This window comes from Diorhabda sublineata, chromosome 4 (genome assembly GCF_026230105.1).
Source record: "Diorhabda sublineata isolate icDioSubl1.1 chromosome 4, icDioSubl1.1, whole genome shotgun sequence".
NCBI classification, from domain to species: Eukaryota; Metazoa; Arthropoda; class Insecta; order Coleoptera; family Chrysomelidae; genus Diorhabda; species Diorhabda sublineata.
In genome coordinates this window covers 8,911,188-8,983,276 of record NC_079477.1, presented here as the reverse complement: position 1 = coordinate 8,983,276, position 72,089 = coordinate 8,911,188, and the positions used below count along the sequence as shown (strand labels likewise).

General features: G+C 31.1%; 1 protein-coding gene across 1 annotated transcript; it reads left to right on the top strand.

The window, feature by feature from the left end:
- Positions 1 to 21,982: 21,982 nt before the first annotated feature.
- LOC130442742 (protein Wnt-6) lies at positions 21,983 to 53,746 on the top strand. Its single transcript, XM_056777091.1, has 4 exons — positions 21,983 to 22,192; positions 48,011 to 48,231; positions 51,250 to 51,548; positions 53,167 to 53,746. The coding sequence occupies exons 1-4, from the start codon at positions 22,119 to 22,121 to the stop codon at positions 53,626 to 53,628; spliced, it is 1,056 nt and encodes a 351-aa protein (XP_056633069.1). The 5' UTR covers positions 21,983 to 22,118; the 3' UTR covers positions 53,629 to 53,746.
- Positions 53,747 to 72,089: the final 18,343 nt, after the last annotated feature.

Here is a 72,089-nt window from a genome sequence, read left to right as displayed (position 1 = left end):
CTTTAGTTAAGGATAGATATGGCAACGTCATAGAAAAGGTGATTCAAATTAGACCAAATGTTATTAAGAAATGAGGTAAATTTCTCCACATCAATTTCAGGCTAATAATTCGGCGGGTATTTACTCGATGTTTTAACCTCTTCTTCCACTTATACCCCCAGCAGTTATAGAAAGAGGAGAAAGGCTAAAGTATATAAGTATAACTTGCCCTGGGAGCTTGAAGACCGATTCGCCGATTCAATGGCAAATCGCTAGTAAAAAGTTAATACCTGAAGTAATATCTTTCGAATCTAAAGGAAGGAAGGGAAAATATTTGACAGTTGTATCTTGCAGAAATCAGATTTTGGCGATTCAAGTTTAGTAATGAAGTAACTATGAATGTATCCTAAATTCACATCAAAATTGTAATAATTTCATAATATTAACTCTTATTTCTATGTTTGTAATATCAGCATTTGTGATTTCAAATTAAGCGTTCTAATAAAAAATAGCGTCAAATATTCGGACGACTTACAATTTCAAAAGCTACTCATATGTTTCTGTCATTAATGGTGTGTAATGTGTAGTGTATTGTTTTGCGTAAGCATCGAAACTTAATCTGAATCTGACTGACAATACCATCCACATTCTCGATTCTCCTCACATCGAGAAACAAGTGAACGGCTACAAATGTAATCATAAATATCTCAGTCGACCGTGGATCTGCTGCTCAAGAACCCGTTTCGGTTATTTTAAAAATGCTGCCTTATCAGAAATTACAGTAGGCCGAAGAAGATACGCCTCTATACAATTATAATTCTTGCCGATTGTGCTTTCTACTTTAGTGCTGATTATATTGTAAAATAATTGACAGCTTAAAGTTATTTATCCTCTTTAAGTTCACTTCTTCCACTATTGTTTTCTTTCGACTCAGTCATTTAATTTTTTGTGCGTTCCAAAATTTTCCAATTTGCATATTTTCAAGTGCAGAACAAATTCTTAACATTGTAGCTGGTCATTAAATGTAATGTAATCTCTTCTCGAAGACAACGGAATTTTAGTAATACTAGACTCATAGACTGTCGTCTACTGAGAACACGCCATTGAAAACAATATTCCCGTAATACTTATTGTAGATTCAAGAAAATATAAATTACTACTGAGTTCTGTGAAGTAATTTATAGTTCAATTGATAAACGTGTACTGATAAATAACAGTTAATTTATCTTGAAATTACCGCATTAATTTAGGAGTTAGGAATTAGAGAAAATCTATTATTGATATTAGTATTTAATTGATTTAATCTGAAAATACCTACATATTACCGTTTATACAGCACGATATACGAGGATCTGTCCATTAGTTCGTCATTTAATGAATTTGCCGTCCCCAACGGCCAGTTTATAATTTTACCATTAAAGAATATATTTTGAACTAGAATAATACGAGTACACCTGTATAGTTTCAATGCTAAAAGATCATTAATCTGGCTATAAATTGCTTTTCCATCCACTGTATCCATTGGATTTAGCTCCGAGTGAATACTACTTGTTTCTAGAATATAACAATGAAACCATTTCACACAAACAATCACCTGTTCTGATAACCTCAAAATATATACAGGGTGCTTCTAAATAGCACTTCAATCTCTCGGGAAATGATTCTGTAGGTAAATATAAGGAAAAAAGTTGGTATAACAAAACTTCCAAAAACGCTTCGTAAGCGAATTTTAGATAGATTTCGCCCTAATCCACCAATAATAAGAAACCATATTGATTGTCTCGTTTGGTCTATACGTCTCAGATCTGTAACTATAATATTTTTCACATCAAATGAAGTAAAATACAAAAAACACAGCTCCAAAATACACTTCGTTAAATCCCTACTAAATGTATCAAACTTTCATTTAACGATGTTGTTCTATGTTACAGATTTAGATCTATTTTATTCAATTTTTCAGGTCAAAGAACGTATAGACCAAACAAATTTGTATGACAATTTCAAACTCGAGACATTCAATATGGCTTCCTATTATTGGTGAATCAGGAATCCGGACGAAATTTATCTAAGTTTTTTTGGAGTGCTATTGGAGTGCTATTCCGAAACATCCGCATCTAAATCTAAATTTGACGTTTCGACTTTTCTTTAAGTCTTTATCAAAATATGATATTGACCCTGACAATTTACGTACCTATTTATATTAATCAATAGAGCTATATTGTAAATTCTAATAAAACCACAAATAATTTGATTGGTTACGTACTGCTACATATATATAGTGGGTAATAATTTAGTAGGTCCATATTTTTTTATAATAACCTGAATAGCGATACTTGGATTGGATTCGGATATTCCTCTTCATCATCTTAAACATTCCTAAAAGGTGGATTGGTCGAGGCCATTCACATGGCAATCATCTTCCCTGAATTAAATACAGTGGATTCATTTCGGGAAGATATCTTGAAAGCTTGGTGTATGCAATACAAATAAACACAGGGAGCGAAATGATAGATAGAATGAACTTCTATTGTGACGCTATAAGGCAGAATCTTAATATGCTCTTCCAAGTTCGAAGAAATATCCTCCGTAGACTCCGGAAGTGTGTGAAAGTGTACGTTGTCTACTGAATATTTATTTTATTTTTTTTTGTTTTTATTTGATAAGTTGTAGGCTCGCCAACGAAATTTTTCAGCATTTCAGTTTATTCCTTTTGTAAGTAGCACGATGTTCGACAGTATGCACTTGAATTACAAAAGTTTGATTGTGTTTCAATACCTCCTGTAAGTATTTTCAATAGATAATTACAATTTATGATAATTTTCTTCAAAATGTTTCTTTATGGCAAACGGTTTCCTTGGCATGTACAACGATCTAAAAATCTACATATCTCCTAAACTAAAAATTTATTCAGAAATGAGGGGCCGAGGGCCGTATGAGAAAATTTTTTTATGTCACAGCATTATCTTCTCTCCCGAATTTTCTGCATCAAGTCTCATAAAACCTTGTGTATTGAAATATAATATATGAAATAATAATTTGGAAATTGATATTAATGTAGCTGCAGAGGGTCCACCAGAACCAGCAAAACGTAGTTTATGAAACAAAAAAGTTCTAAGACCAATGTCTTACACAAAGAATATACTGATTGATATTCTTCATTATATTTTGATAACTTTTTTACTTTGTTGAAATATGAACTACGGAGCAACATGAGTAGTAAGATAAATCAGAACTGTGTTATGTAAATAAGTTAATAGAAAAATAATGGAAAAGGAGATAGGGAGGAATGGTGATAATGATTTTTGCATTAAGTGCCGGAAAATTCTGTATATACATCAAAGACTATTATGTCAAGGAATAAAAGATAATTTTAATGTTTATTATTCGTAAAAATATGGACTTGAGTGGTAAAAAAACGTATGAAAAAGGAAGATGTGCATTCTCCATTCATAATAATAAATAATTAATGGAACTATTAAATAGACAAGAATCTAAACAGAACATCTGGATATTATGAAAAGATACAAAAGATCAAACCACTTAAAATAAGGTCGTTGTTATAGGATGGATGATAGGGAAAAATAAAAATAAAATTTGTATAAAAATATTTTCAAATTGAACATTTTTTTCTGAAAATTCAGATAACAATGATTTAGATAATGTACGTATATATTATTTTCTTGAATGCTACCGGTAATACGTCTTCTAGAACCTTGTAAACGAATACAGGATTAACCAACCATGCAATATTAAATATCATGGTAAAATCAATTTGTTTCCTATTTCTGTGTTGCTTCACCTCGTTACAGCTTAACTTCTTTTCCATTATAAATAGTCTAAAAATTAAATTATAAGTTAGGTATGATAAGAATGAAATATAAGATTTGGATAAATCTACATTATATAATTTAAAAAAAACTGTTAAGTTTGGATTGAGCCCCACATAACCTAAAATAAAAACGAAGAGCGGATTTTGAATTTATACTTACAAATAAAAAATAATTTGTATGAATGATGTATTGAATTACTATCAGAGATACAAAGAATGCTTCGTAGTTAGTAAAGCTTTAAAATGATTCTGTTATAGGGCAAGAAGAGCTGATCCGACGGATTTATGATAATAAACTGATTTGTTACATCCTATATTTCAGTCATTCAATTACTCTCATGAGAAAACTAGGGCATTGATAGAACAAAATAATGAAGTAATAAGAAGAGAGGTTTAATAAATAGCTCCTAGAATTTATCGAATTATTTTTAAGCATATAACTCATTATTTTATCCTTTATTTCGAATACATTCATTACTTCCCATTTCCTCACTAATTTTTGACTTCATTCATTGAGTACCTCATACATAGATGGTTTCTTCCCTGTTACAATCCAATTCCTCAACACATAATCTTATCACAGACCTTCGCTGACTGTATGATTACGGTGACCAGAAGTCCCGGACAGTTCAGAGTTAATATTTCCCGAAGATTCCCGTGGGGATAGCCAAATATCCAAATATTAATTGATCCATTAGCTAAAATGATTATAGAATGTTTATGAAATGACCTCTTATTTAAAAGAAAGATATATGAAAAGAATTACATAGAGGATAGTTTTAATGAAACTTAATTCAACGTTAGTAAAAGCTATTCACTCCTCTGATACATATCAGAAGTTTTATATAATATTTTCCCTAGGTAAGTTTTTTATTTGGCGACTACGCCTTGTGCCCTCGCATTTGAAAATATATAATAAAGGTACACATTTCCCTTCAACATCTTTCTCAACAAAACCGATACCTGAAAATTCCATGTTACTTTCTTTTGGGAGCTCCGAATCTCCTTTCTTTTATAACTTTCTTAATGTTCTAATAGCAAGCAACGCCTAGATCTCAGCAGAGCTACGCAGCTTCTAGAGATATAGGACGCGCAACTTAGTTTAGTTTTTCGTTTTATATATAATTATCTATCCCTAGCCCTTTTTTATATATAACTAATAAATTGGTATTATATACAATATAAATACTTTACGGACCAAAACTCGGGTTGGTGCTTCACCTTATGTAGGATTGTTAGTCCATTCTAATGCTAAACAGTCCTCGACGCGTTTCAACGTCTTATCTTAATTTGAATTATTTACCGCTTAGGAAGTATCATTTCCAGTCACACAATCCTGGACTAAGAAATCTTGATTTCGACGGAAGGATCCACGTTTGAATCTTGATTTGATGTAGTTCTGTGTTTTGATTAGATCCTTAGGCTACTTGCTGGCAACTATCTAAATTTCATTAAACGCTATGCACTGTGCTAAAGGTAATTACAAAGCATTTTCATATGTCACCCATATTTCAACAAATATGGAATCCGCTAGTTCAACTAGAATAAGTAAATAAGTGTTATTACTAAAATAAAATCATAAATGGAGCAATGGATTGAGATATAAGTATCTTGGTAGCGTTTTCATCTATCTTTATGTCTAGCGGAGGGACCCCACTTTTATTAAACTACATAATATCGAGGTAATCGAGATATTAGAAGTTAGGATACAGATTTAGCCTCGGTTAGGCATAACTGGCCTGACAGATACAGCGAAAACTTCAAGTAATTTCTCATCCCTACCAACCTCGCCTATTCAGTTAATTCACAAAATTCTTGGAGAGTTGTTCCAATAACTGCTAGGATATTTGCACCCTAGTGTACTTATCATGGATACTTTTCTAGCCTAATCCAGACATTACAGGCCTGAAAATCTTTCTAGTTGCCTAAATCGAGGTATTTTGAGATTGAATAACTGAACAAGAAGGCGAGGAGGCTGTATGTTCATAATTTTTTAATGCATCTTCTACAAGTCATAGATAACAACAAGATGCCCAAACAACAGCCGTATGGAAAAATTAATTGATGATAACATGAACATGGTAGTGAAATACAAAAATCGATATATTGAATCAATAAAGTACAAATTTTCGCGACAGAGGGATATTATTGGATCCTTGGCTAGTTGTACATATCCGAAGTTCATACAGAAGATTTTCAAGGTAAGAAGGTTCTTTGGGTTGACGATAATGGCCATGAGGAATTTAGCACGGTGTTGAGTATCAAATGATACTGATACGTTGTCTTTTCTGTATTGAGGACCGTACATTCCGGATAGAACAAAAAAATGAACTATCCGTTTAAAAATACCAGGGGAAGTATAGTATTGGAAGAATGCTACATCCAGTTTTCCGAGGCAGATATAGATTTAGTCGGTACATACCATCAACCAACCAAGTATGTAAAAAAATGTTTCATACTTGTTGATAAAAAAATATTTGGCATATTAAACATGAAAATTTATGTTAGTAAATAGTCTGAAGTTCTTCCTGTGTTAGCAATAACTAAATAAGTTGGTAAAGGAATGGCTTGATTTAATATTATCATTATGAATGTTTGTCTATAATTTTTTTAAAGTTCAGTGATTGATTCTAAATTACGAGGATCAAAAATGAAAAGTAAAAATTTGCAATAATTAAACTATAGTACATTGAGGGTAATGCGCTCGACCTCGGGCTACGAATTATTCTTGTAAAAATTACAAGTATAGTACGTTCGTGAAAGAATATAATATATAATATAACTAAATTTTCTACAAACCTTGCCCAAACATTCACTTTTTATGGGCGGTGATTATAGTTTTTCTTCATCTAACGGAGATCCTCATAACCCCCAAAATGAGCAATTTTGTCGATTTATCTCATTGTTCAACATAAACGTAGAAAACGAAAACTACTGATATGTTTTTCGGGCTAAGTTGGACGTATATAATTTTATCTGAATTAACATATTGCTATTTCCTCACTAAACCATTCTTCATAGGAAACATTTAAGAACTATCGAATATCATTTTTTGTATAGTACCAATATATTTCAAACTTATTCTACTTAAAAATCACGTCTCCGGAGGTCACTTTTATCTGTTCCATATTCTATTCAATAGAACTCAATTAAGTATAAATACGGATAAACTCAAGATGTATTTAATGTTCACTGAAAATGACAACACTCATATTTTGTAAGCCGATATATTTTTGTTCTTTTGTTGGTAGTATGTTACTGTTTCACTCGCCCATTCATGATGTATCTTTTTAAGGACCCTTCCTGTTTAATCCTCCTCTTACTATAAGAATACTGTGTTTAACTACTTATTTTCGTTACTTTTATTAACTGTATCTCTATGTAGCACCTATTCAGTTTCAAGAGAGGGTGTGGACAATATCCTGTTGGAATTTTTTTTTAAAGGCAGATGTTTTCTTTGGGTAAACACAATACTTTAGATAGTATCTTAAGTATTTAAATATGCTCCATGAAAAAGAAACTATTTCAGTTGATATGGTTTTGTATATAACTTACTAAAATGGAAAATTTGTAAGAGTAAATGAAAGTGTTGTCGAATGAGTGCTATTTGAGGGGTTGATAGATATTTGAAACATACATGTTAGTCAAAAAATGGAATCAAATTTCAAATGGAGAAGAACGACTTGAACAACGACTTCAAGGCAAACCACTCCACCATAGACGGACCATAGAAGTACACAGGATAACCGATGTCATAGAAAAATCACTAGAAAAGAAAAAAGTCCGCTCCTCTGTTTTCTAAGAAATGGCTAAGGCATTTGACAAACTTTGGCATGAAGGGCTAAAATATATACTGAAAAAACTCTTGCCTAACCAATATACAAAACTGTTAGAGTCCTATATAAAAGAAGGAGCTTTCAGAATAAAGCCAGAAGATGCTTACTCAGATTTAATGGAAATCAACGCGGCTGTACCACAAGCAAGGCCGGTCATTTTCCTTTGATACACTAGTGACATCCCTCAATTAGAAAACCACACAATCGCCACGTTTACCGACGAAACAGCTTTTTTGATCGTAGGCGATTCCCATGAAAAAGCAGCAATCAACCTACAAACATCAATTCATTATTGGACCATTAAATGGAGGATAAATTTAAACAAGAAAAAATCGGTACACGTAAATTGAACAAATGAAAAGGAGCAATATGTACCAGTACGAAAAGACAATGAACAGGTATCATATGCTAATACAGCAAAATAGCTGGGGCTAACACTAGTTGCGAAGTTATTCTGTAAACCTCACATAAAAAAGAAACGCGAAGAACTAGATATAAGATTCAAGAAAATGTATTGTTTGCTTGGAAGACAATTCACTCTGTCAATTGATAATAAACTACTTGTATATGAACAAATCTTGAAACCGGTATGGACCTACGAAATTCAACTATGGGGATGTGCCAGCGAATGCAAAAGAAAGAAAAGAAAGATTTCAAAATAAAGTGCTAAAGAGCATAGCTTATGCATCCTGGTACTTTCGAAATACCGATCTTCATCGGGACCTGGAGAAGGAAATATTAAGGCAGGTATCTACTAAATTCGCAAAGAGTCACGAGCAACGGCAACGGAGAGGAGACTGAAGAGGGCAAAGCCTTTTGAGTTAGTTATCTAAATGCTTGGCATAAAAGCTGAGCAAAATGCCGAATTTTACATATTGGTGTTAGTGTAGACAATAATAATTGGAAGAGCTTCTACTGAATAAGACCATTAGTTTACCGACACTTATATTCATTTAGGATAGAACAAAGTTGTTCATTGATCGTGATAATGATCAGGTCACAATTATAGGGATGAGGGAGTCGGCGGTTGCGCCAGAAAACATCGATGCCGTGCGTAAACTGATATTACAAGATCGTCATACCGTGAGATTAAGGCAAAGTTGAGCATTAGTTCCACTCGCATGAATTCGATATTGCATGAACATTTGGCTATTAACAAGATTTGACAATCAATCAATTCTGAATAGTACACCAGGGAAACCAATCGCAGAACACGAATCATTCTCTACAACAACAATACGAGCCCCCACACACCAGTTTAACCAAAATCGTTTCTAACAGTCAAAATAACTAATTGATGGGTCAACCGCCGTACAGTCGTTGTTTGGCACCCAATAATATCTTCTTATTCCCGCAAATCAAAAATATCACTTATGGAATCGATAGTGATAGTGATAGTGTATTGATCTGATTGGAGAATATTTTGAAAAACAATAAAGCCAATTATAAATATTTGTTTTATCAAAATTATGTAAATTCTCAATAAACAACTTAAATCGTGCTGACATTTGATCTCATCAATATTATAAAAGGAATAAATGTCAATCGAACAAAAATATATGAGAATGCAGAATGTTGCTTAGTCTTAAATCACGGACACTTATATATGTCCGTTCAGTTGTCAGCAGTTTAAACTATTGCCCTAACTGAAAATGCCCTTTTTCGAATGGATAATTGCACTTCGATTGCACTGTCACATATGTTTCTTTTCAATGGGTGATTGTTTACAGGCTTTTCTAATATTTCTAATCCTGAAATATTGCGATAAGCACAATTCAATGCATTCTTTCGAAAACACAGTTACACTATATTATTATATATCTAGATATGATTCAATAAATAATCTTTTACCTACGTGGTCAAATAATAATTATTTAATCTACACTAGAAACTCGATTGACCTAATTTTAGTCATTCAGTATTCGGCTGAATGGAACTCAGGATCTAATAATTTATACTGCATACTGCTATAGTATTACAAACTAAAAATGAAATTAGTCAGCTATATTTATTTATAATTTATTCGGAATATTTGTTGTGCTTTGCTGCACATTCAACGATTACAATTAGTACAAGGGTTGATGTAATTATTTGAATGTACTGTTTCAATAACAGTATCAATTTAATTTCAACTTACGGTTTTCCTCTTTTAGACCCCGTTCTTCCATGTTAATAGAATAGAAGTTTTGAATGTTATACCCTGTCGCATCAGGTAACTTATTGTCTGTGCCTAAACAAGTTTTATAATGTGAAACTTGCAATCGAACTATGCTGCATTCGAAGAACTGCTGCTGCTACGAGCCTTTACATTGTTGTGGCTTTGTTTTTGTAGTTTGATTGAACTAATTCTGCTTCAATCGGAGTATTATTAAATCCAATTCCTTTTTCACGTGATCATTTTGCATTTCAGATCTTTTACTGATTAAAATGAAAATACTTGGACGGCTATAATTGAAAGCTTCACCTATAACAATAGTGGAGTGATATTTCACACATCGCAGGACGTTTGTGTTTTTTATGTTAAATCGGACATTGAACTTGCGAGCTAGCAACAAATAGAAGTCAAATGCCAATAGGTATAGTAAGAAAAAATATACATGACATCCAAATAATTCTTATTTACATTCACATTTCATTTTCATGACTTGGGGAATAGTACTTTCTGTAGCTTCTTGTGAAGAAATATATATACTTATTGGTAAAATTGTAGTTTGGAAGAGACTATACCAATGAATGATTTCATAGGTTTCCAGGCTGGAGTGATGGATTGATGCTAGACAAGGAAAATATGTATTACTACTACTAGCACTACTTCACGTCTTTACCGAGGTCTTTGCTATACTTTACTCCTTTCAATAAAATTCATATTATGCGGGGTCTGGCTATTAAATAAGGAGACTGCGCGCCTAGAGGGCGCTCTAGACGGATGGGGTGAAAAACGAGTAGTGCAGTGGATATCTAGATATCTTGTCTATACACGTCCCAAAACACGTTTCCGTCACTATTATAGTACTTGTGCAGTAGCGGTTTGGAACGAATGTTTTTTCTCGTGCCGAAAGCTATCTGTGGCGAAAAACAGAACAATCTCAAATTTCTCCTTAAATTAAGAAAAAAACTCCGACTGAGTGCTATAAATTACTGCAAGAACCCTATAAGAACAATTCTATATCACGTACGCTTATTTTCAAGTGAGTAAGCACTTTAGTGAGGGCCGATAGAGAACTGGATATGACCAGTGCCCAGGTCGCCTTGTGACTGTTTCAACAGTTTGTGACAGTGACTAAAATCAACCAAATTTTGCGTGCAGGTCGTTGAATGAGCTGTAACGAAGATAAAGAAACGGTTAGGAAAATTTTAAACATGACAAGTCCGTGTGAAGCTCGTGCCAAAAAATATGAATCCTAACCAAAAGCTCTTGCGTCGTAGGGTTTGCTCAGATTCCCTTTAGAGGTTAAAAAGGTGGTAAAGCAGAAAACGGCAGAGCTTCTAAAGGCCATCACCAAAGAAGACTTCTAGCACTGCTTGGATTAATGAAAAAAAAAACGTATGGAAATGTGTGTGACTAGGGGAGGGGAGTATATTGAAAGGAAGCATTCGAATGTAGAATAATTTTTACAATAAAACTCTTTTTCGTAATCAGTCTCGTTATGTAATAGTCAGACCTCGTATCAATTTTCAAAAATATCAAGAAGAGCTTGAATAGATTTAACACTTCCAGTAACGTTAGCTTCTTGAGTAGAGCTGCATCTAGATTTCGCTGAATATCGCAAATATCGCTTAATAAGCTGAATCTAATTGAGCCATAATATTGGTTGACCCCAGTAACGCATATGCCATCCCATTATAAAGGTGGATTCTGGAGTTTTCTATCTTCTTATCCTCAAACTCAAATGCTCTAGATCTATGATCCTATTTTCGCATAAGCTTTATGTCACCAAAAAGCAGCGAAAATAGTAAAATAAATTTTTTTGTTATAACCATAAATCAAACCTAAACTAACCGGCTTGGTATAAAATCGGACTTTAAATTAATTCCTGGAAGAGCAGCTTATTTCCAAAATATACTATCTAGTCAATAAACTTGAATTAATTGTATTAAATTTCATGATTCCCTTAGCCTAATAAAAAAAAAAAAACATTTTTGACATGAAAATTTTGTGTCAATACGTAATATTTACAAAATCTCTTGGTATTTTTAAGTAGAAAATAGCTTCCATACTGCAAAAAATCACACCCACTCTATTATAGTATATTGTTAATTCAGCTCAAATTATCTTTGAGAACTAGACAGTTCGTTAAGCTAAAATGAATGCAGTGAACAACTACAGAAAGAGTGCACAGAATACGTCAGTTTATTCCAGATATATAATAAAATTGCAATAACGTGAATTGCATGGATGGTGGATTCTTCAGCTGGTTAAATTAACTGAATTATGAGGCTACTTTCGTATAAATAATTAGAAATGTATTAGTTTAGATTATTCTTTTCAAATTATATAATAATAATTTTTTTCCTATTTTATCTGGAAGCTATGATTATGCATTATCCGCCTCTGGCTACTCGAATAAAGTTTTGTGGAAGATTGATTAACAGTACTTTTACTCCGACGCAGGCGATTTTGCTAAAAATTGAAGGATCAAAGATCGTGGAACAGCGACATCGAGCTAATAAGATATTATTGATAAACCTTTGTCAATGGTCGGAAAGAGAATTTTAATCTGAATGTTTATATTGTAAAGGTATGTGAATAGCATAAATCACATTTTAAAAGTATTACAATATTCTTAGATAGAGGTTTCTATAATATCACTTTAATAAAATTTCCTTAGAGTTTAAAAATTCTGAATTGTCTCCTCCTTAAAAAATGTTCTTTAATGATTCGACGGCACTGTATACAATCACTGAATAACCAGAGTTGTTCTCAACAGTTTCTTTTCGGTAGGCTTGGGAAAGAAACTATATACAACCCATTTTGAGAAGTTGCAATGGCTGCAAAAACCCAGAATCGTTCGACACTCAAATATTTTAAATGGCTATTAAGACCAATTTGTTTTGCTTTACACTAAATTGTAGTATATTTTAATTCTCAGGGTGGATAATTACGTGAATGTACATGTATATTTAGGTTACCGTTTTCGATTACGGTTCTTCAAAAATAATTAAATAATTCGCATAAAATATGTGGAACTTGAGCTTGATTTATTTGGCTGTTAACAAAATCACTGTAATATCTTATGAAATATCCGACTAACGAGAAAAAGTATTTCGTGTTGTCGTTGGAAAGTAGCCGTTTGATGAAGTGGAGAAACAAAAATAAGATAAAAGTCTTCTTCTTTAAGGAATTTGAATCCATCACCCTCTTTATCCATAGCGTTTACAAAGTTTTTCATCTTTCCAAGTTTAATGTGGAGGGGAGAAAGAAGGACATTTTTGCGATCTACAAGGATCTACAAGGAGTATAAGCTTAACATTTTGAGATTCTGGTTGAAACTCACTTCTTGCTTGCCAATTTTTTTTACATAGTGTTGATCTATTGCCCGACTGTTTCATAGACAAAGAAAACAGCAGAGTTTCGTAAACCCTTAGTGAAGTTCCATTAAAATTGCAATCACCTTCAGGTCCCCATATATCTGCCACTTATACTTGTTGTAGTTAATTTTGTCTAAAAGCAAGCGAAGCTTTTTTCATCCTCACAGAATGAATAACTGTTATATAAACCATTTTTGAACTTCCATTGTGTAATAACACTGGTTTTAAACTGTATTTAAAGAGAAGGTTTGCAACTACGGCGCCTTAGACTCGAAATTTTCGTGTTTATAATCACTTTTTCCACCATTAACAGAGAACTACTTACTATGAAACTCAACAGAATACTAATTTTTTATGTCTATTATTCTAGATGAAACAGTTCAGGTATTTTTTCGGCCATAAAATCTACCCATATTAACCGCCACTTTATAAAATTACCCACCTGCCAATTTAAACAGGAATAATTGAGCTATTGAAAAGTGGTACGTGTTAGGGCTTAGTATATATTTTTTCTATTATTGGACAGGTATTTCCATTTTCGTCTGTGTTACGAAAATCTTATCGGCCAGTGTAATGGGAAATTTGAAACGAAAGCACCCGATTTCAATTTTAGAAACTAAAATAATAGACAAAGAATATAATGTAGACGAAATGGCCAATAAGAATGGTCACTGTCAGTACCTCAGTACTACAGTGTTTTAAATCCAATCGAATATGGTATCAACTAAAAAGACAGACAAAAACTAATAACACTCCACTCAAAATTCCTCCTCCGTTGTAGAGCTGATGAAGAAAAAATGTTCAAACATCAGCACCGAGAATTGGGGAAATACCATAAATCACGCAAAATGAGTTAGAAACCAATATATGCAACATGTACCAGTACAGTTTTGAATAGACTTGATTTAAACGATAGTGATTCTGAGGAAGATGAATGTGTTGCTAGTAATTAAGAATAATTTCCAGCAAATTGTCTTAACTTCTGTCACGCATTAAATATAAGGAAGAGAGATTAATTGATTATCTAAATAAGTGGAAAAAAGTGATGCTGCCAAAGTTGAGAATTAATGGATGTTGTTTTCCGATTGGCGATTGAATCCGTAAACCTGGGATAGGGATCGTGATATGAGAGTATCGATAGTGGAATTAAGTTACGCTTTATCATAACTTCAAGAAATTATGAAGATAAGATGTTTTTCACTTATATATACAAGATATACTTAGATATACAAGGCGTTTAGGTTATGTAGGAAGAAATTTTAAATATCCATTCCATAGGGCCAAATCAGTCAAATTCCATGTTTGACGCCGTGAGGTACACCGTTAATATAATTTGATATCTGCTGCTTTTTTCTTTGAAATTGTAAAATTTTGTACAATATGGATGATAAAATACCATGATAAAAGACAACTATAAATATGAGCAAAGGGGGCAACTTTTACATTTTTAGACACCTTTTTGTACAAGGTTAGCAATGCAGTGCTTTGAATACATCGAGAAGCTGCGGGTGCAGGATTCTGAAGAATGAACTTGAACGTTTGTTCACCAACATAAATGCTTGATGACTATGCAGAAGTAGTGGTAGTACATTTACAAGTTGAGAACAACTACTATTCTCAAGAAGTCTTGACTTAAAGATAGTCCAATGTAACCAAACAAAACAAAAATATGTTTGGAAGTAGCAATGTTACAATGACCCGTAAGAAGAGGGATGCCAAAGGAGTACTGTTTTTAGGTGATGGAAAATAAAATTAAAATATTGTACCAAATATCTGTTCAGAATAAGTGGTGTAGATTGTATTGTATTCATTCAATTTTCTTGTTTCAACGATCGTAAACAATACTTATTACTTTAGTAATGAGTCTTTTGTACATTTTTGAGAAGATAATTGATCATTATATTATAATTAAGGATTTGATCTAAGCTATAGATAGATATTTTCGATACTATGTGGTACGCCTATGTCCAGTGCGCAGATTCCTTCCCTTGACGTTGAGACAGTCGCATTTAGCTGTCACTCGTTGGTAAAAAAACCGAACGGAGGTATTTTATTTTGCTGCCAAGGTTAATTCAGGGCAAGAGACCATTTCCAAAGTAAAATAGTAGTGTATCTCGCGTACTATCTGAGACAGCAGAGGATTTAATAGTGGCATATAATTGACATTAAGAATGTACAGCCCAGTGGATTGTGGATTCCAGGATAAGGTCTGATTAAACGGCGATATACTTGGTTTTAAGTAAATGAACTGCACTTTCAACCACAATGGGAGATTAATTCTGTAACAGTAGTCCGAGAGGGCATGAGAAAATTTTCACACGATAATGCTCTGTATTCTGCAAAAGAAAATAATTTTAAGATAAATAAGTCGAATTATTTATAAATTTTTACTGAACTAAGTATGATATGGTTTAACTACATTCGAAAGAATTTAATTTTACCTGTAAAATAGAATTTGATTACAAATAGATTCAAGCAGGAAATTTGAAAAATGTATTTTGTTATTCAAGGGACAATGAACAAATTAAATTCTCTTACTTTTATAATATTGGTACAATTAAACTTGTAAATTTCGCAAAAACTATTAGGTCAGCTGCTATCATCTTAATAATCAAAATGTTATGTTATGTATAACACTTTATTATAAGTTTTGAGTTTTAAGAAAAAGAGACAGAAGTGGTCTAGTGCATATCTATAGGAAAATGGAAACCATCCTTGGAGCAATTAACAATGCAAAAGCAATAATAATAATAAACACTCATATACGTAACATACGAAGAAGATAACTGTGGCGACTACGCTCTGTGACGTTGCATTTCAATATACTTAATATATATATATATATATATATATATATATATATATATATATATATATATATATATATATATATATATATATATATATATATATATATATACACAGTTCTTCGAACAAACTCAGTAGATTTATCAAACTCTGTTTATTGTCTACCTCTCTACTACCCTAGACATTAAGGCTATCGCCCATATAACAAACGACATAATGTCATGTAACGGTGAAGAAATATTTAAGATCTCTTATATAAAATAAATACAAAATATATAGAACAGGCGATACAGATAATTAAACTAGGGAAAGAACCAGGTATGAACCAAATAACGTTAGACATAGTGAAAGCAACAGTCATGATGAACGAAATATGAAATACAGTAGAAGCTCCAGGAGATTGGTAAGCAGGAATAATTACACCAATATACGAGAAAGAGGACACAAGAAACTGCAAGAATTATAAACAAATCACATTAATAAGTACAGTTAACAACATGTATGCGAGGTGGACAGACTAAGAGACGAAATAGACAAAATATAGAAGATTCATAACAAGGATAACAGAGTAAACAGAGGATCAATAGATGCAAACTTCATAATTAAACAAAAGGTGAAACAGCAAGAATACGAAGAGTGACACATGGGGTTTATAGATGTTAAAGCATTCGACAGATTCTATAAGAAAATTATGAAACTTCCTGAAATAGAAGTAATATAAGAAAAACTACTAGAGAGAGAGTGATAGCTACCCAATGAACAGACAAAAATGTCAGAGATTGGGATGCGGTATCAAATATGTCCGGAACAATAGGAGTGAAGTAAAAGGAACAAAGACACAAAAATAAAACAGTATAAAGTCAGAAAATCGAAAATGGAAGACATTGAAATTTCAGAGAAATATACTATATGCAGATGATATAGTATAAATCAGAAGATGAGAAAGCTCTAAACTCCAAATTGAAAATATACAATAACATTTGTAAGAAAGTTGGAGAATTTTATTCACTTTATTAACGCTGCCGGTAGCAAGCTGAGCATACCACGATAAAAAACTGGCGCCTGAAACAGTCCGATACTTGAAACATGGCGTCAAACCGTCACGTAGCGACAAAAGAGCGTTACACATTCTGGATATAATGCATATCAGCAGAAACGAGCACAAGACTATCATAATAAGCCGAGAAGAGACCGGAATAATGTTTTTTTACCTTTTCTATAGAATATTCCTCAATTCGCGATTAAAGGATTCCCACTGTAGTTTTGGGCTTGACCAGATTATCGGCAATCTCATTCTTGCCGTGTATCCTATATCCAATGATTGAAAACAACTTATTGAGTTGCAATCCACAATCAGGTTTGATTCGTTGATCATGTTTAGTAGATTTATTAGTGCTGTCACATTAATATGAAAAGAAAAGTTGAAAAAATTTTTTATGTTGACTAGTGTTATTAGATAATACTGAATAGCATTATTTTTATCAAGTTCAACATCGTTTTCAAGAAAAAAACTGTATTGTTCCAATATTCGTTTAAATAAGAATAAATTCTGACATGCTGTTTTTATCATAATTGTTCTCAAATGCTTCAATTTCACAAATCTGGTGAATATTCAAATAGCTCGGCAGTAGATTGGAACTGAAAATCAAACTAGTGTTCTTTGTTACCATTGTGAATCCTCATTCAATTCAAAAATTATTTATTGAGTAGTTTCTTAACACATGATATTAACTTCATGTTTTGAGTTGAAATGTTCATGTGCACAAAATATTGAATAAAAAGAAAAAACAATTACCCATTCTTCAATGGAATATTCGCTACTCCCAACAACATTTAACATATTAGATACTATTTTTATCTGATTTCATATATATTTTTTATTTTAGTGTGAAAATGTTATATGTACCTTTAGGTGTTCTGACATTGTTTTAAAAATTACGGCTTTCGAAGGGTCCATGGATATCCATTGCATGTCTACACAAATCAGTCTACGGAAACCAATGGGGACATTGAAGTTCTGATAGATTATCAGGTTTAAACTGTATGTAAATTCCACAGACGTATTGATGTTTATGTCGCAATACGTCTTACGAATTTGTCAGAGCAGTTCACTGCGATGAATGCAGATCAGAATGTTCTTCTTCCTCGTTTATTAGTAACAATTGTACAGTGATTGACGGTAGTATTGTTGATTTTCGATTTACTCTTGTGTAAATGTTGCCATCCGATAGTGATAAAATAAATAGTTGTTGACATAAAAAAAGGAAAAGTATTCAATCCATACCAAATTTTGCCGACGAAATCATTAATCTATTTCAAACAGTTGATTGTTGATTTATAATAGGGCTGGTAGGGTCGAATGATATAGTTATATATAAGGTCAATAATGGCATTTTCTTTTTTAGTAAAACTAGTGATCAATTTAAGATACATTAAATGTATTTGAGTACAACTGAAAGCTTGGAGGCTTTATAGCAATCCTAGATGAAAACTCCACTGATTCAAAAGGTATTCAATTGACTCAATGGAAATCCCTATATGATTAACGGTGGTTGGAGCGCTTAGATTATATAGGAGGGTGCATCGAGCGCACATTTGCAATTATAAAGACGGTATCTTATAAATAAAATAAATAAATAAATAAAAGAAGAAAAATAATAAAATAAAACAGTTAACAACATAATAACAAATTATAGTCATAGTCTCCTAACCTAACCATTCTTAAATTAATAGGGTTTTATGTGGAAAATTCAAAATACACAATTTTTCCATTATTTTGAACCTAATACCAAAAATTCACTCATTCTTAGAAAAAATAATTTTTTCTATCAATCTTTGTTCAATATTTTATATAATATGGATAATTACTAATTTTGGAAAATCTTAGATGCTGCTAATGGTTTTTCATTTTGTTTTAATGATAATAATTATTCAAAAGTTCGTATGTTTGCCCATCTCTAGGACTCACAAATTTTCTTGTTTGTTCGTTGAACGATCTTTCGGATTCGACACAGGTAGTGTGCGCTAGATACACGAAATGTTTTCTAAATGTGCCTGTTCGCTCGATGCACGTGCGCTCTTCGCACCCCACCGAAGTTAGTACATAACAAGTTTAAAAGAGATTTTTTATTCATTTTAAAGATTTTTTTGGGTTGGGCTGTTTGAGTTTAGTAGATTTTTTTAATAAGGGCACTAGTATGTGATAATGAAATTATGTTGTATATTATCAACTCCGAATCATAAACAGCCAATAAATCTTCTTGCAGAAGGTATAAAGTCAGTTTCATCGCTGAGCATATTAAAATACATTACAAATTTAAATGAGCAGACAAACTAAATCTGACGAATGACGATAAGTCCCTAAACGTCAATGTCTCACCCATCAACAGTGGCGATGTCATCAACTCCGTATGTCCTAACTTCTCCACTAACGTCACAAACTCGCACTGTTTTTTCTTCGTTTTCGTCTACCAGCTCGAGTTCATCTAGCAGCTCAAGTAGTAGCTCTAGAATTAATTTTAAATTAAAAATCTTATCAAATATTTAGACTTTGAGGATAAATTATCTGAAAATATCTCATTTACCCTATTGAAAATAATACCTAGTAAATTACGCTATTAACATTATATATGAAAATTGGAAATTGAAAACAGAACCATAGACAGCTAACGTAGTAAAAATCCTCAAAAATTCAGATAAGGCATATTAGTCCCAGAATGAACAAAAGTACAAACTCAATTGAATAAATTTTTTTGATAAACTTTGGGTATAGTTAATCATCAGCGACATTTCAATGAAAGTAAGCCCAAATATCGATATATAATTACAAGTAACTACCTGGATCTAAATAGGGCATAATATTTCCAAGAAAATAATTGATGCTTTCGAGCCTGAACGTTTTTAAGACAACTCTTGACTTGGATGATCAAGCATTTAAGACAACGTTAGAGAAAAATCCGATATTAGTGAGATCCATCACAAATAAGTTTTTAAAAATTTTTAAAATAGGCCATTTACAATAGGAGACAATGGTAATAGTAACACTAAAACTTCATTTCATTAGGTGCACTTTTTGTTGGGAAATAGTTTATGTTTGTGAATTATTATTATTAAAAACTCAATAATTCTTCTGAAAAAAATTAAGTTTTATTCGAAGAAATCATAAATAGCAGCTGCGATCAGGTTAATAAGAATACCCAGTACGTACAATAAGCTAAGGTATTGTATTTATAATTCAATTAGTCAACATCTAACAAAGCCACTTACAATTACCTGTCTGAAGCGCGTTGCCATAACCAAGTTATCGTCTTTAGAGCCTGAAGATAAACTTGAAATTTGACCTATCTCTTTATACTAGATTTTCCCACCAATGAACTACGTTCCCGGATAGAAAATTCCAATGGGAACAACCCTTTCGACACCAAATTTCACATTTATTCCTCAAATAATAAAGTATAGAATAGGTTGTGAGTAATAGATCCTTATTTAAACTATTTCCACATTTAATCATCGGAAAGCTCTCAAATGCTGGATATGTTTTAACAATTCCACATTATTGATATTTATCTCATGATTAGAACCGACTGTGTGCGGTTTTAATTAATAGACTTTTTAGACTATCTAACATATTTTCTGTCACAATAATTACAGCTAATTTGATGGATACCATTTTTTATTCAAATCTTGTATTTTATCTAAGCCCATTCCTTATTGTACCTTACGATTAAGTGGAATCTGACTCAAACAATGTATCATACAAAGGTAAAATGCTATGGAAAGAAACAGCCGGGAAGTACCTCCGCGTACCGGTGCTGTTCTTAAATACATCAAATTCTAGTCTATTATTATTATTAATAACTTAGGTATTTAAAATGGTTTTCACCATTATTTTCCATTTTATAGGTAAACGTCTCAAATATACCGAAAACTTCATCAACATACCGTTTTCCGCCAGATTTTCCTGCTGGAATATTTTTAGTGGGAAAATTTATTATAACTAGGTAGATCAAGTGAATAAGCTTTAGTTCCCCTTTAGTCTCTGAAGACAATAACTTGATTATCGAAACACCCGTCGGACAGTGTAATTGTGAGTGTTGGTGTAGTGCTAGAGTAAGCAGTGTGTTAGGTATGAATATCACCAATGAGCCTTTTTCAAGATTAAATAAGGTAAATAATGCTTATTGTCTAATCTAAAACCAAAGTTATTTGAACAAATAGATACAATACTTAACGAAATAGGCTTTAAAACATATCATACTGATGTATGCAATACTAATTTCTTGATATTTATAATAAATATCAGCAATTTTTGAAATATTGAGTTTTTTTAATTTCCCGAAGTTTTCATTAAGGGGTGCAATATTGTCAACGACTCATTTTAAAATATAATTAAATCTGATTATTCAATTTGGTTTGTAATTTTTTTCCACCTAAATTTTTCACTTATATGAATTGCTTAATCATTATTTTTTGCAGATGTACAATTATAAATCTATAAGAAAAATCATAGTAATGTGGAATTTTGGAATGTCTTCTCACTACTACTTTTCTTATAGGAAACATTAATTTTTGCTGCTATAAAATCATGAAAAAACACATTTTTCAAGATAAATTAAGTGACCTGTAACTTGGCAACCAAACAATATAATCTATTCATAATTTAAAATATATTATCACAACTATCAATTAACTTTCTAAAACATGATCAGCCGTTACTTATTTATTGTTCCCAGTTGTGAAATAAACTAAAAATAGCGAAGACGATATAATAATGAAAATAATTGGAAAAATATCGCTGACAAATTATGTGCGTGACACCGCCCAGCGGTCGAGCCTTGCCTTGGGCACCAATTTCAGGGAGTTTACAGTATCCTAGTTCAAAGGACCAAAAACCGCGTGTACTGTGTTGGTAAGGACCTTCGCGCATGCGGCGTCTCATCCACGGACACGCTTCTCAGCGTATATCGTGTTTTTCTCAGGTAAGAGATCCCGGTGTAGTTGTATCTCGTCTTGAAAACTCTCTCTCTCGAGAATATCATCCGATTGTCGACCACCACCGATTTTGCCGGCATAAGAATGTCCGTGATGGGGCTCACCTAAGTGTCCTAAGTGATTGTTGGTTGCATATCGCGGGAGATATGCACACTGTGATCTGCGTGCCTGCCTCCATCTACCTTTTGCTCATTATCACCCCTTATACGACTTCCTGGTGGTAAGTACCATTAACTTTACTACCACATCTTTAATACATACTATTCTTTATACGTAAAATGATTACCAAATATATTTTATCATTCCTGTATACGTCAGTTTAATAATTAGAATTATTGGTTAAGTTTGTTAATAAATTCATCAAAATAAACAGGTTCTAGATAAATATGGCTAATTTTGGAAACAAATCGAATAATTGGAATAAACTTTTGCTCTTTTTCGTTAATAAGTGATGAAAAGCGAAAAAACATTGTGATAAAATATTTCAATATGCGATTATAATTAATTCGATGACTAAAGTTTATTATTAAGTCAGAAGTTTGTAATGAAATATTTTGAATATTTATTAGGTTTGAATACTAATAATTTTGGAAGTAAAGGTGAAAGTTAAAGTAGATTGAAAATATTCAATGATTGATTAACAACAAAGTGAAATAAAAATAGAAACATCATATCAATAATATTAAACTCTTACTCACTTCATTAGCACGCTTCTAAATAGTCTAAGCAACAAAAGAAACGGTAAAAAGTGTTTGTAAGAACACAATAATTTTTCTATAACTACAACAATTGTTTTTAATTGTTCATATAAAGAATAATGATGAACCTATTGCACCATAATTATGTATTTATTTATTACAAAAGCTGATATTATTTAAATAGGAATTGTTGGAAGAAAATATAGTTTTATTTCCTCTTTTCATAGAAGTACATTTAAAAAAAGTTAATTTTGAGTGAGTATTCTATATTTTCAGTTCTGGAAAATTATTGTCCAACTAGATTTTTGCTAACAATGTATTGTAATTATTTTTCTCTGATTCATTTATGGCCAATTGATGGTTTTAGATAATAATATATATGCACTAGTCAGTCCTGTTTTTCTTTTCTACCACAAATAAAACTTGTGCTTGTCATGTACGTTTGTAGAATATGGCGGCCCAGTGACCTGTTTACCTTTAAACCTAAAATAGTAATAGAACGTTCTCTTAAAAAAACTACCCTATGGAAGAATGAATTTAGTTCAAATATGAATTTTTTCATTAGTGCAAAATTTTCAGAAGTATATTCCAGATAGTTCTTCATAACATCTGATTTCAATAGAATTTTATTTATGGTGAATAGAAATAGAAATAGAATAGAAAGTTACATCGACTGAAATAGTAGTACAAAAATTTAAAAATAGTTTTTATCATTCCTAGTTTATCAGTCACTAAAAACTGAATAGCTGGTAGAATGAGTTATTGATGGAATACATGGGAAACATATAAATTATACGGAGTGCTTCAGGTGAAAATAAGAGCTGATAACTAATAAAAAATAGTTGATATATAAGGGCGTATCTATCTATCTACTTAGTTTTTTGTACAAAATAAAATATGATTATGTTATCTGAGAATTAATTATCGCTGATTTACGATTAAGTTTGTTTCTTCCTAATATAGATATGACAACCATTTGATATTTAATGGTGTTTTAGAATTTTCATACTGATATTTACATAATTTCCACTCTCTCTTATTTCTACAATAATTATCCAAATGAAACTTAAGAGGCGAATTCATTTATGCTGAGAGGAATAGTGACAATTTGTACCTGTTCCGACTTGTGAGTGTGCTACTATAATGGCCTTATCCTGTTTACATTTTCTCTCATGGATCTTTACTTATCAATTCAAACAGAACCAGATTTCATTGTCATGAGTATGAGTATATGACCCTGAGACAAAAATCTCAATGGAAAATACAACCAGGCTAATTAAGTGGAATAACAAAGTCATAGTCATTGTTTTTTTTTTAAATGAAGGCATAGTGCGCGTTCGTTGCAGTAATGACAACTATATAGTCAGAATTATTCAGGATGTACTGGTTACGTTTGTGAAAATAGGGGTTTGAAAATGGACCAAAGGCTTTGCAAATACTGGCCCCTTATATTGAGCAAAGGAAATCCATTTCAAAAGACATCGTCAGACCTTTCAGCCATGTTTATATTCATAGATTCGTGGTTTGGAGAAGTATATTGTTAGCTACTGAGAGTAATTTAAAGAATATTCAAAACTTTATGTGAACATTTCACTTTTCTATAAATAATTCAGCTTATTTGTTGATCACACTTGTTTTTTAAAAGATTTTTAATGTTCTGAATTTATTGTCACATATATATGAACCTCAAATCAATTATGCATAACTTTTTAGTATCGTAATGTTCGGATTTTTTCTTTGGAAGACGACCATAAGATTTTCCAGACAATATTATACATTATATTGAATTTGTTTTTTATATCTTTTTATGATTGTTCTTGATTATTTGTTTTTGATTACCGAATTGTAAATACATCGAGTTTTATAAAATGCGTCGATGTTTTTGGAAGTTAATAGACAATCCTGGCGTTTTATGACGCCCCAATTCTCTGAACTACACTAAAAAAATGTCATATTTTAAATAATTGTAAAAGCAGATAATTCTAAAATCTAATGATCAACTATTATTTTCACTCTATACTTGTTTGTAATAGAAATACTTCGAAGGAAGCAGGTTTATCTCCACTTGTGATACATCATACATACCACCCGACAAAATCATTTATTGAGGTAGAAGAATGGTATCAAAATAAAAAAAAATGTTTTAATATCTTTCTTTCCGGGTGTTATGAGACTTATTGTTAACTATTTCATTTTAAGAATAATTTAGTCAGAAGGTAACATAAATCTTTAATTAATCTCCTTCAAAGAACAGCCATTGGTTGAAGTGACAGTAACTTTTTTGAATAGGTTTCATCTATTATGTACAAGATTTCTCAATGACAAATTGTTTCCGTTTTAGTACATTTCTATTCGGAAGAACGAGAAGTCATATAGTATTAAATCTGGTAAGTAAGCCGTATGTGAATAGAGAGGACAACTTAAAGTCTCTAAGTCTCTAACCACTTGTAAACAGTATTCTAATTTCGTGAGCTTTCTTAGAGAATTTTTCAAAATTTCATTTAAAAGTAATTCAAGATCATTTAAAACATTCTCACTAAAGTGGGTATAGTGGCAGACTGAGAAGACGTAGCAGGTTTAGACTTATCACAGTTTATTTCATCACATGAAGGTATGAAAAATAATACTTGAAATATACGGGTGATAGAGCTATTCATTCATCAACATAATATAGTTTTTGATTACACCTCGTATAATTAGTTTCACTGACTCATCTATATCATTTATTTGATACACGAAAATTTTTTTTCGCTGAAATTAAACGCTGGCGTAATGAAATGTTAAATAGTCGCGCCCAATATGGCAGTCTCAATAAAATTGATACTATTAAATATATCCTGAAATATATAACATCCTGTATGTCTTTGAAGCAAATAGATATAATCTAAGTAATAAAGATAAAGCGAATAAAGTCTAATGTTGACATTTTAATAGTAGTAAAAAGTGTGTGTTTGAATTTCATCCAAAGTATGTGGTAGGAAATGAAGTTTACCTTAGGAGTAATAAATTATGTAAATATTGTTTATTGGTGCCTAAAATATTATTAGTGAATATTGAATTTGATAATAATAGATCAGATGTGCAAATTATTAGATATAAATATACCAGAAGGTAAGTTATCCGACAGATATTTTTTGCACAATATCTATCATTCAATTTATTGGTTTTACTTATTGGAAAAATAATTATTATAAAGTCCTCTGCTGCTTCATCTACAATGAAGTAATTGGAAAGCTATCTAACCGGATAAAGTATTAACTATTATAAACTTATCTTAAGCATTCAATGTATTTACATACTTCATTCCGCATAATTCGAATAATTATCTTATAAATTATTACAGAAAATAGACATGAGTAAAAAATTTGTGCAGAGGGATCCACATTAGGACAAAGGGAGTCGCTTCATATAACGTGTAACTTCTAAATAAAATGGACTCCTGTATTTACACGTTCGAACAGAACTTAACAATGAAATATTTTGATTTTGACCTTACAAAATTTGAAGGTATAATGAACAAAATATATAATGAATTTATGACAAATATGCTTTGAAGTCCTATTATGACATAATATGCCGATATTTTCCTAAGATAAATTACCTACGTTGTAAATATTTAGACACTAAAGATAATTTGTTTTGATTCTCAATTATATAGAAAAAGGAATAAAATTTAATGAATATGCTTATGTACAGGTTAGTTCATATTAATTTGTAATCGAATGCATTGTTGGGAAGGTAAAAGAGCCTTTGATTGACCTCTAAGAACGAATTTTCTTAATGATATCTTGTTTCGATAAGAGAAAATTTGGAATACTTTCAATTTCTCATTTATCAACTTCAGATACTACTCAGATGCATAAAATCCAAATCTTAGAGAGATTGGTTCATGGTGTCTTATACTAATTATGATTAGCAACTTAGAGTTTAGCAATTCATTTGGGGATTAGAAAACCTACTAAAGATATTGTTGAAATTTATGTTAACGCAAAACTCTTCATTTGCATGCACTGGAGTGGTGCAGCGTATTCAAAATCGTCAAAATATGATTTACATTATTTTAGTATCTTCAAGACATCGATTTCTTGGAACCTGCGAAAACGCAGTATCTAGCAGTATTCATTATTTTTATTATCAAAATTCTCAAATTCCACAGAAAAACAAAAACATTTTTCTGATATAGCTACGGATATACAAAAAAAAACAAAATTCAAATTACTGTACATGTGTATTTGATCGATAGAAGACTTCAAAGCATATTTCCTTATAACATATAATAGATGAGAAATTGGCAGGCACGTCATGATATTCATATTCATGAATAATACTAGAAATCATAGAAAATATCAATTTAATATGACGTGATTATTTGGTATTTATAAGTAAATGTAATAGAAAATATAAATAGAATTTGCACATTTTTGTATTTATAAAAGCAATAGAATTATGTGAGAATTTCTAAATAAAAGTTTTTACTGATACTTTCGGTTTGAAATTGTAAGATTTATTTTTATTTTGTTATAAACAAAAATACTTAGTTCATTTAATAGTGTTTAGAAAAATAAAATTGCAGCTAACTTTCTATATAAATTTCATATGGAAGTATTTTAGGGGTACATAAATGTATAAGTAAACACTTGTAGCGTAATAATCTTTAATGAGCAATCAGTTTACATATCAGAAATAAAATGTGTATCTATAGCATATTTTATTAGTACAATTTGCAAGAATATACTAATAAATTAAGCTTTGATTTATTTTCTTAGTGCTCTGTAAGCACTTTTGTAGATTAACACTCCCAGTAAAATGGTAAAATTTTAATTCAAATATAAAAATATTCACATCCATTGATTGAATAAACAAATTAAAACGTGGATAATTGGTTATTTATTCATGTTCTATTTCTGTTAATATGCTCACAATATAATAATCGATCTCTTTAGAAGCTCCATGCAACACTAATTCAGTATATAATTGATGAGAAAAAACAAAAAAATTACTTCCCCCATATGGAAAAAATATTGTTCAGTAATTAGCGATTTGAATTTGTTTCAAGTAACCCTGCCATTCGTGGACAGTCAAATAATAATCAAATTAACCAAACAAACTTTTAGTCTACAGATCATCCAGTGTTTGTTCCTCTCCACCCTTCTCAAGTTAATTATCTGTTAAACTGTCTACGTTACATCCTCTCACTAGTCAAGCAAACAAACAAAACCTCAATTTTTTATTCTTCACACTCCCTTGAATTCAGTGGTTTCAGCAGAAACTAATTCACATTATTGATGATATAAACAATAATATCCCTAAAAATTATTTTTAATATATTTTTTTTATATTGGGTACCCTGTTTTCTATGTCACTTACTTCCTTCTTTAAATGATCAGTTTTCAATTTAATCATACTTTTCTGAGCTATGTAGTTGAAATCATGGCAAATTCTTTGGAGTGGTTTCTGTTAGACCAAAAATTACAATTCATGAATTTTCTGTTTCTAAGACATTTTCGTTTCCATATTATACGCTTTTTGATTTAAAATATACGGTATTAAATCAAAGTGCTGAATATGTAAGTCATAACTCTGACATTTCTGTTGCTTGATGTACATTTTGCTTTTGAATTGAGTGAAATTGCTACTCCACTTTTTTTTAAATCTTTCTATTGCATTTGAAAGCAAGTCCAAATTGCTCCAAATCTAAATCCATACAGACTCCTCGCCTCGGAGATTGGTTGTTATCCAATTCTGATAGATTATTGAATAGACAAATAAAAAGTGATTAACATACATGCAATTTAATGATCCCGATATTTGATGAGGAGTGAACTGACAATACATCTAGACTCCAGAAGGCGGTTGTTTGGCTAAAAGATAAACATGGTCACGGAGTCTTAGCTTTGAGAACGAAACAATACTTCAATTTATCCCATTATGGTTCTGTAGTTTTGACATGCTGCTCGCCAATGTCTAGGGGACTTGATACGACACGCTAAGAAGAAGAAGAAATCAGCGATTATGAAAAAAAAACTATTGAGAAATTGCGTACTAATTTCACATTTTCTATTTTTTATAAGGGTTTTGATTATAAATTAAATACTTTTTTAAAAATGATATAATGAGTACTTTGTAAATAAGAGCATCATAGATGATACAGATTTCCCTTACTTAACTTGTTTTTCAGAGAGATGTTCAATTTTATAAATTTTCTCTATTATTTGATACAGGAAAATCAAATCAATGGATTTAGGAAGAAGGAACTCTTGAGAAAATGCAAAAAATAGAGGAATAACAAGTTTGTTCCAATGATGGAAAAGTAATAAGGAAACGACAAATGCCAGATATATATATATATATATATATATATATATATATATATATATATATATATATATATATATATATATATATAAGTAGTTTTTTATAGGGAACGTGACGTGACAAGGAAACACCAAAGTGGACTAATTTCAACATATTTTTTTCGAGCTTTCGAATACTTATGTATTCATCGTCTGAGAAATAAGGCAATTAAGATTGCCAGTGATTTTTGATATTAAAGCTTGTTAAAATTTTTAAACTCATAGAATTCAAAATTCAATATTCAAATTGACGTTGATAGAAATATTTGTATCAAACTAATTATAAGAGACATTGCAAATCAAGATGTAGCAAAAAAAATATTTTTCTTCAAATTTTGCTGTTTCTAGTATGGTACTAGTTTTTGAAATAAATAAGTCGTTGATCAATGGAGTACATTAAAACTCATAAAAACTATCGCGGTCTTTTCCCTTCTAACTTAACTAAAATAACAAATTAGTTTTCAGAAACTGAATAGAATTAACATGGACTTTATTATTAATATTTCATTAAAATCTAAAAATTCCGCCTCCTTTTGATTAACATTCTCAGACGGCTTTTATGACACAACCATATAAAGTTCTTAATAAACCTACACCTTTCTTTCTGAAAAATTAAAATATTTAGTGCTTTTCTGAGATGTTTACACAACTTATACAACACATAGGTGTAAATTAACAGCTATTAAACATACACTAGCTTTCAATTCGAGTTTATTTTTAAAATTAGAGAACTTAGACCAGTTTAGACATTCCTTTCATGTTGTACGTCCTCAGAACAGGTGTTAGAATATATCTGAATTGTCCAGCGAATACAATATTTATGAAGTTCAAAAACAATCAGGCTAACGCTCTGGGAGGTATAAATATTTTCATATACTTTTAGATGGAATATTTAGAAACTCATTTTTTAGGTATGTGAGATTGGAAAAGTACATCACATAATTAATTGGTTTATTAAATGAAAAATAATTAATCTTATTCAATCAAATAGTGAGCAGTAGGTTTATAATTAAATTGAAAGATTTTCCAGTTTCTAATGGCTCTAAGAATAATCATTCGACTCAAATAGATATATCAAATGAACGCTCACACAAGTCTTGAACTAAAGATGATAATATTTGCATTGCTGATTTGTTCGGTTGTACCATTTTGCAAATATTACGTTGTGTACGAGATACTCGTTAAGTATAACTAATTTGCTCTATAGTTCATTCGGTAACGAGTTTATAACGGTTGTTTCATGTGAAATTTAATGTGAACAATTGCACAATGAATTCCTGACTTTAACGAGATGATTCAGTTATAAGGGTTGTGTTTTCTAAGCAATGATCAGTATTATCTGAAAAATTATCATCAATAGATTGATAATACTAAATTATCCAGGTTCAATTTGAAAATAAGTTATTTCGCACAACTAGAAGACTTCCTGATTATTATGACACATATTAGAGAATAGATTTCATACCATATACTCTCTAAATAATGATATAACATCAACAAGATGAACAAATATTTACATTGAAAAGATTATCGTCGCTGTAAATGAAAGTGTGAATATGGATTCAAATTATTGACTAGTCGCAGAAATTTTGGCTGTGTCTATTCAAAGATCTTGATTTGCACCCGTATAAGATCTAACTGATGCAGAAATTCGAGATCATCTTATGAGTCATTCAATTAAGTCTATAGTACCTTTTTGGCGTACGGGTTTGTGATTAAGCAGAATTACTGCTTATAGAGTGAAACGAATCTACATCCCACCCTACAGACTTCATAATATACAGTATAAATTTCTACGTTTTTTATACGTGCGTTGGTCGTTTCCGATTTCTTCTTTGGGTACGTCTACACTCAGAACATGATCTATTTCGAGACACTCTTGGAAACTAGTGTAGTAGCTGCTAATTTGTTCGTCTAAATAATATTTTCCAATTATTATCACAGGTAAACTATGCTTCGTCAGATATATTATCATTGATTTGTCGGTAAAACTCACTCTATGAGCAAATTTATGGTTTTTTTCCTGCTTATGTTATCTATTGTTAGGGTAAAATTCATCCCATTTCCACCTAACTTGTTGTTATCAGAATTTCTATAAAGTTGATACTCGTTTTGGTTTAAATAATTTTTAGATATACATACCGAATATAAATGTAATATAAATACCTAAAATTTTGATCAACATTCTATTTTGAAAATTAATAGAATTACAATTCTAAAAAGTATCGCCATTTTCACAGTTTGCTTTTTCTAGCTGAAAACATATATTAAAAGTCCAAATGGTTAAATATAGTAGAAAATAAGAATATTTGTTTCTATTCCATACTCTAAGTAGTGTCATAACTTCACGTAGAAGTAAACAGACAGGAGTTGTAATAACAAATAAACACGAGTTTAGTATTATAGTGTGTCTAATGCTTACATTCGAGTCTGTCAAACATCAACAGCACCAAATATTTTAGAAAATTTGTTCACAATTACCGAACGTTTTTTTTTAATTTATTCTTGTCTGAATTATATACAAATTAAAATGCGTTGGCCGCACTTACTCATTTGTGATTAGATTGAGGTCATTCTCACAATAATATAGGTAGATTTAATAAATAGTTATGCAAAGTATCAAAAACTTCAATATTTTCAACGATTCTATATTTTTCTCTTGGACACAACTTTCAACAAAATACTCCTAAGGAACAGATTTGTCCACTTTGTGTGAATTTTAATCTGTGTTTAATATCGTAAGACCGTTCTTCGTTCTAATCCGATCATTTCCAGTATTAAATTGTTCATACTACTTTTAGAAAGTCTTCAGGTACCATCCACATAAGAAAAGAATCTATTGGACAATACCATATAATCAATTGTGATGTAATGTATAATCAATTTTATTTTGGGGAATACCTCAAAAACGCTTATTGATGAATCTGGTAAGTAAGACGGATGTGGACAGAATAAAAAATCCTTTTTATTCTGTAAGGCTTTCACGGCCGTCACTCATTGATTGATTATAAGTGTCTGAAGATTCCAACTGCAGTAGTTGGCGAAACGTCCGTTATTTCAGACGAATGCCTAATAGTCCAAGAAATATTCAAGGTAATTGCTTTCAGCGGCCAAAAACCGGCGAATCAAAAGCGATTCAATGGTGAGCTTTTATTTACTACTTTAAGGCCAAGTGAGTTACTAATTTTCTGTTAAAAACTCCGAATTATTTACTATACCTATAATTAATTTTTATACAAACTGAAAAAGTCTGTCCACTCTTGGTAAGTTTTTATAAATTTTTTGAGGTCGAATGACGCCTCGACTAAGAAGTGATTCAAATTAAAATCGTTCTTGAAACATAGAATTTAGTTTTTGGATGGAATATATTAGAAAGTCGGAATTTACCGTATACGTTCTATAAATGTTAGGGAGAGGAAAAATTCATTACCAACAACTTTCATTACATAAAATTCCATTATCTGATTCCGCTGTCAAATGTGACACTCATTATTTAAATTGACAATTGAGTAATTATTGTAATTCGATAGTATTTTAAGATTTATTAACATTGAAAAGAACATTATCAAAGACAAAGTTATTTAAAGTGAATCCATTTTTTGGGTGTATATTCTCCTGAACTTCTTATCTAATATTAATTTCAGTTGAAGCTGTGATATCTACATGTATGTCAGGAGCTTGGCTCAGAATGTTTTATGAAATGCTTCTCTTATTTTTTAATCAGCTCTCAACATAATCTTCAGCTATACTGTTGGATCCATCCTCCGTGATGCTTTATTTTCAAAATGTCTGCCAGGAGAGACGCTGACAAGCGTCTGAAACAATGTCCTGTGCATTCTTTCCATTAGGTAGACCCGGGTACTTAGCAATCTTTGCTGATAATTTTCCAATGGTATTTATGCCCACCACACCAGCAGTGACCATAAATTCCCGAATAATGTGTGTTTTGCTTTCTGGAATTGTAATTTCCTTCTTGTAGGAACGTTAGTTCAGTCTTCCTGCAGGCTTCCGCAACACCATTTGCTTTTCATAACTAATTACGTAAAAAACTATTATATCAATCAATATTCATAGATCGAACAAATTCTCTACAAGATGAAATGTGGAAGTAAAAGTTATCCATTTGTATGATAATCGGAGATAACGAAAAGAACGATTTATTTTAATTACATAAAAAAAATATTCATGAAATCTGTTTGCTTCATGCAAACATTTATACGCCGACATAAATTAAATGACGACAAATAACAGAAGTTTGTTGTGTTCATTTTCTGACATCCAAACGCGTGCTAAAAGCTTAATTGGAACTTGATAAATGTGCTTGTAAATCTGAAATAGTATAATTATAAAATTAGCCGTGTTGCCACATAATAAATTAATATCCTGTAAAATTTTGATTCCAGAGTTATGAGTTTTAAATATTATTAGTATATACTATGTCATCCTTTCGTACTAGTCTGAACTACTTGAATTTCTATTAAGTATGTTGTTGATCGTATTAAAATAAAACAACCTATTAGATTACTATCAGTTCTTTGAAACCATATTTAAACTCATTACTCCTAATATAGAATGGGAAGATATATACTTGTAAGTAAATATTTTTTTTCTAAGGAATAATAAGCTTCTTTCGTAGTTTTGTGAGCACCTATTCCTAGCAAAACCCATCTTCTCCTGAGGAGAATTGAGTATTTTTAGTGAATCCCTTGGCTTGAATTATGTAGTCAAGTTTGTTAATATCGATTTTTCTCTTTATCGATTATAATTCTTTCGCAGTTACATAACTTCTCTTTCTTACTCGTAATCGTTGAAACTACGTTTTTGTGAAAGCTTTAGAGATAGATCAATTCTTTGTTCTACTTTTTCCTCTTGCTTTAAACTTTAGTTAACCATGATCACTTTTGTTCTAGATAAATATTCAAATTTTCTAAAATTTGCATTTATTGTTTATTTACAATAAACTTCCTTCTAACTTTTTCTTTCTTATTATCATCAACATTTTTTGGTTTATTTTTTGTATTATTGAAAAGTACCATAATTACTGTATCTTAGAATTCACGAGGTCATACCGTTGCAAATATTGTGTGAAAATAATATTACGTTTAAAAAAAAGACTTGTTGTATTAACTTAGCATCAAGTGAAAAGTTTAATTCTGAAAAAAGAAGGAGAAAAACTTAACAGTCAGATTAGAGGACGTTAATAGTGGAGTGGATTTGAAAGTTAATAGAGTAGTTAAGATATACATACAAAAGGAATTCAATAACATGAAACAAAATAAGAAGAAAGTGTATATAAAGATATAATAATCAGCATTGCTATCTACTACAAAACAAATAATGTATGATGTAATAATGAAATTTAATACAAGGTAACAGAAAAAGTATCTAACAGACAGAACACCGAAATAAAGAAAGATTGAAAGTAACTTAAGACGCCCGAAAAATAATAATTGAATTTTATGAAGTGTGAAGTGTGAAAAAATTGTTTTTAAAAGTACGAAGATCACTGAAAACAGAAAGAATACTTAGCAGATACAAACTAGAACCTATCAAAAAATTGAAAACAAATGGCAACACCCAAGAAAAACCAGAAATGATTGAACCGAAGATGTTAGAATAAAAAAAGAGTGAAAAACACCAGAACACAAAATTACAGCTAGAAAATATAGGAAAGATTTAATCTCATGTACTATTAGAAATTATAAATATAAAATTGAAAAATTCCAGAAGAATTAAGAATAACACTGATAACCCCTTTACGTACGAAATAGGAGCAAAAAATGTGTCAAAATTACATAGAAAAAATTATGTTACATATAATTATAAAAATATAAGAGAAAATTACAAATACCAGAATCTGAATCTACTAACTATGAAAGGTATCGGTAAATACTACATTATCAGAATTACTACTAATTTTAAAATTCCTTCAAATGCATCACTATACAAACGAATAAGTGGTTCATACAATATATTTTTATGTAATCTAGATTTGGCTAAACTCCCGTATCTGTTTATCGAGATCCTAGATGTCAGAATTTTCAACCGAATTTCTGAATTAAACAAAAAATTCCATTTTGATTAGATGTTTAACTGAAGAGGGGATATATCTACGGTAAGAAGATAGTCAAAAATAATTGTTGTTTCCGTTTTTATTCTTTAATCTTTTATATACATTCTCTTAATTTGTTAAGCTGACCCAGGTAAGGATCCATCTTCTGGTTAAGTTGGTTACGTAAGGTTAGTTTAGATTAGGTTATGTAAGATTCGGCTAGTTTAACTTACTTGACCGATGTCTGATGAAAAATAGCGCTCTCCATGAAATCCAATATGTTTCTATAATCACCTCTTGATTGCCACTGCTTTTGCGTGTAATTTGTATATACAATTCTCAAATAGCTGAAACCATAAGTCAACCTTTCCAATTATTGGTACAACCAGAAGTTCTTTGTCTGATATCTGGGATATCGATAAATGGATTCACGAAGTAGAAAATGCCATATTAGCGTGTCTTCTAATTGTATAATAACAGGGCAGATATGGACATATTTCCTTAGATTTTCTGCTCACTATTTTTATTATTGTTCAAAAAATATATTTATACTGTCTCTTTATATTTTGTTCTATGAATTGATGATTATTAACAAAGAAATAATGGTATTATTTTGTCCTGAATGTTACATTTGGTATGTTACACTCATTCTTAACCTTTCAGTCGTTCCTGACCATAAAACATAAAATTTTAATTGGTAAATTAATCAAAGTTAGCCGACACTAAAGCTTTCATGTACGAAATTATCACATGCAATTATAAATGACGTAGTCTTTCGACCTACATTATAGGTACAGAGTCCTAATAATTCTAATATTATTAGAAGACATTATTAATGATCATTTTAAGGTTCAATGGAAGTTATTGTTTAAATAAAAATTTTTGCATATGTAGGGTACATATATATTACTTTTATGGAGGTTTCTCTATGTTTTTTGGCCAAGTATATATAGGTCGATAATTCATGTTATCATATGTTATCCAATCTGTTCAATCCCATTTTTTCATATTTAAAGAAACGCAGAATTAGAAAATCATGTACTTTGTACTGAAGTGGGCTCATAATACCGGAACTGGTCAACGTATACTTATAGCAGCGATGCAAAAACAATGGGTATTTAAACAAACAATACACGGGTATATTTTCTTTCACTACATTTTCAATTCTTCGGCGTTTCCTCGAACAACTATCCCGATAAAACAATATTCAATCGTCTACCCGACGACGTTAGATTTGACACGCGCGGGGGACATCGAATGAGTGGAATATTACGTTAAGTATTCACACAAGTCTTACGATAGCACTCACTATATTGTAAATTGATTTCATCTTTAAAGTACGAGTTTTAATTATTTCATCGAATTTTAATTATTGTGTTAATCCTTCGATATCCTCGTTTCTAATAATCACCTATACAACAAGGTATGAATATGGGTAAACGCTGTACATATCGTAGAAGTGTGTAAAGTAAAGTGTAAAGCATAATTAATGGCTACTACGTCGAGACATTTAAATTCGAGATTTTGTTGACGGTATGACTGCATAATTCTAAAGAACTTATTTTGGGAATAGCCAAAGAGTGAAGCGACACATAACACAAATAGTAAAAGCGGATATATGTATGCGGAAAACAAAACTACCAATATTTCAAATTATATTATAATTATACTAATATATAAAAGATTCATTATTGACGCTTGAATAAGACTGTTTTAATATTTTGACAATGTCAGACTGTTTTTATTTATATTACCTGAAAAATACTATTAAATAATTTGCACCCCTAGAATCGCAAAGGAAATGAGAAAAACCGTTCTCTTGGAAAATGTATACTTCTGGCAGAAAAATGAAAACTTCAATATACAAAGAAGTGAATATGTATCTTTTCCATTTGTTATCCTCTCAATAACGAGAAAAAAAATGATTTCTTACGAGGGGATCAACTACTCAAATAGTCGTACTTTCTGCGTTTGTACGGTAAAAAATCCTAGTTCTAGGAGAGAGTTTATCAAAATATTTATATGATACATGGTATTTATATTTTGATTAAGCAAATTTTCTGAAAATTTAATACAGATTAACGGAAAACGAAAACGGGAACCTACCGAGTGGCTTCAAATTTTTACCATATACTTTATCACATACTAACTCACCTCCTAAAGGGATTTTCGGCGTCTTGCAAGACAAGGGGATGAAAAAATTATTATCTTAACCTAATCTGACTACGTATTTTCAGCTACTGATATTTTATGTCTATATTTATATTTTTATGACAAGAAAACGCAAAAACCTTCATCCAGCACCGTCATATTCTTTCTATGCTTTTTGCCATATATCTATTTAGGTAAAAAGGTACTCAGCACGAGTGCTGAACTTTGGTGTGAGGAAATTAGATTTATACCTAAAGAAATATATTGCAAAAAGCATAGAAAGAATATGAAGGTGTTGGATGAAGGAGTTTGCAGAGTTTTTGTGTCATAAATATAGCATAAAATAAGTGGTTAGGTTAGGAATTTTATTTTCATCCTCTTCCTTTGGGGGATGCAAGAATCCAAGAATGGTTGTCGACGACTGTAAGTGCTAAATGACATAAGTATAAAGTTATGTTAATGCTTCAAAAAAATGCTGATATTTTCTATTCCACGTAAATATTGAGCTAAAAAAAGTCAAGAAAATTGAAATAATAGGGGTGAGACAAAGAGAGAAGTGAGAGGGGGGCGGTGATAAGAGAGATATCGTCAATTTCAATATTAAACCATATATATATATATATATATATATATATATATATATATATATATATATTTTGGTATGTTCAAAAAATGATTAAAATACTTTTTACCCCCATCTCCCGCGATACATCAAAAACCCTTTGAGCTATAATCATCCAGTGTGTGATAGAGTAGCTAGTGAAAATTTTAAGCCAATTGGTGGGTTCCCTCTTTCGGAACTCCAACCCGAAACGGGATATTTCTACGAGTAAAGTAAAAATTACTCGTAGAAATATCCTTTTCGAATTCTTTCTGTAATGATTATAATTTTTCAAAGCTCATGTTACTACTATGTTATCTCCACTTTATTTGAGGGTGCAAAATACTACCTAGTAGCAAATCATCTATGATTTTTTTTTGTAAATTGAGTCAATTTACTGGGAGAATCAGAATTCTCTAAATGCGATGAACGTATGACCACGGGATCAATGGATCCACCCTCAAAAAATAATTATTTTCTCGGTTTTTAGAAGGGCATAAATAGAAAATAAGACAGATTTATATAATGACAAAAAATTTTTTAGAGGGTGCAAATTATTTAATAGTATTTTTCTGGTAGTACAAAAACGAAGCTTACTATAAAATTAATCATTATTGTGCCAGGATCTTTTTCTGGGACAACTGTGCTGAAACATGAAACATTTAACGTGAGCGGCGAAACTACTGAAACAGGTGCCAATATTTGATGATTTATATATCAACAATTAGTGTTGTTAAAATTAGTTGGAAAGCATTTTTAAACATTTTCGAAAATCATCATAGTCTTATACGATCATAACTCTTTCCGAAAGGTTTCACCTCTGACACTAATTGCTCGTATATTTTGTTTCAGAAAAGAAATGAACATTCCAGAAATTAAATTGTACAATCGATCGTAAATTTTGTTTACAGTGTTGTGGGTTACGCCCTAATATAATTTATTTCAGGTACTCACAAATAATAGTATATAAAATTAAAATTACACGTCTATTCCTACAATTGGAATACTAACAACTTATTTGGAATGATGTTTTTGAGTTGGGGAACATTTTCAACTCATTAAAAATTATACCAAGAATTTATAGAAATGATTCACATAGATAACGAATGATTTTTTTGCTATTATCTTTTTGGCAATACGGTTTTTGACAGATCACGCGTACATCTTCCGACTTATGGGCAGTTTGGTAGGCTTACTGAGAAAATTATTCGGAGGCTTAATTTCGTACCCAGTTTACACTATTAAATAACTAACGCGCAAATGTACAGTGAGGAGCGAAGAAAATATTGCGGCTATATCAATATTTACGGATTTTTCCTCTGACATCGACTATAATGAGTTGTCAACAAATTGTACTAGAAATTTAGAGTGATAATGGAGCCTGAGATTGTTCCCTGTCCTTAAGCTGTTTTTTTGTTTGTATTATATACTGAAAACAATAATTTCATCATGAAAATTTCTTTAGTAAATTTTATTTATAAATACTCTCAACATACCCAATATGACATTATTAATTAGTGGAGGAGAATATAAAAAATAATACATATAAAATAAAATACGTCAGTTGAAGTCGTGTAAGAAAATTTAGGGATGAACCTCTATTATTAAACAGAATAACTTTGGTTGTGGTAAAAATTAAATACTCTTCAACATATTATTCTCACATCCAAACCAAAATATGACATAATAAGTATGCATACAACTTCATAGAACTATGTTTAGAAAAATTATTACTCCATTATTGATAGCTGCCAATCTAGCTTGCACGATTGTTGTTTACATGAATCTAAATTTCAATTTCATCACGATTTGGAAATATTTCAATTTATAGCAAAAACCTGGTAATAAGATATAAATATGCTACTACCGTTCCTTGTCAAGTATTTCTTTCGTAGTCAATAGAAGATTAATTGAATTTCGTAGAAAAGAAAGGTATCTAAAAAAATTGATCCTAAACATGTGTGAGATTATTATAATTGTATCTATTGTGAGAAATGTTATCAAAATAAAAAATGAAAGCATTCATTTCAAGTGAGTGTTTTGGAATTTTAAAACAATTAGAGATGTTCAAGGATCTCTAAATCGAAACAAAATTCAGAAAAATGCCAATTTATTTCAATCCCTGCTCTAAATTTTCTAATATACAGCAAATAATAATCTCTAGAAGGAGAAAATATTTATAATCCAATAACAATTTCAGTAGGTCTCAAAATTTCCAATGTAAAGAAAGTCTTATGGTCATAGTGAATTATTTTAGTTAATATGTACATTTCTGTTAGCTTAGCCTTGTAAAAAGAATACGCAGAAATGTGCTCTGTAATGAGAGGTGATATTGAGGAATTGCATTTTTGTATAAATAATAGCAATTAAAGTACATAAACATTTCCGCAGTACTTGTCTATTGACTCAAATTTTCCAAATAAGTAAAGGGCGCCATTTAATTATCACTCATTTTATAAGAGATGAAGGATTTATTGATAGATACTTGTTGAAATTTGATTCAAATTAAGAAATATTCATGATAAATGATAAGTAAGTTTATTATTAACCGATCCTATGATAATTATAAACAAAGCCAGTTAGCATTAATCAAGTAATCAAGATTCTTAGGGGTGGTTATTATGAAATTTAGTTTAGTATAGTAGTTAAAGTAGATATTTCTTAAACGAGTCGTAGAGGTAGTTTTTAGTTCACAAGTATCACGAGTCTAGTTCAGTCAAACTTGTTTTATAGACGCCGAGAAAACACGAGTAGAGCAAACACCATTTCCAAAATTTCCAAAAGCAATTCTAATGTGTTGAAAATCAAGCGCATAAATCAGGTTTTTTTCTGGAGGTATAAGGGTGATTATATAAAATATAATAAAATATCCACATACATAAATCGAATGTCATATTGACACTTAATATGTAGTTCAGTGTAACAAAAAGTAAACAAATAAAAACAATTACTTAACAAACTGAAACAGGTTTCAATACAAATATCAACTTCTTGACGAAATTTGTTGTCTGTATCAACATGTATCAAAGCAGGGTCACCCGAAAGATCCTCAGTCATAAAATCTCAACCATCCTTTTGATGGGAAAAACACGTCTTTCTAGTTTCGCCAGACATACTAAACTGGTTGATACTCCACATCAGTATATAAGTTTTTAATCATCTTATTACTTTTTGGGTTGTAACTATATTGAGAAGGAAATAATAATAATATATCAAACTTTACTTGGTTAACTTTGTCGAGTCTAGGAAAATGAAAGAGCAGAAATGTGCTGTCACAAGTAGCTTAACAGTTTGTCCAGTTCTTATACCCTTACACCCGATGATTTTTTAGAAGTCTAATGGATAGAAGAACTGGGAACAGCTTTCTAAATAAATGGATGGAAACTAGCGGTATGTATCGCATCAATATCCTCTTCAACTGGCTATCGAAGGCACTCGAAAGATAATCAACAGCTGATTATCGGGCTAATTTAGCACAAGAAATAGGTTTTCATAATATATACCCCAATCCATTATTTGCCATTCGTATGCACTGTGATATTGGCTGGAGCATCCGGCTGATTTAGAATCCAATCACAATTTTAACTTTATATATTTAAAAATAATATTATTTCATAAATTCTAAATTTTAATAAGATATTGATTCATATAATATTGCAAGAGCGGAATTGATGTAAACTACTCGCTTTAAAAAAACAATAACATTTCTGCAGAGGAGGGTGATACCCCTTTCACCACCCCCATATCATATTATCGAAATTAATTCCATTGTATAAAGAAATTCAGTGATTTGAATATTCCTCACTATACCACAAATTGAAAAAAAAAGTTCTTTTGTTATTGGAGTCTATAAAATAGGGACAGTAACTTTCGGGGTGAAATGAATTGAGCGATATTCTAAAGAAAATGAACCCTAACACCTAAAAATAATCATTAATCCAAAATTATTTACTGTCAAGCTATTTTTCTCTCCAAGTGTTGATTGAGTGATGTTTTTGTAAAGCTGCCAGTCGAAATAAATAGTGGCTGACATGACTTTCTGTACACAGAAAATCAGTTTAAGTTGGTGTAACGTTAACTACGTTGAACAGATCTACACTGAAGGCTGAGAAATGATTTGACGACAGCTAAGAAATAATACAGAACGTTTATATATGAATGCCACCTTGAAATATAAATGGATTCTAGCGCGGATGTGACTGGGGGTTTGGGTGTCATAATTTCAGTAACGCGTCAATTCGCCCTTCATTTCATCACTTTTCTGAAAATGTTATTTTCCAAATATGAGCATTTAAAAGAATACAAAGTTTAAGTATGCAGGATATTTTTTCTATTTTACAGAAACATAAATAAATCAAATAAATATATTTCATCAACTATAACGAAAAGTTTAAGACAAGAAGGCTCCCAGCACTAGGAGCATATTATTATATTAGAAGAAATAAGGTATTACAATATGCGTCAAATACCTGAACAGTTTGAGATATGCAGACGATGTCGTTTTCATCTTACAAGATTCGCTAATGAATTAAAATAGAAGCAATTACTTGTACTTGTAAATCCTACAGTCTCATGAGGTGAATTTAAAGCTGCAGTTTGTCTGTATCACATTTAGTTTTATTGCAAAAAATAGCCAAAAATCATAAAATTGTAGCAAATTTTTATGTGCGATTCAACAAAAACAAGACATGAAACGTTCAGGAGTGAATATTGAATTTGTACCCAGACTGTTCTCTGATAAACAACAAGAAAACCGTGGTCCGATTTATCCAGATATAATTGCCAAAATTGTTACTGAATATAAAAGTAGCTTCTTTTGACCCTCATATAAAAATTCAGAAATCTTAATATTAAACTAGACTCATCATTGAAAATAAAATATCAAGGTGATGATCATTTTTTCTTACCTCTGTCTATCCATATCTATTTAATCGAATAGATTCAGCGCATAGTCGTATAAACTTTTTTTCCAAAAAATAATTATTGTGCTTAGAAGGGAGCTGTTTTGATACCAATGAGAAGGCCTCGACTCAACAAATTTATACTATTCCATAAGAAACTTAACAAAAACGTTTCCAGTCATTGATTCAGTGTTAAGTGCATAGCTAACCTTGAAGTCGATGAATTCAAATTTCAACCATTCACTTTTTTTTCAATAAAATTAATTATATTAGCTATCAGATCTTGCAAAATATTATTAATGAGTATTCTAGATGGGTTTAATGCAGAAATTATATGTTGAATATTGAGAAACTACCGTAATATTTTTGAACAGAAACAGAAGCTGCATCCAATGTGTTTACAATCTTCACTTACGACTTCTAAATATGAGTATATTTTAAGTATAATCAAAAATATGTTCAGGAACTAGTAAAATGACAAAAATGAAAATTTCTAGAACATAACAACAAATAAAAGAGAACGTAATATTAGAAAGTATGAAGGCTCAGCATCATTTACGACCATCGAATTGTGGGCGTTCGGGGTGACTAAAAGGTTATAGAGGATTTTAGCACATTAAGGGAAAACATTTGCCATACGCTGACGAAAATTACACACCCACACGTTGGGTGCCGTGTTTGCTCTCCTTGGACCAAAAACGCATTCGAATGATTGTTTTCCAGGCCTTATTGATGCGATTGAAGCAAAATGAGTTTTGTGATGGAAACAATTATTTGGGATAGTCAAGGAATATTGTTCATCGACGATTTTGCAAAAAGTAAAACAACAAGAGCGTCTTATGCATAATTTGTTAATGACGTAGAGGAAGAAATTGCAAAAAAACGATTGCATTAGAAGAAAAAAGCACTTTTGTATCTGTTTTTGTTGACCATCCGCTGCATCCACTAGATATGGCTTCCAGAGACTTATTCCTGTTTTCTAACCTCAAAGTTTTAGTTATAAGGGATAGATTTTGACCAACAAGGACATTATCACATACAGAAACTCCCATGTCGAGGAGAAAAGTAGAAACTACTATTTGGAAGATTGCGAGTGGCTAAAGTATCGCTGGAAAACGTAAATAGACTTGCTAAGTCGGAACTGCTGCCAAACAAATCTCGTATGCTGTATCTAATCAATCAACATCGCAAATTATGGAGAAAACTAGAAACATTTTGGACTTCTTCAGGCATTATAGTTGGATGTTTGGTGAGAAAGATTTTTGTAAATATTGAAATGACTGCAGTAAACTAAACTTTTCAGTTGAAATAAAGCAAACATATGGACATATACATAAAGATGTCACAGAATTGAAAAAGTTGAGAAATTGAGTAGCTAAAGTTATTCAGTCTCAAAAATAATATGACTGTACTGTTATTTGTAGAATAATGCTTAATTGATGGAAGTGAACGTATACCATACAAAGTGAAAGGTACCTAGTTAAGCGCGGATTTGGCATGTTGATTAACGTTTACTGTGTTAGCGAAAAAAATTTTTTTAAGACGAGTGTCAGAAGGAATGTCGACTTTTACGGGTATAAGAAAGTGAAATAGCATATATATTGTAAAATCTGTAGAAAGCTTTATATGCTATAAACTTATTTCTTCTGTCAATATTTCTTTGATTCACAAACAATAAGTATTTTACGAGATCTATCTAAATTCTTGTAAAGAATTAATATTTATATTCATTTTGCATCCTTTTTAAAAATTATATTGATATACCCCTGGCTTTATACATTAAATTGTCTGTTCGAAACCCATGAATGTGACATACCGATATCCGGTATCAACTTAAAGTTGAACTGGTATTAACACCTGTAAAGATGTTCGTTGGTACTTTCAAATAAAATACCGCGCCAATGGGTACCCGGAGTACGAGGCTATAGTCTGATTGGTGACTGGCGAGAATATTAATACTTATCAGGTTGACCCAACAATCAATAACAAATTTTATAGGAGTGTATGGGAATTGGATAACTGGTGTGAATTGGTTTATTTTGAAATGGCGACAGTCAATCATTGATAATTGGTTTAATTTCTGACATTTCTAATTTTGAAATCGGTATTTTTAATAGCTATGTTGAACACCGATTATATTAATATAAAATTTGTGAGTGGCTTTAAAAACGTTACCAATATGGGCCAATGAATTTAAAATTCATTCAGTTCATCTAAATACTTGAAAATAAAACTTAATTATTGAAACAATTTGATCCTTTGTTGTTTATGTATGCTTAACAAATTTTTTAAGAATTAAATATGTACAAACATATCCACTTTTGTACTGATAGAGATCGTTTGACTCACAATTCTACTGTAAAAAAATCCTATGAAGTTTCTATCTGAATTATTCGCTATGTGGAGAAGGTTGAAATGTTGCTTGGGTAATCCATTCATATTGGATTTTTTTTCCACAGAATTGACTTTCTTTATACTTATCTAGTCTTTTGTTTTTCATTCAGTACCAAGAAATTTCGACCAAAGAAATATTGGTATATATATGATAATGATTATGTAAAATAATATTTGCAGTGTCGTTCATCGGTATATTAATAAAAAACTAATTTAAATAACCTTACTGTGACGTATGCATATCTTTTAGATGTAAAAAAACCAGTCATCAGTGCAACAACTAAACTTACTAAGCCTATAAATTTCTTCACTCATAACGGCCTAAACTATTTTAACCAACAAAAATTCAGACTTATTTGAATAGCATTTAAAATCAATATGGTTCAGTTTTATGACACGAGTCAATTGAATATCCATTTTTGAAGCTTATGAATTCGATGTTTTTGTTATAATAATAGAATAAATTCCAACTTTTGATATTGCTATATTTTTATACACATTTCTATAATATACTTCTAGCAAATGATTTCAGTCCCCGAAGATGAATAATGAGCATTTGATAGCTGGGAATATATCTCACTACGAAAACCTACAACTAATCTTGTTTGATTTCTTGTAGCCCCCGGAACTATTGAGTTATTCCACCCAATTTGAGCGAATCTTCAAACTATAAATAGAGCTGTTAAACAGCAGGGTTCACTACCGGAACTTCTTTAAAAGATAAAATAGTCTCTTCCTTCCTTATTCATTTTTGAATCCGTTCGTCTAGTTCGTAAGCACGCTTCTCCAATTTCAGAAAGATCGTTACACGGCTATCCAGTTAGCAATGCGACCTTTACCTACCTACTACACGTTCAGAATTAGTTAAAGGCTCAATATTTTATAAAGCAAAAAAATGCACAAACACTTGCCAATTGAAATTAAATCGGTATCATCTTTTTCCTCGTTTCGCAATAATTTGATGGCATATTCACAGGAAAGTGCCATCTACTATGTAAATGACTTCTAGTTACCTAAATAATAAAATTAATTAACTTTATTGAAGTTATGTTCTTTTCCAGTTGTTTCAAATTTTTTATTTTTGTTTTCATCTATGACTTCAGAGCGCAACTTTTCTATTTCTCTCTCTCTCTCTCTCTCTCTCTCTCTCTCTCTCTATATATATATATATATATATATATATATATATATATATATATATATATATATATATATATATCTAGTATAATTAAATCATTAAATAGGTTCGTAAAGAGAGAATCGCCTTGTCTTAGTCTCCATTTCCTATGAATTCATTTGTTAAATTATAGTGTCCCAATTGCTTCGTAGTATAAATAGTTATAGATTGTTTGTCAATCACAAACTAAGTGATGTAAATTGTGCAAAGTTTAACACGAGTCGAATGAAGAAGCAGAAAATTCGAAAAATCCTTCTTCAGCTCTGATATTTTGTATTGAATGATATAGAGAGAAAATTTATTTTTTTTTGCATAAGCACAAAAGTTCTATACAATAAATTTTTCAAAGTTTCAATCAAAAATTGTGACCCTTAGTAATGATGTTTTACTTCTGGAATAGAAAAAATATTGGCCAATTTTATTTCTCATGAAATGATTTCCTTGTGTTTTCAATTTTAAGCCTTATTTCTAGAATCATATTTGATATATTTCCCAACAAATAAATATAACCATTAGATTGCATTTGAGCTTCTTTTCTCATATTTCTGAAATAAGAACAACAAATATTTCGTAAAAATAACACTAATATAAAAATAACACTTTTTATCAGACCATTTCGTAACTGATGATTTACATCTTTATAAACACGATTTTATTGTAAGTAAAAAAAACTTAATCACATTTAAATCCTTTAGCTTAATATGACTTGACATATAAGTGAAAGAATTTTATTATCACATATTTTAGGTGTAGTTGATATTTTTATGAAATTTTGATAAGGGCCATGCCCTAGGAATACGTAAATATCATAAATTAAGAAACACAGTTCATAAAGAAGGTTTAATAAACTTTAGTTGCATTTTTCTGTGGGAACCTTGAACTGTTTTCAACCACTTATCACCCTTTATATTCTTAATCAAATAAGTAAAGAGAGGAAATTAATTTATAAACCTCACAAATTGAATACGATAATATAAAGTAGCTTCCACAATTTATAATTTTTTTTCTGGGGTTCCTGTTAATATAATTTATTGGTAAACGGAAATTTGAGTATACTGTGAGGTATACATTGAGGTTAGGCGTTGGAGTAAATATTTGAAAATTTATACAAGTGAGAATACTTCTATGAACAGGACAATTTTGTTCCTCATCTAATATGAAAAAAATACAGAATTATGAGAAAGTAACGTTCATTTTCTTTAAATAACCGAAAAAGAAAGAATAGAAATTCTAATGATGATAAGTGACAGTGATAGAATTCGAAATCAAGAAGAAGCATGTGCTGTATTTAAAGAAACACATTTTGAACTACCTCCAAGCAGATTTGTTGCAAAATTTAACGAAAAACGCTCTCCAGACCAGAAGACCAAGAATTAGTTACGGCGGAAAGCTAGATAAAGAAGACAATTACAAATACAAAATTTGTATTAGGACATGAGGCATTCATGGGGTAGTGATGAAAATCCAAATTCTTTTAATTGTCCAGTATTTCCAAACGATACAGAATTTTGTTTGAGTGGTACAATACATCGACAAAATTGTCGCTGCTGGGTGAGAATCTCCACTAGATTCAGATTCTACTTGGCTCGATATAAGAGAATTACTTAGCACATCATAAATATAAAATCTAGTATACGTAGTAAACGTTGATCTTGGTTGTATCTCGTTAGGATAAAGCACTTTGATTGACTTTATTTTCTTTTTGTTACAGGGCAGTTGGCAGTCATTTGGTCATGGATCCAAATCAGACCTGTAAAAGGGCAAGATGGTCGCGGGGAAAAATGTCAGACATTTGTAATAATAAACCAGGTTTATTGAACCAAATAGCCAAAGGTATTGCTCTCGGTCAGACAGAATGCCAATACCAGTTTAGGTATAGAAGGTGGAACTGTACGTCTACCAAAAGGAGTATTAAAAAAGTAATGTTAAGAGGTTAGTGACAACTATTTCTCCGATGTGAGGCCTGTATTTTCGTTACAATGAGAAATAATGAGACTAATTCAAAGAATTTAAGTATATGAGGTTTAATTCGGTTAACCTTGTTCAGAACTCACATTCTATCGTATTATGTAATTTTCAATTGAACTCTTTTGTTTATTCATTCATGTATACATTTGGTACAAATCGTTATTTCTACGTAAGTAATAGAATTATTTGATTTGAATTTTAAGTTTTATATAATACTCTTACATTTAAAGCACATTTTCATACTAATACAAGTTTCCCCAATAATACATGGCATTGTACGAATAATCATGAAAAAGGTTTACAAAACAAGATCAATAGTATCAAGATGAACCTCACTTGGTTAGATCGATGTTAACGTAGAACAAATTCAAATATCGGGAATTTCGGTCTGTCGATGGATTTAGTCGCTTCAAAATCACTTTCGTTTATGACACAAACACTAGGACTTCCTAATTAAATCTGCACTAGATGGAAAAAACTAATTTTTTCAGTAATATCACGTTTCAATCATAAACCAAAACTGAATCTGCGAATTTTGATTTCATTCTAGCAATTAGTCTTCTAGCTTATCAGAGTTGCCTTTATTCACTTTCTCTATTGTTTCACAATCAACTGCTCTTCTCTTTTTCTCCTCTATCTATTTCGTTGACTGAAATTGATCGCGTTTAGAGAATTTGTTGAAAGTATTTTATTTTAACTCGACACATGACCGTTCGTAGTTGGTTCCATGCAGGAGCTTTCGAGAATGAATGACAGCTCAAAATTTTGTTTGGTGTCAATTCAACGCAACTTCAGGCATCGATAGAGACTGTGTAGGAGGTAAGAGGCTGAGATATATCTATATCTTTGTTAAAAAATTCGTGATGAACTGACAAAGGTGATGTTCTGCCTCTGACGAATGCTTGCATCTAGCGCACAGATTATTTAGCTTGAAATGTTTATTACCGTAAATAAAAGTAGAAAAATTATAAAAGAGTTAACAACGGAGTAACACAGAGTTAATACTTTCTCTTCAATGCGATAATAGTCATAATCTCCTAACCCTAACCTAACCCAATCTAACCTAACCTAACCAAGCCTAACCATTCTTAAATTAAAAGACTTTTTGTGGAATTTTCAAAATACGCAATTTCTTAATTATTTTGAATCGAATACTATTCGAATGCATTCATTCTCACGAAATGTTTTCTAAATGTGCCTATGCGTTCGATGTATGTGCGCTCGATGCATATGCGCTCCTCGCACGCCACCGCCTCTAACGTCTTTGTTGAAATTTTTTTATCCATTAGTTGAATTACAGAGTAACTTAATTCAGATATTTGAAGAAGTTGCAGGTCGAATATACTCCTACGTGAAAGTTGCCTTTTAATCTTGTAGGGTGGGAGAGTTGAAATTGAAATAAATGTACATAAGTGTCAGCAAAACCACTTGGAATTCGATTATGGATCTATTCAAACTTGACTAAGTACTGTTCCGCCATGATTCCTAATAACACAAATTCATGTAACCAGATTTCGTCTCCTACATGGACCATATCCTTTTGTTGCTGCCCTATAGTTGAAGTACCTGTTGCATTTTTTAGATTGTAGTAGAAACGTGTCTCGTCCAATTGAATATGTCTGATGCCGTGAATAATGCATCATAAAGATGTTTCTTGTGGCATATTTATATGCCAATCTAAGTGTAGCTTTTGGAGATTTCATTCAACTGTTGTAACACTTGTGATTTCCGGAGAAAAATGATCTGTTAACATTTTGTATTTGTAAGGTGTGTTGTTTCTAAAAATTGTTTTTTAGACAGCCCCAGGACGGTTCGGACAACCGTCCATAATCTTCCGTAACATGGCTTCACAAACAAAATTATTATTTAATATTTTAATATCTTCTGAATCAAAGAGAAACCTCTAGAAAATAGCGCTTTAAAAACCCGGTTTAAATTTTATATCAAACCCGCGGAATAATTCCAGGTACGTGATGTTTGTAAACTGACTTATATGCTTTAAGTCTTAATTGGTACTGATGAGAAGGAAATGAGTTCATTATCTAACGCGTATGTCCTTTTTTCCAATTAGTCATCATACTTGATTGTGCCCAATTCTTCACAATATTCAAACTGTTGTGAAGCTTCTTCTAATCGTATCGTATCTGATTTTTAGAGCTTTTTCTAAAATGGTTTTCTATTTTTTGTGTTTTTTAAATAAGAAATCAGATTATATCTCAATTTTGAATCAATTTACATATAAATAATTCTGTATTTACCGATGTCCATGGAATGGTAATCTTAACTGGTTCTTCTCAAACAAAACGAATGAAAGAATTTATTAATGCAAAAAGTATTTTTAAGTTGACATCGCCTCACCGGTTGATCTTAATCTAACTATTCAACATATCCTGAGTCGACCAAGAAAATATCACCAATGCACCAGTTCTTGTTACTGCATATAATAATTGCAAATGTGATATACCAGGATAGACGAAAGATCGTTATCATTCGATGACATTTTTCCTTGTCTGTTCAATTGATCTGATTGAGACACTGAGAGGCAGCTCAAGTTGCCGGATGGAGTGTTTGTAGACACACTGATTTGTCGTTTAGATTATAAAGAATCGATGTTTAAAGCGCTATACGTTTTTCAAGGGTATTACCGATAATATCTGAAGAAAAACGTATCACAACAGAAAATATATTGCAGGAACTGCATTTTGGTATTTCAATTGGATAAATTTTATCGAGATGAATTTAAATTTATTTTTTAAAGGTTTGCTAGCGAAAAGAGATAGGCCATATATCTAAGAACTAAAAATTTTATGAAGAATAATATATAGAGACTTTGCAGTACTATTTCTCAATATTTTTCACTTGTCAGATCATTGTCTATGACTTTCAATTACCAACTTGGTTAGGAAAACCAATTAAATTGTTTTACATCAAATAAACTAGAGAATTCAATATTTTCCAGAATGGCATATTTCTTCATTACAGATACACGAGAGACTGGATTTGTGAATGCTATAATCGCAGCAGGAATAACATTTCAAGTAACTAGAGCTTGCACCAAAGGAGAACAAATAGGATGTTCTTGTTCGAAAAGAAAACGAAGAAAAAACAGTAGAAAGAAAAATCCTCCTCTACCAGAAGGAAACTGGGAGTGGGATGGGTGCGGAGAGAATATAGAATTTGGTATTAAGAAATCGAAAGATTTCTTGGATACTAGGTACCGACGAAGAAGTAGTGATATGAAAACTCTAGTTAAATTACATAACTATGTAGCTGGACGATTGGTAAGTTATTATTATAGTTCCTTTCTTTTTGTAGTCTCACTTGTGCTTGGTTCAGCATATAAATTTATATTTTATTTTGGTCAAAATTCAAGATAGTGGAGGAAGATCACTAGAATCACTTTCAATTATCATTTTTTTTCCAATTATTGTTTTAAAATTGATGAAAATTAATGAGAAAATAAAAAATCATCATTTAGAATTAATTAAATTTGTGAAGTGGCATACTTAGCAAAAAAAAATGTTTTCTAGTAAAGGTTCTCATGATTATGCGTGCCATATGTAACGGAATTTTCTGAACTTCCTATTGGATTAGCTTATTCAATTAGTTCTTAGCTCTAGACAGGCTTCTTTCAACAACCTTGAACCTCAAATGACTCTAAAGAAAAAAGTCAGAAGCTATCAAGTATACGTGCTAAATAAGTAACCGAATTATTCGAATTCCTGTTAATCCATTAAAATATTGGTGATGTGGCTAGTAGTACCATCTTACTGTGATAATATCTCATCATTTACAAGTTTATCAAGACCAGGTAACAGTACTTTTGAAAAAGTAAGGAGCAACTAGGTACAACTTTCTTACCACAAACCACACTTTGAATTTATAGGTTTTTCGTGAAAATAACGTTTCCGTCAAAACGGAAGTGTACCATAACACAAATTGACAAATTAAAAACTAGATTTAGTAGCTAGGAATACCTGTAGGTTGAACAGATGATGGTCAAATATCATTATTATTTCCATTGAGATCAAGCTTTTTGCCGTGACGCTTTGTAGATTTTCGTAGATTTCTTATCACAACCTCAAATAACTGATTAACACCTACAGACTGAAAATATCGATTGTCTGGACACTAAAGGTCGAATTCTCTATTTATAATCTCGAGCGTCTAGTGTCTCTCACCAACTATTTCCGTTCTGGCTCCTCCAAATATTTTTTGTATTGGTTAAAAAAAAATTGGAAATTTATAATTATGTAGGGAATGTGATTTTTAAAAGAACACTATCAAGTTGAAGTAGAGACTGAAAATAATCATCTCTAATGACATAACAGACAGTTGTTTCCCCTTAAATAGATTATGCATTCAAATCCTATTCCATTGATAATGCATCAATCAAAAAAGTTGTAGGTGCTCTAATAATAAGCTCTGTATTTACTACAGCTTTTCATTTCTTCAAATCTGAAATTATTCATTACCTATACAATTTTTTTCAATCCAACGACAAAAAATAGGATGCACCACAAATTATCAACAAATTTTTTACTTTTAAGATTTCAATGAACATATTGCTTAGACCAACTTCGAGTAGTTGATTTCATAATCTGAATGTTTGGAAAGTAATGCGGTTCACCTTTACTGTTGTTTGAAAAAGATTGAAGTCATCGAATCATGTAAATGTGAACAGTTTCCTTCCACATATATAGATCATAGTTTCAACAACCCGTAACTCAAATCCACAAATTCATAAAATTTAAAAAATATATAACGACTCAGTTGTCGATGTCTCCTTTACATTCCTCTAAGAGCAATATTTGATATAAGATTCAATATAATATGAACAAAATACTCTCCATTGATTGGAATATGTTCATTAAATATGTTAATTTCGATTTGTTTCAGGCTGTCAAGAATAATATGGTAACTGTATGCAAGTGCCACGGCCTCTCAGGTTCATGTACACTGAAAACGTGCACCAGAAGAATGCCTACATTTCGTGAAGTAGGCAACCGACTGAAAGAACGCTTCGATGGTGCAGCAAAAGTCATAGCTGGCAACGATGGTCAAAGTTTCATGCCAGAAGGTGAAACAATAAAACCTCCTGGTCGAGGAGATTTAGTTTATTCGGAAGAATCTCCTTTGTACTGCGTTCCAAATAATACTCTTGGATCATTTGGAACGCAAGGGAGAATATGTAACGATACCTCTCAAGGAGAGGAAGGCTGTGGAATATTATGCTGTGGAAGGGGTTACTCGACGCACACTGAAGAAGTGAAAGTTAATTGTAACTGTACGTTTAAATATTGCTGTGAAGTTCAGTGTGATATTTGTAAGGTAACCGAAAGGAAAAATATTTGTTTGTGATTCATTTAAGAGTTTTTACTATGGACTAATGGAAACTGTAATGAATTCAACCAATATGAATAATTGTATCGAATTATATAGGCTCTTAGTATCTAGTAAATTATTATCAGATCTCAAATTGCTTTATTTTTTCCAAAATCCCATAGATATTTTAACTATTTCCACATAATTTTGGAAAAGTATAAGCACATCAAAAATAATATAGAGATGGAAAAAGTGATTTAAATGATGTGATAAAATAACACAACGTATTTGAACGAGGAGTACTCGACATCAATTATTAACAAGGTAAGTGTAGGCGTAAGCAATGAAAATTTAGTATTTTGTCGCTTCATTAAATCACAAAAAATTTGGAGGAGGAGAAATAATTTCATTATTATCCATACGAGGTGTGGCTATTAAGTAACGAGACTAGCCCTACTGTTTAGTATGCGGTGTCTCGTGTCTGTACACTTAAAATTAAGTAAAACAAGTTTTGTCACGTCCACGTGTTTTTGAGGGCTATTAAGCGTTTTCAAGATGGCCGAGAGGATGATTTACGTTCGGGTCACCCTTCTACATCAAAACCGGATGAAAGTATCTAAAAAGTCGATACCCTTGTTCGATAAAATCGTCGGTTAAGTGTTCGTGCGATTACTGAATCTATAGGGACGGACAAAGAATTTGTACGGCAAATTCAAATTGCAAAGGGTATGTGCCAAACTTGTGCTTAGAATCCTCTCATTTGAACACCAAGAAGCACGTAAAGTTATTTGTATTGCTAGACCACCTACATATTTGCCGGATTTTGCAGTGTGCTACTTGTACCTAAGGTCAAATCTGCATTAAAAAGAAAAATATTTGAATTTGTTGAAGCTGTAGGAAAAAAGCGGCGAGCGTCATTGAGGAACTGACAGATAAAGACTTCCTGCACTGTTTAGAACAATGGAAGATTGGCATGAAGCGATGTACGGATAGAGGAGGAGAATATATTGGGGGTAATAAATGAATATACAAAATATCAAAATAAAATATATTATATCACCAATCTCGTTATTAAATAGCCACACCTCGTGTCATGAATATTTACCATTTAAAGCGAATTGGGTTCTGCAGATGCAATAGTATTAATAAAAATATTAATCTTATGTTTTTATTTGACTTCTGAAATAATTATTTATAACGAATAAAAATAAATATATATATAGAATAATGTATAAAAACCTCTATTTAAAAACAATATTGATGTCTCATTTTAGTGACTTTTGTCGAATAGATCGGGATAAAATAAATATGTCAACAATTTTCTTTGTCAAAAATGAACGTTTCATTAATTTTGTGCATCACTTTTTCATAAACCTATATAATTTGGAATATTCTCCAAACATTATTTTTTACGCCGAAAAGAAGCCGAGGAAAAGTTACTGAAATATTATCCTGAAAGTGTTCCGTTCCATCGCCAGATTTTTTGGTGACTTTTAAATATTACATATGCGAAAGCTAGTAATTTTTATCTTGAAACGCTGTTCTTCTGTGTTTAACCGAATATAACGTTTATTGCTTCGGCACATTTCTTGTCAAAAAATTGCTTTGTGCAAATAAAAAAGCACGAAAATACAAAAAATACAAAATAATCCACATCCAAGAGAACAAATTAGATTTTTGTTTCAAAATAATTAAAAGTATGTGAAAAACGTTCTTGAATTGGATCTCATATAAAATAAAAATTGACAATCTATATCGGAACAGGAAAGTCCAGATGAAACTGTCCAAGATTGAATATAAATAAACGGTTTGATGAAGTCATGAAATATGTGAATAGTATGAATAGAAATATGAGAATTATGGAAGAAAATAAAAAAGATCTGCGAAAAATATAAAAAGAACAGAAAATCGAGAGGTAACAAAAATTTGGTTCATGAACTAAAACTATGATAAGAGATATCAAAAAAGTGGATAATTTGAGGGAGATAATAAAGAAGGAACAATGAGTATATCGAAATAAGATTAACAGCTAACAAAAGAGAGAAGGAATATACAGTAAACAGACAAAAAAGGTTCATAGAATTAGAAGAGAATTTTATGAAAAACATAATCACTGGCATCACTGATAGTGCGAGTTAATTTTCAAATGAGTGAGATTATTCTGTTTACTTTGTCTTTAATGAAAACTAATGTGGAAATAGTCAATTGAAATATTTTTGAATCGTTTTTTGCAAGTTTTTTCTGTAGGAAATACTTGAAATGTAAGTATTGTCTGTTACTAAATTACTTTTTCTATAAAATGCATTATTGTGAATTTATTAGTATGGGTGAAACTTCAGAGACAAATATAACTATCATTTAAAATATTCCTATAAAGAAAAAGAAATTATTATAGGTGTTTCGAGAAAAGCAAACCTTTGATAACGGATTGGGTAAGGACATGTTGCAAGATCACTACTTCTCGTAGAGATAGGAAAATAGTGAAAAGAGTATACAAATAGTAAAAAAAGTATAACCCGTTTGAGTTTTAGATAAATGATAAGTGAGTTATCGTTTTCAAAAAGAATAATCTGGTCTTTCAAAATCATGATTTACCGAAACCATAAAGATAAAACGACTATAATATAAACCCAATACTGACATTATTATTGTAGACTAAATGGTACAAATTATTCAAAAAGCCGTAAGTCGCTATTACTAAGAATTCATTCGTCCAATGGCGCCCAGGTGAGTAGTTTCAGACTGCCTTATAGAGTTCAATATCAAGTTAGTTTCAAGGTGTGGTTTGTCATATTAGTTGAAGACAAGTTTTTTATTGTGAAAGGTGCCAGTACAAATTTTACCGCGTAACTCTCCTGATACGAATCCCATAGAGAACTTGTAGGATCTTTTTAAACAGGCTATTTTCAAGGATTTGATCACAACTAAAAGACAGCCAATGGACAATTTCATCATCGTTACAACATGGAACTACAAGAACATGCATGACCAAATGCCTAGAAGGTGTGTGATTCTAGCAAGAGGCAGCAGCAATAGATAACCTATATTCTACTTCTATACATAAATAAAAAACTTTTCTCTGGGACAATGTTACTTCAATTATTCTAATAATACGCTCTTATAAACAAAAAATACTTACAGTTTATAACCAATTATTCCTACCATTCCTGAAAATAAACATTAGTAGTTCAGTTGTCGCATTAACATTTTGCTGCGAACTCATCTCCGCCCTGGAGTCGGTCCTGCTTGAATATAGTAGAATTCTAAAGTTCGGCGAAGGCGCCGCCTTTGATGAAATACCGGAAATTCGCTTGATGTTTGTTTTTATATTTTTAACAAGCGGTTTATTTACATTTTTTTTTCTTTGAATAATTTCTATGAAGGTATATTAATTTATTTGTTGCGTGTTTCTAGTTTTCTAGATCTTCAAAGAATTAATTCTGGATATATAAGAATTTTAGTTCAGTTTATAATCAATAGACGAGGTGAACAGAGCCAACTGCTAAGTAAACAAAGAATTTAAATGAATTTAAAATTCGTTAAGTGATATTGATAAGTGAATTATTATAAGTGACTTGAGTATAATGTATCATATTTAAATGAATTTAGAACGTAAGAGATAGTGTTTATTAATTAACCCCATGAATAGAAATCATATAAATAAATAAGAAATACATTACAATATATATTATGCGTTTATTGAAAGGCATGATATTTTAGCTGACGGATGCAAATTTACTCCGCATTTCAACCAGAAATCGATAATAATTTTCCCATAAAAGTTATCATCAACGAAGTTGAAGCTCTTAATACCCAATAGCTATAAAAGTTGAATTTCAAGAATATCACTCTAGACCAGTCTCCGAACAAATTAAAAACGGAATATCGGTCTGAACTGAACCCAAGGTTAAAACCTCTCTAAAATCTATAATTTTCTTTGTAACTAATTTTTAAAGGCAACTCTATACAATTCACCACATTCGCTTTTATAATTATAGAAGAAATTGCTAATCATGTGATATGCGACTATTTTGTAATATTATTTTCCCAAACTCTAGTCAAATATGTTACATCAGTAATTAAATTCATATTTTCTAAAATTTCTTATAAATGTATACAAAGAAAGCAAGAACTGTATTTCTGTGCCATGTGGATTTTAAAAGAACTTGACAACATTTTTACATTGAATATTTGTCGAGACTGGTCTATCGATATTCAGAGTCATTACATAAGTCAAACAGTTGACAAACTAAGTGATAATTATAAAACTGCCTTGCATAAAGTATATGATAACCTTTTGCATTTTCTAAGACCACCCAAACTGGACTGCTTCCTGGGGGGCAGTTAAGACATCTTCATGGGTCCACAACATAAATTTGCTTGCTGTCCCGGCCAAGCAGGACGTATTCTGATCACGCAAGCTGAATCAACAGCCGATTGATTAAAAGTACCAACTTTTATATCACGGGCATTCTTTGTATCTGGGCTAAACCTTCAACACTCAGGGGTATATAATGAATGTGAGAGAAGAAACTAAGTAAGTCCTGGAAAATTGGAAGATACGATAATTTCCTCATCAAAGAATGAAGTAGAATAAATTCAATTCCAAATGATGTCATCTATTTCAACCGTATTTTTCTATTATTTTGTGTATACTTGATGCAATTGTATAGTATCGATGATTAATTAATCTATTCTTTGAATATTGAGATATCTGTCCTATGTTCACATCTCACAATTATTACAAGAAGCATCAGATATATTATTATTCTTTACTTTTTTTTTAGTTTCATATATATGATTTTACCCTAGGGTTGCCATTAATACTAACGATATTAAATGAACCGATTTCGATTTAAATTCTCTGAATGTTAATGATTGTCAGTGAACCTCTTAAAGGTACATTAACTCTTGCCTTGTTTTACAAATTAGTATCAGGTTTAACATAAACTGGCCTTAATTGGCTATAATTCATTTTAAATAAAAACAGTTCTCAAGTTCCGTGTGAGATATTTTTTTCACTTTTAGCTAATACATTCTCTGGCTCTTCTGCTAGTTGAATAAATGTTAAATTCAATTTCGTTTCGGGTATTTTAATTGATAGCATCTAAGTTAGTTAAGATTATATTTGTTTTAAAATGATGTGCTTACAAGGTACACGTGAGAATATTTTTGCTTTAAGCATAACCTATTTATTTATAAATTTCTATCAGCTATTTTGGATATCCAGCGCTACTATTGATATTCTTCCAAACAATTCCCAATAAGTCGTGTTATATTTGAAAAAAATATATTTTATTCAATTAATGTATGAGAATATTCTAGAATAGTTGATTATCCACGACTTAAAGATATTGATATAATATCGTATTATTTCTTATTTTATTGTATATAACACATTTTGAGACTGTTTTGGGGGACGTAACAATTTACCAGAAATGTATCAATTGCCCTTGACTACGGGATTTATGATACCATATTAAGCTTTATTGTGACTTTAAGACAGCAGAATTTTCGTGGAAGTTCGCCAAAGCACGGTTTCTTCAGCAGTAGCAGTCTTTGTTTGGCATCATTTTGTGAAGTATTGATACATGATACATTGCTTCATACCTCTTCCTCGATTATTCTGACAGCAGCTTATTCTTCTATACCGATTTGGCTGTCGTACAAAAGTAATAACTTTGTTGTAAATTGAAATAACAATGCTTATGGTGCTATAGAAACCAATCAAAGCCATTCATGATTGATGGAAAGAGTTTCGAATTAAATTCGAAGTCTCTAACTTCTTCGCTACAGTTCGGGCGCAAAATGGTTCTCGACTTGTTACTTACATCCATTATATTATAAATTACTATGTTCATACTGTTCATAGGAATATATAAATATATTTTTTTTACTTTACCATTGATAGAAATTATGGTAAATCTTGGGGTGAGTACCAAAATAACTGCAAAAAAAATTCCATCAAGCTAGGATTCAATTAGATATAAGGTCACTTAACTAGCTATTCGACGTATCAGGGGTGTAAGATTGAAGCAACAACTGAGAACTCAATATGTTTAGTTTTATTTTGGGACTTGGTTTTATAATCAACATGTTGGTGTCTCTACTTAGAATAGTAACTTGCAAGAAACGTTTAATTCACTGTTTAATTAAGTGAACAGTGAACGTTGTTTTGTGATTTATTCTTCTATGAACCCAAAGATGTCTTTAAGAATAAGACATATTTTGCAATTATGTGATATCAATAATAGTAAGTAGTTTTTATTATTCAATTTTGGAATTATGAAATCCCACCATCAACTCACTTCTGAGGTACTCGTGGAATAGAGAGTTTTTAATTTCAAGACTAGAAATTAAAGAACGATGAAATAGATCCAGATTAAAGATATTGGAATAATATTTTTAGGTAAGCATTTATGATAATTCATTTCATACCATCAACAACTTACACTTAATTATTGCTGTAAAGAGTGTTAGAGCGTCATGGCTAGAGAACTTGAAGGGAATTGCACGTAGCGCATGGACAAAAGGAGACAAATTCTTCCAACATTTTGATCTTCAGATGGAAGATATTAACGACTACAAACTTTTGATTGAGAAAAGCCTCTCGAACCGGAGAATGGTGAAGATTTTGAGAAAGAGTGTTGACAAAAAATGAGCTAGAAGAAAACGCAGAAAAATCAAGATGAAGTTTAATGAGCCCCTCAAAACACTGGATTTCAACAAAAGAAGCTGTCAGAACATATTGTTGCAGCTGAAACAGCAGTATAAATAATCAACCCTCAATACATTCAAGACTTCAAATGATTTGGTTTTCTAATTCTCTTCAATGCCTCAGTAATCGGATATACGAGGGTTGGCTGAAAAGTATCCGACCTCAATCTGAAAATTTGAGTGCTTTTAAGTGGGTAGTTATGAAGATTTTTCTGAAAATGAGTTTTCAGCTGTCATTGAATATATATTTTTCAAAAGACATGAGAGAGGAGCTAGAAATTGCGTATGAAGAGATATAAGAGGCTATGGGCATATCAAAAAACACATTTGTTATATACTGACTTATGCATGTTTAAGATATCGGGTTTCGCGTTTTTTTTTATTTTGGACCAAAAGCGTACTCGTATGAAAATTTCTCATGCCTTATTGGCGCAGTTAAAAAAAATGAGTCAAATTTTTGCGACTATTCATAATTATACATCAAACCTGAATCTACTAGACTCCTCTTGCACTTCTCGAACTGTTTGACTACCCACTTTACCCTACAAATTTGTCCATTAGTGACTTTTCCCTGTTTTTTATCCTAAAAATTTCACTAGCAGGAAAGACATACGTCGATGTCTATTTTGAGGAAGAAGACGGATTATTAGAAGGGTTAAAAAGAGCATCGCTGGACTAAGATTTTTATTGTGATCACGAAAGTCTGTATTATGTATCATTGATTTAATTTTTTTTTTTCAATGCATAGATTCAATTTTGTTAACTTCATTAAAAAATCATTCTGAGTTTGATTTCATTTGTTGTTTGTGAAGTAATTAATTTTAATGTTATTCATTTAGTTTAACATATAAAAATTTGTCTAAAGCAAGACATACTCCTAATTAAATAAAATTTAGACTGTAGACTACTCTGTAATAAACACGGGCTTGAGATACAGTGCGTAATTCCACGGGTCTAGTTAATTCCATTTTGTTTTTAGTTCGACATCAACAACGTCATCCCGTGGAGAGAAATTCGTCATAGATTTATATAAAAAGCGAATGACAAGATCAAGAAGATCGACCATCTGCAAGTCAGCGCCTATCTCCAGGTGGTGCCTGCATCAATAATATCTGTATAATACAACATAATGAAAAAATACAAAGACGTAGATAAAGAGCAGTTATGGGAAAAAATCTCATTATATAAATTAGTGTATGTAGAATAAAAAATACTGGAACTTATATATTAGTTAATAGGATTTGGTATTTGTTTTTTCTTCTCGATCCAGGGGAGATAACTATCATTTGAATGCGTCTTTTCGTAATAGTTATTCTTTCTTATTCAATGAACATAGTTAAATTTTGAAATTACATAATAACGAAAAACACCTTTCACTGATGGTAATGAGAAATAATAGTTAATGACTTTTAAACACAATTAATGACAGACGAACCTACTACTCTTTTGATGTAACGAGCGGTTATGTAGGTCATAACTCACGCAGATGAAATTTATGTAGTTTATCAAGTATGTTCTGACCATCACCGCAATTGATACGTATACGACTGTATAAAACTACAAATAAAGAACCATATTTAAAAATTTTTATGACTACTAGTAACCGTGTTAAAAGAGTTTCAGTTTTATTCTTTTATTAGTGATATCTTCTATTTTCAAATTTATAAAATCATATGGCTTGCGACCTATCGGTAGAACAAATTATGTTATGAAAATGTATAATATTGAATTTTCTGACCAAAAAAATATTTCCATGATCTTCTAAAACTGTAAAATATTATGTAAAAGACTATTTGATCAAAACACTAGAATTATGAGATCTACTATTTCCATTAGGAGCTCCGTTTATGAAAAGTTGTTGTTGCGTAAAAATCTTTTCATCTACATGTTTCTCTGATTGGCGTTCAAGAAAGACGCGTGATTTCAATTAAGTCTCTATATTAATACCATTATTTATGTTCAGTGTGATTTTTAGCACGGAGTAGATAGTCTACAGAGATTTTCCTTTATATTTACTATAATATGCTATATAAGATGCTGGAGAATCGCTTTAAGATAATACAAACCAATGCATAGGTATATGTAGTAATGGCTTGACCAAAGTAGGCTTCTGAGGATGTTTCTTGCTTGGGAAACAGGCTACCGCCTTCCAAGCTGATGGGAAGTAGAAACGCGATTCTCTATCGACGTCATAGAGATACAGTAATTTTAATCTGCGCAGGCAGCAAACCTGCTATACAAGCCAAAATAGCTGAAATGTTGTGCTCTTTATGCTTAAGTTTGAGAAAATCATACAAGAACAGGTGTAAGATAGGTAAAGCTGACGTGCATGCCAGATCACTTGGGCAACAGAAGTAAATCTCTTAACGGACCTAGAACCCATTCTTGATATAGCTAATAGGGTTATTATTACTACTATTATACACCTAGATGAAATTTCTGCCTCTCTTACCAAATAACTGATCTACTTAAACAGGCGTAAAATGCAACTAGTTACTACCCTCGAACACAGATTCCGATAAGTTGCCATCTTCATACTATGGACATCACAGACGATCCAGAATGCCACTAGTGCATTGAGGAAGAAGAAATTTCGGACTACGTCATCTGTGAGTGCCCAGCACTCTCATGTGCGAGGCTCAAACAATTAGACAAGTCTCATAAGCTCAAGCCACAGTTACTTTTCAAAGCACATTTGACTCTATTTGACTCTAATAATTTCAAGTGCCCTATGTGCCTAACCATCTTTGACTGCCCACAATCTTAATATGAATTATGTAGGTACACTCCTTGATCTAATTCCAATAAATTTCTAGCAAAAAATTAACAAATGGGGGAATAAATTGAAGAGCGTTTATCAAAACGATACCGATAAGATGACTTATTGAACAATATCGCTCTTTTTATAACCAGTTACGTGAATAACTATTGTTAATTCATCTCTGTTAACAGGTGAATCCCTACAGAGCTTTCATACTTGGAACAACATTACTAAAACTCGTAATGCTAATTTATGTTCAGTAGAAATTATTAGTCCCGCAATAATTATGAATTTACCAAATCAAAACGTAAATTATTGATTGCCTTGAAAAAAAAATCAAGGTCCGACCTTGAAGAACAAGTCGGTTTACCGACTGAGAATGAATATACAGGGACCGGATGATGAGGTTATATCTGCTGATCTGGGTGGTCCACTGCGCGTGATGCCTCAAGCAGCCCTGAGCGTGACCTATCATTAGGCCATTGCAAAAGGCGTTCTAATTGCTTGCCTGAACACCCAACATCTCTATCTCTGACACCTTCAGCCGACCATCAGTTTCTCGCATCTCGTATCGCGGTCTTTTTCTTCTTTATTTTTCATCAGTGATGCAATTCCCTACCTGAAAATACTTTTTGCTCACAAAATAACATATTTATGTCTAATGACTTCTTTGTGATTTATAATATAATTGAGACAATTTAGGCCCTGCAGTAGAAATTTATGGATATTTTGGACGTCACAGATAAATTTCACTTGTACAAAAATTACTTTCAATACAATTCTATACGTTTTTACAAAATTTATTTCGAAAATAAAATCTCAAAAAATGTTCCGTTTAATTTTATCGACGCTAAATATAATGAGTTGTAGTATGATTTCTAGTTATTTGGATATCAATGAAATCAGTTAAATAATTTGTTAATAATGCATAACTCCATAGCATTCTAATTATTCTAAGGACTGATGGAGAACAATGCGTGTGAATGATAATAATAATAATAATTTTATTTACAAGTAAGTATATCTAATAGTTATAATTGGGATGGAATGGAATAAGTGAATGAAAAAAAATTAACAATGAGAAACTGAGTACTTGTTTCGATCTGTATAATAGATTTATGATGTAAAAAAATAAGCTTAAACATACGTACTAATATAAATAAAAACACTTTCACTAGTACAAATCAAGATCAAATCAAATGAGGAGACTTTATGTGTATAGGGACAATATTTAATGATTTTTCTATTAGATGAATTTTATGTCAATGAAACAGTATATTATGTCAAAAATTTGATTTCTCTGATTTAAATGCTTTTAGGGGACGTCTTTAGATAGGTTTGCTGTATATACTTTTTAATATTGTTGGTGCTGTATTGGGCGTGAATAGTACAGAAATAATAGAACTGCTCAATGTCTAGAATTTTTGATTCTAAATACATACTGTCAGATTTCATTTTAAGCTGTAATAATTTTGTTTGCAATATCAAGGGTTGAACATGCCATTCGGCTTGATACGTTTTTATTAAAACATTTTGAATATTGCTTTGTTCACGCCTTGTGCCTCAACAGTCACTTCTATTTTAATTATGACCGGACTGAATTTAATAAAACTCCAGTTTTGTTGCTAAATCGTCCTCTGTCTATCTACAATCTAAAAATCTTGAAATCAAAGAAAATTTAGTATAATTTGAGAAATATCTCTTTTTGTTTTAAGCAAATTTTTTTGTAAATTTGTATTTTCTGTTTATTTCAGTAAGAGAACAAATAGAACAGATTCCTGTTTGATTATATTTTGAAAAAATATAAATTGTTTTTTTTATGTTGTAGAGCATAAGCTCCTTTTTATTCATATCTGTCCTGAGTACCTGTTCCTTCTTTAGTAATTTCCATCTGTGGAAATTGTAAATTTGTATTTTCTGTTTATTTCAGTAAGAGAACAAATAGAACAGATTCCTGTTTGATTATATTTCGAAAAAATATAAATTGTTTTTTTTATGTTTTAGAGCATAAGCTCCTTTTTATTCATATCTGTCTTGAGTACCTGTTCCTTCTTTAGTAATTTCCGTCTGTGTTCCCGACCCCTTCCTGATTTTATTTTTTCCGCAGCTGTACAGCTGCCAGGTTGGGAGTTCAACCATATCCAAACTACTTAACCGGTACACTACAAACGAAAAAATTCAACTGAACTCTAAACAATAACTGGGAATTCAGTTAAGGGCTGCAACCACTCCGGATGTCCATAGATAAGTCATGTCTCATCATTGATATATGAAAATCTGAGTTGTTTTCAATTCACAATTGTTTTTATTATTTTCTTTAATTTTGTTTCTTGCTGAAACTTTTTTTATTGTGCACAGCAATAATTATTAATTTTGCAGAATCGTGTTTGGGGATAGTTTGCTTAGTTCTAATTAATTTATTTCATAAGGTATTTTCAGCTTTTCATTAAAAAGCTGTTGGCGTCCATTTTAATATTAATTGTTCACTCCATCTCAGTATCTCCTTGTGAGTCTAATAAAGTATGTTTTCAATACTTTAAATTCAAATAATATAAATTGATAGAAAGTATTGCTAGAAACCTTACATCTGATATGGAAGAGCTGAATTTTTAGATATTCATTTATAAGAACTTATGATTAGACAAGTATTTTACAACAATTGATTACCAGGTTTCTGCCTCATAGAAGACGTCTTCATATCCGATAATTTCACTCATTGTAAATGATGATGATAATGACACCAGCACCATACCTTGCGGAATTCCCCATTTTATGAGTTTTATGTTACTATATTCGTTTTCTGCTTTGGAAACTATTAGTAACATAACTATTAAGAAGTTGTAAGAAATTTTATTCTCTCATTTGTTTCCAGGGTTTTAAGCAAGAAATAATGATTGAGTGGATCAAAAGTTCCACCAAAATCCATAAAAACAAGATTTATCTTTTTCTAGTAAATTAAAATATCGTATAGTTGTCTTTTTTCTGGATCTGATTTGTTTATTTCAAATACAATTGAATATATCCACGAATATATCCATATAAGGTTGGATAGTTTCTGATATGATAAAATGTGAAAATAAAAAACAGATAACGAATCCAGGAACCTTCTTTCAATTGAATACAACGGGTTGTAATATTTAAAAATAGAATGTCTTGTTGTTTTATCAACCAGAGAAAGTTTCATGCAAAAAATGTAGGGAATATAATTTTCTTCAAAAATCATCCAAATTGCTTTTACCCGTTTGCAGTAGAAAACGAGATATTTGCTATAAATCATCTAAAATTATAGCTAAACCAGACGGAGAGAATTTTTCAACTTTTTTAACGAATCAACTGATAAACGACACTTACTAAAATTATGAACTTATTATCCAAACATGTTTCTTGTTTCAACCAAACCCGAAGAAAATAATTTAAATCTACAATATATACAAATTTACGCATTCAATATAAAATCCCCTGACATTATATTATTACATTTTTACAAATATATTGTACTACCTTTGTGTACCTACGAGTATGTCCTAAATCCTAGGCTAATACTTAATTAAACTACAATGTAATATTTTTAATTGAAAAATCTATTGATTTCAGCTTTTTTTCTTTTCTCTCACAGGTTTTACTTTCCATTCCCTCAAATATCAGTTCCTGTACAAAATCACATTATCTCAACTTTGGTATTTCCCCTTCATTGTTATTTATCGGTTAGGTAGGTTTTTTTTGGCCATTAGATCCATATATTGTCTCTAAAGATGTCTTAGCCATATCACCACCCTCTCTTTATAAATCTCATCCAATTCTTTATTAGTTCTTCTACTCAAGTTTCCACCGAACTCTCCTCCATAGATTCTTGTTGGTATCTTTTTCTCATGTGTTTAGCATGTTTTCTTCTGTGTTCTTCAATATCCACGTTTAGCATGCACATGTTGCGGTAATTAGCCATTTATATAATCTTTTTCCAGTTTTTCTTGACAGATACTTTGATTTCGTCGTTGCTCTGATGCTTCCAAACATCTATGCTCCTTTCTTCTGTTACTACCTTTATATATACAAAATTGGAAACCTTTCCAAACTTATACAGTTCACATAAAGATTAGATAATCCTCTGTCCGCTATTTAGTCTTTCCATAAATCTTTTTAGTCAAAATATCTTTTCCTCTTCTCCAAATTTCTCCAAAGTTTGTAATGGAGAGCGGAACTCAATCAAAACACTTCTCAATTTCTTAAAACTTATCCTTGTTTTTCAGCACAGTTTTTTATTTAACTCATTTTTAAGTTATAAAATATAATATATAATATTATATATTATAATATATATAATATATAATATTTATGAAACGAATATAGGGTGACTGCATAAACTTATTTCTATTTTGAATATGTTTTATCAGTGTATATAACTCAAGATACGCTTCTGAAAATATTTTTCAATTATGTACAAATTAGCTGATCAACCTCATCGGAATCTTTACCTGCTCCTAATTAGAGAACGATTAGTCATTATCCTGACCATTTTCGATATCTGTTCATGTGACTCGGATAACACTACTAATTTGAAAGACTGTGGAACTAATATTCGCGAATAAATTTTGCATTTTCAACGGTAAACATCGCATGACAAGAATACTTGATAAAAATAAATATGCCTATTGCGAGGGTAATTGATGAGAGGTTATTTGAATATATAAAGAAAACAAAAATCAAAGAATTTTAATCGATGTATCGAAAAATAATCAATGCATTAATCTTCAAATGTAATTTAAAAATTCCTTTTGATCTAATCGAATATATTGAAGTAATAAGAGAATACAGTGGAATAGGAAGGTAGTCAGAAGTTGCATGGTACTAAATCTTGTGAGTAACGTGGATATACCAATAAGGAAGATGTTTTACCACCAAAATCAAAAGGAAGTTGTAAACCTAATTTTCAGACCATAGTAAACCTTCTATAAAACATAAACATCAGATTAGACTTAAAAGTGGAGATTCTTCTCTATGACAGTAAAACAATATGTAACTTCTTGAATAAAATTTCTTAACTTATTACTTTTTGTTTGGTTTTGTTCGAGACATTTTTCATCCTTCGACCGTTTCCCCGAACAACTTCATCACTAAAACAATAATTTTTCGACCCCAGTAATTCCAATTTGGTGATTTCGGGAATTTCGAGTTACCTTTCTTTTATAACCTTCCTAATGTAACGATTTATCTGGTACACGTCTTAAAAACCAACATAATTACATCTCTCTGCCTTCTACATTGTTTAATGACACTCCCTTCCATTGCTTACTTACATGAACTCAGGCGTTTGGGATCGAAGTTCACTCTTTCTTGGGACAGCGAAGCCAGTAGATCTCGAACGTCTGCATCTCAGGCTATGCTGCTCCTAGAAATTTGACACGCGCGAGTTTAATTTCACGTTTTCTATACATTTGTATATATTGTGAAATTAGATCATCATCATCACTCAAGAGGCAAAGTTATGGGCATGTCACTTGTTTCCCGTCATTTATAAGCTGGGATTAAAATGATATAAATATAGTTCATATTCTTGTTTAGTATTCCAAACACAAAATGGGATTTATATGTTGTGATGTCAAAATGGATGACACTAAGTTGATTGAATAAGTGCAAGGTTTCCTGGCTCGGTACAACAAAGGTGATGAATATTATTTAAGACAGCAAAAGAACATGATGTTTTTTGATTTCCAGGTGACACTCTCATTTTTTCCTGATACCTGTACATTTTTTTAGCTGAATGGATGCAGTGGGAAATTGTTTCTATTATCAAGAATCGTCTAAACCACAGACTAGTGTTTTGGTTTGCGCGGAATGCATTTTTAGATAACATAAACTATATCTATTTTTTACCTCTAAATATCTACTTTCCAAGTTTTTGGTAGTCATTAAAAATATCAGTTTCATGACACAAATGCTAGAATATATTTTTCAATTTTAAGCGTCCTCAGGTTTGCTTTCAATTGATAATTGTATTTTATAAATTATAAACATTTGAAATTATTTACAGGGTGTACTATTAAAAAATATGTAATCGATTTATAAAAAGGGCCTGAATTATTTTAACAACCTTTATTAATCACTTTTATGTAACTTTACGAGGAATCGAAATTTCTTCATAAACACTTTAAATAAAACATTATCAGATATAGCTAAATGAATAAATATAAATCAAAATTAAGAGGACATCAATAAATTAATGTTAATAATATAAATATAATTAGGCAACACAATAAACAATAAAGTCAACGAGATAGTCTAACTAAAGGTTAACATACTTGTTACAAGTTTAAAATAGTACCTTTGACGCCATATAAATTTTTTACAGTACTCATATTGTAACACGGAATATACAGGTTGTTTCTATATTCGACCGACAACGGTTTACCCCAGAGAGATCTCAATAGATGATTCATTTTTATATAGGAAATTCGAAATTTTAAATCGAAATCAAAAATTTGCTATAAATCAATAACAACTTTTGGTGACCAATATGCTCTTTAATAAAGTAATTTTTTGACATGAACAAACTTTGGAAAAATCTAACCAGTGGTGCGCTGTCAGGGTTAGTTGTCACTTTTATCCCCCTATTTTTTACGCAACTAGAGCAAATTCTTTTCTTAATTTTGTATTAAATTGCCTGATTATTTTCAGGGACAAAACTAATGACCTTTTATGGAGCTAAGATGAATGGTGTAGAAATTTGCCTCTAAACAAAATCTGGATGATATTGAATAATTTCTGCCGCAGCTTGAATTCTAGCTATTAGATCTTGTTCAGATTCGATGATTGTTTCGTACACTAAGGACTTCATATAGCCTAATATAAAAAAATCGATAGGATTTAAGTCAGGTGATATTGGAGGCCAACAATTGGGTCCACCCCGGCCAATCCATTTTTCTCTAAATCATCTGTTTAAATAATTTCTTTTTGTTTAGAGGCTCCAGGAAATTTCTTTGGCGTAAAAAATAGGTGGATAAAAGTGGAAACTAACCCTGACAGCGCGCCACTGGTTGAATTTTTCAAAAATTTGTTTATGTTGAAATATTACTTTATTAAGGAGGCTATTGGTCAACAAAATTGAAAAAAAATCAAAAGCGATCTTGATTTATGGCAAATTCTTAATATTGATTTGAAATTTTGAACACCCCATATCTCAGCAACTAGGCTTCGTAAAGGTTCTTATTCCTATATAAAAATCAATCATTTATTTATCTTTCTCTGTGGTAGAGCGTTGTCGGTCGAATATAGAAAGACCCTCTAGTAAAATCAGAAGAAAACAACTCTAAAGTTTGGAAACCGATTTTCACTTTCCAAAAACAATCACAACTACTTTTCTAATATAGTTGTAGATGAAGGGAAGAATAGGACCACTCAGTTCATAGGTTAAAATTAATTCCTGTGCATTCACTTTTTCCTGATTAAAATCTGATCTGATTATGATCAGTAGCTGAAATAAATTACCCGGTGTTAATTTAATAAATGGAAGTATAATAATACTTCTGTCGTTGTAATGAATTCAAATGACCGCCATTTGCATTTAAATAGCCAAACGATGAAGAGGCAGAAGAAGTAATCACTTTATACTGGCATTCGCATACGGTTTACATATATTTCTACAATGTTTGTACTTCTATTCAAATCGTTCCATAAATTATGTTTCAGAAAGGATATTACCAGTTTATATTCTCAAGAATGTTCTGTAATATTTATTATTTAAGAAATATCGGTTATCATAATCGGGAGTATTCAGTTAGACTAAGATATATGATATTGGTATTATATTTCCTGTCTTTACGATGTTTCAATTCAATGAATGATGTTTATGAATCAAAACCTTTCTTGTTAAACTCATTGACTACATTGCTCAGTCATCTAAAGCAAATACGAAATTATACTAGGACGTGAACTAAATCTCTCGTATACTTAATATACAACTAAAAGTTGATAGTTTTTAGTCAAACTCATAAAAGACAGTTCTCATTCTCCAGATCCAAAATCACACTATGAAGTGTACTAGATCCTTAGCATTCTAAATATATGAGACAAAACTCTAATTCGTGAAAATATTTGGTATAATATTCGCTTATAAGACCTGATATTAAAAAGACATAATTGACTTGGATCAGGACATAATCGATAAAATGGAAGAATTATACAAAAATACGAATTAGAATTAACGAACAGAAGATTTTATCACATTCACTATCAATAATATATCAACTGGGACTCTAGGTTGAAGTTAAAGTTGGCTTGTGACTATTACGAAAAAGTTCCAAACAGCATGATTAGTAACCAACATTTATAGTTGAATACGTGGTTTGGTTCAAGACAAATCCAAACATGACGATTGTAGCAAAGAAATCAAAGAAGGCCGCTTGATATGAAGCAAATTCAAAATATTGCATTTCTTCATCCTTTACTGCTAAATGTCACAATTTTTGAGATATGATTGCTTATTAAATATATTTTTCCGTAGAATTATAAATTGTATGCAATAAAAATAGGACTTCACCAATAAAGATGTAAGTGCGAGAATTCTCGCATAAAGCAATCAGCTGGGCTTCATCGGGCGTATGCTTTTTATCAAGATAAGTTGCGTCTTGCATTCCGTTGAACGTTAACTTGCTTTATATCAAACTTTCTCGCATAGTATGCAAGTAGAAATATCTGAATTTGAATTCTATATTTTGATTAAAGCTGTTACTTATATAATCCTTCAAACTCTAAACCAAATAGCGCATCCGTAATAAACCTTTGTTACAAAGAGATACATTTTCATTCCCCTAAACATTTTATGCAGAATATTTGCCAGATTCCCATAACAAAGCTGCTTCTTGTCTGCCTCTTGGATATTTTCCCGTTGGAAAGCTTCCTTGGAATTATTTGTGAGCTCAGTCTCTGGACATAACTGCCTATCTAATGCTTTAAATTTGAACATAATCAGAAACATAACAAATAGGAAGGCTAAGTTTCTTATAGCATTGTTCTTGTTCAAATT

Excerpts from the sequence above, each read along its gene's own strand:
- LOC130442742 (XM_056777091.1), top strand. The coding sequence starts at position 22,119 with ATGCACACTGTGATCTGCGTGCCTGCCTCCATCTACCTTTTGCTCATT. Across the intron at positions 22,193-48,010 it reads CCTTATACGACTTCCTGGTG|GGCAGTTGGCAGTCATTTGG; the intron begins GTAAGTACCATT and ends TTTTTGTTACAG. Across the intron at positions 51,549-53,166 it reads ACTATGTAGCTGGACGATTG|GCTGTCAAGAATAATATGGT; the intron begins GTAAGTTATTAT and ends GATTTGTTTCAG.